Source organism: Gymnogyps californianus, chromosome 2 (genome assembly GCF_018139145.2).
Source record: "Gymnogyps californianus isolate 813 chromosome 2, ASM1813914v2, whole genome shotgun sequence".
Classification (NCBI taxonomy): Eukaryota; Metazoa; Chordata; class Aves; order Accipitriformes; family Cathartidae; genus Gymnogyps; species Gymnogyps californianus.
The window spans coordinates 60,977,678-61,038,625 of NC_059472.1; the positions used below are offsets into that span (position 1 = coordinate 60,977,678).

General features: G+C 36.7%; 1 protein-coding gene across 1 annotated transcript; it reads right to left on the reverse strand.

The window, feature by feature from the left end:
* Window positions 1–29,168: 29,168 nt before the first annotated feature.
* Window positions 29,169–59,171, reverse strand: TMX3 (thioredoxin related transmembrane protein 3). Its single transcript, XM_050891009.1, has 15 exons — window positions 59,126–59,171; window positions 58,778–58,832; window positions 54,435–54,474; window positions 53,007–53,130; window positions 50,158–50,203; window positions 48,503–48,583; window positions 46,994–47,093; window positions 46,664–46,741; window positions 44,339–44,405; window positions 41,663–41,761; window positions 39,574–39,631; window positions 38,664–38,717; window positions 34,647–34,776; window positions 32,316–32,384; window positions 29,169–31,206 (listed from the first exon to the last, which is right to left on the reverse strand). The coding sequence occupies exons 1-15, from the start codon at window positions 59,169–59,171 to the stop codon at window positions 30,940–30,942; spliced, it is 1,314 nt and encodes a 437-aa protein (XP_050746966.1). The 3' UTR covers window positions 29,169–30,939.
* Between the last annotated feature and the right edge of the window lie 1,777 nt (window positions 59,172–60,948).

Consider the following 60,948-nt stretch of genomic DNA (forward strand, 5'->3'; position numbering starts at 1 on the left):
TTTGTCTGTAGAGTTTAGTTCACTATTATCTCTTCCTTTGCAGTAAAAGAAGATAGTAGCCTGCTGCTTTTATGTTTTGGAGGAGACATTGCTAAAGGTCTTCTTCCTATTCATAACAGTGTTTTTTCTCATCCTTCAAACTTCACCCAAAAGATAAATTTTGGCTCCATGATGCTGCACTTGCTCTGTGTTTTAATAAAAGCTGCAGTATTGATAGCTGCATGATATAAAGGTCACAGAAAAGACAGTACTGCTTTTCTTCTTGCTTTTCACACTGTATAGGAAAGCAACAGGTTGATAAAAAACACTATGTTAGGAGCCATGCCATATCATAACAAGAGAAAAATATTCCATTGCTTTTCTAGTAAAATGCTTATGAGTAATATTCTTCCAGCAGTTTTTCGGGTCAGAGGTTTTTGATCCTAGTTTTCTCTCTTCCTTTTTGGATAACTAGGTAAAGGCAGACTGAAATATCATACCTGTGCACATTACTGAAGCAAGAGACCCACAGTACCCATATCTGACCGGCCTGCATCTGCCGTTGTACCACTGCTGAAGAATAGGGACACTTCCATTCCAGGAAAATGGTTTTGTTCCTTTCAGGTAATCATTGTTTTCTGGAATCTTCATGATACCGTTAGTTGTATGACTGCTTATCTAGAAAGAGAAAAGAAAAACAACTCTTTCAAATAGCTGACCATGTCTTCATATCCTAAGCATATCACAAAATCATCAGAGATTAGTATTACAAGTTAGTTTTTCCTGTGAATCTGAGCACAGAAAGGATTTTCCCTGCTACTCATACTGTGTTAGATTACAGTGCAATTTGTCCTTCTATAATATAATGAAGTGTGACCCAATCTATTCAGAGGTCACACACCACTAGAGGTCTTACCATGTGATTTACCACCATGCTGACATGCACAGGATCATTGCGCCAACAATGGTCGCGATCAGAGCCGTGATGGTAACTCGCACCCATGTCTAGGATTTTCAAGCAGATATCCAGAATCCCATCTTCAAACTGAGGAAAGAGGTTAACACAGGCATCATGGTATTCTGACATTGATAAAGTTCCTTGCTTGTCAATAATCTAGTCTTTTTCATGTATATGAGCTGCCCTCTCTCCTCCCCTGCCCTTTTTGTTTTTTAAATCATGCACAGCTCCTAGTGGTCTGCATGATTTCATCTATCTACCTGAAGGAAAACCAAAGGGAAAAACATGGCATTTTTGCTTATGTTTGACCAATGGAGTAATTTTCCTTCAGAAGCACAATATTCCGTTTCACCATTTCCAAGAACATTCTGCACCTTCCTTAATTTTACTACAGAAGAGTTCCTTCCAGTTGTTCAGGCTACACTGAGATTCTCATACATATTGTTCTGTGCATGCATAATCTGGACTGGTCCTAAAAACCTTTCGCACTCTATAACATAGCATGCATTTCTGAAAAAATATGGATAACATTTCCTTTATCCATATATGGACAACATCTACTTCTGAACAAGTCTTCAAAAAGCACCTGTCCAAAGTGCCATGGTCGAGAGGTGATATGCTTGTGAACTCCTTCATACAGTATCCCATGTTCATTCAGAACGTATTCTTCTCTATGGGCCTGATTGTCCATATAGACGGGGTCATCTGGAAAAGATGCAGAACTACCAGTCAGACAATATGTACATCTCTAGCACTTCTGTATCTTCACTGGATCCCTCTTTCTTTTCCTACCTATTTTTGATTTATATTTTTAAACATGTTCAAGGGTGCAGGCTCTTTAAACATTCACAGATAATTAATTTCTACTTACAGCTAGATATTACCTTTATTAAGTCTCTCCCTGCTGTAGTATACCTGAATTACAGAGCTTGCAATTTATCTTCACACTAAGCTGTTCTAGGAGTCAAACACTCTGCACTTAGAGTTGGGTATCTGATTTTGATCAAATCAAAAGCACAGACAATGTGAATATTTGCCATGTAATAGTTTTGGCAAGGTCCTACAGACTCCAGAATTGCTTGCTACCAGAACCAGATCTACAGAATTTAATTTGCATTTGTACTATATTATTTCATGGTGATACCACAGAATTCACAGAATCACAGAATGGTTGAGGTTGGAAGGGACCTCTGGACGTTGTCTGGTCCCACCCCCCTGCTCAAGCAAGGACACCTGGAGCAGATTGCCCAAGACCATGTCCAGACAGCTTCTGAATATCTCCAAGGACGGAGACTCCACAGCCTCCCTGGGAAACCTGTGCCAGTGCTTAGTCACCCTCACAGTAAAAAAATGTTTCTTGATGTTCAGAGGAAATCTCCGGTATTTCAGTTTGTGCCCATTTCTTCTTGTCCTGTCAAGCCATTGTAAAAGTGGGGGGAAAAAATTACACTACATCCCTACTAACATTAAGAAACCAAATCAAAACACTGGCTTGAGACAGTCTTGAGCTTGAAGGAAAAAGTAAAAAATAATAAAACAAAATCCCTCCCTGTTTCTCATTATTTCTGTGACTCCATCCCTTACTTACAAGCTAAGTAATAAGTACGTTCAACATTTTTAATCATCACTAGCATTTTTCTTAAAAATATCTGATCATCACTAGAGTTCTTACCTGCACACCAAGGGTTGAAAAGGACATAAAAATCTCCAAGACATCGCTGATACGTGTGACCACAAGATGTGATTTGCATATTGAGAATATAACGGCCAATGCAGGCACTGGAGGGAGGAAACACGCTGATGCTGATGCATTTTGGCTGATGTATTTTGTAGGAAGCACTCCAGCAGGTTTGATCTAGACATCTGCCCATTGGGAAGGTACATTTCGTCTCATTTGATTCGCAGGCTCTGAGGCCTTTTATGGAAAACAAATACAACTTAATCAGACTAAACAAAGCACATGTAAAAGGCAAGTAATTTGCTTAGCGATCATTTGCAATGCAAAGCTCCCAAGGGTGGATTTCTTTTTCACTTGTCACTTCTGTAGCAGAGCGAGAAAACTTTACATGTTAGCAGAACTGCCTGAGTCAGGGGAAGGTAGTCTCTTCACAGAGAAGATGAATGAGTAGATACTATTTGTCACTGAAGACTATGGGAAATATTACTTAGCAGCAAAGGACTGGGAAAGACTGTACAGAGTTTGGGAGTGACTACCTGTCTCCACAGTGAAAACAGCCTGGTCCACGGAGTCATCCCATTCCCGATTTTGGAAGCGAGCATAAAAGCTGAAGGCTTGCCCTCTCCTTATTATCTGTCTGTCAGTTCCGAAGAAATGGGTATTATGAATTTGGCAGTTGGAAGGACAGTTCAGGTCGACTTCTCCCAGCTCTATAACTGCAGGATGGAGAAAGGAATACAAAGGAAAAAACAGATAATTTTGTTCCCATCTTTGGCTGAGGTCAAAGATTACATGAAAGAGGAGATAATGATGAAAGACAGAGATAATTGTTTTGAAAAATTCATTCAAGAGTTCGTTCAAAATTTAGCAACACTGAGATTGAGACAGACATCCATAAAAGTATCCTTACATTCACCTCTTCCCTAGCTTGCAGGTGGAAACTTGTATAACACTTTGATTTATAAAGCTGTGCTACAAGTTTCACATCTTTTATATAGTGCCTTCTTGCTTTATAAATACCTGATGCTGAGGGACAATATTAGTATCTCTACTTGAAAAATTGATTTTGCGTTGTAATATTCTCTCCACATTACAACATGCTGTCTACAGACAGTTACTTTTCAACCACAGCTAGACAGCAAACGTTTTGCACATGCTATCTGTTGAGAGTTGTTTTTTATACAAGTAATAAAATAATAAAATAAATTGAATAAATAAAAGATTTGATAACAAATGTAGGTGTTTGAAAGCTTAACTGCCACTCCAAATGAGTTATGAAAAAAACACATACAAATAAATATCCCCTCAAAATTGTAAATACTGTTAAATATGCATGCGAATGTCTCAATCTGCATTTCCCAAAGTCATAAAAGGTTTGCAGACATCTTTGAGGAACGTAATGGAGAAGGAATTATTCAGAAATTGTGACATTAAAAAAAATGCTGACAGTCTATCCCAAGTGCTATGATGAGCTTGACAAAAATCTTAGCTGTTCCCCCTTTAGGCATCTTGCCTTGATATCAGTCATTTCATAGGGGTAATTATGATCCTGGTGCCAGAAGGATGGGTGGCAACACTCATTTTTACTTATTTGCATACAACTTTTTATTTTCAAAAGTGCTTCACTCTAATTGAAGACAATGGGAGCCACAGATTCTCAGCAGTTTTGGAAACTGGGCTCACTGAAATATACAAAGTCTTGTATACTATTTTAATTCTAAAGGGTTAAGTTTGGTCCTGCTAAGCCTACAGAATAACTAAACAATGCAACTTCTCTAACTATATTGGCACTAAGTTGAATACGGAGTTGGTATTTAGGGGAAACTAATTTTTCCCATCTAGAACCAAGGGTGTATCCACATGAAAGGAAACTCATGGCTAAGGCCATGGGACCAGGAAACTTTTAACACAAACCAGTGGAGTTTCCCAGGATCACGTCCTGAAGTAAATCATAATTGGAATGAATTGGGAAGGGAGGGTGGGTAGGGAAGAAAAAAAAAACAACAGCTTTTTCCAATTTGTTTCCTTGAACCAAAATAATTTCATTTTTCATCTACCCATTTAAATTTGGTAATGAATTGGTCATTCAGCTCTTCAGCAAAGATCAGCAGAAAATGCAGACCTGGGCGTTACCCATGTTAAAAACATGCACACTATCAACAACAACCAAAAAAATACGACAATGCATTACATCATTATTGCTCATGAATGCACCATACCTGCTGACAAGAAAGAGTTCTGGTTGAACAGAAAGGATTAGAAGTGCTTATAGCACACATGATGAATTCCTGTGGTCAAGAACACTGAAAGAACCTCATAGATTCTCGCCCATCTTCTGGAGGCGTTTATAAACCAAGACAACTACACTTCATCCACTCATTAATCCAGCTGAACCGGAACATCAGGGAGTTGAGATATTACATGTTTCCCAGGGAAGTTCTCTAAAGTCAGCCCACAGTTTGCTTATCAGAGTTAATTATCACAACTGGATCACAAAGGAGCTAACAATTGTCTTCTTAAGCAAAGGCAGCTCAGAGAAAATACTAAAGGCTAATCAATTTCACTTCTCTTACTGGTTTTCTCTCTCTGGTAGAAACTTGACCTTCAATACCAGTCACTGGGTTTTCTCTATCAATTCACATTTTTCCTTCATTCCAGAGAGAATACTTCAGGTATCCATTGTGAAATAACTGCTTCTAGCATGAGAATACCGAAAACTAGTAGTTTGTAGTTTATGCTGGAAATAAAATGTATTTTTTTCCATGCTCTTTCTTATTCTCAGAATTGGCTGTTGTTTCACCAATTCTTCTCTGTAGCTCTCTTTTTCCTTTATAAAAGGAAAGGTTTTTTTCAAAAGCTGTTTTTTTTTTCTTTCTCACTAAGTCCACAAATAAAATCTAGACCATAGAAGTAATCCCAGGACTAGATTCCACACAGCAATATACACAATTTTTTTTTTACCTTGAACCTGACCATTTAATTATTTCCACTTTCAGTACTGAGTGAAATGATAGTAAAGTTTCAAGACACTCACCTTCCATATTTCTTCTACATGTACTAGTATCTGAAGCACAGTACTGGTGGAGGTACCTGCTCCTCAGCAAGAGGCACTGCAAGGTCTGGCTGATCTCCTCTGCGAACCAACCTAATTTCCTCTCAGTAATATTTATATTCAGAACTAAAAGGCTGTCACATGTATTGCATCAACAAAATACCAGTTTACAAAAAGGCCCCACCCATGTGTCTACTGATGCTCATAAATGATTCATTTTAACTTCCAGCATTATTAGGGAGAGTCCTGCGGCTGAAGGGAGGGAGAGATCTTGGTACCTCACCTATAGCATAGTACTCTCAACATCCCACAACTTGCCATGTCTCAAAAATATTTTAAGACCAGGATGAATCTAAACACATTTCAGTGTAAGCCATTATTTTTAGCCATTTGAAGTTCCCATAAATCCCAGTACCTACTGTTCCTTTCTGGCTAGACATCTTCAATCACCTATAGGAAAACAATAAAGAACACTAGACTCAAACTGAATTTAGACTCTCTAAATATGATCACCAGTGGACATTTTTATTATCATATAAGCAGAAATCCCAGCTTTCAGGAAGTCTGCATAGCACTGCCTCAAAGTGGAGGTCAGAGTAAAATGAACAGTTACAAACTTTCCCAGCTAAATTGTAAAATAAACAGAGGACATGCGTTAAATGTTTTTGAAGTTGACAGTAAAATTTAATCAAAAAATTACAGAATTTATTTATACTTTGTGTGTATTTATGTTCTAGCACACAGTTTTGCAGCTTCTTAGCTTACTCCACCTCCCTTCCCCCAAAATTATGAAAACTATTTGAGATTTTTCCAATAATTTCTGTGAACAGAAAACTTTTATATATTTTGACACAAAAATGTATTATTTTATTTAGGTTCCAGACATATTTAATAAAATAAAACAAAACAACTACAACAGTGTTCTCTCTGCACACTCAGTGATGAGGACATCGGCCTGCAAACAGGAGAGATGGACTGAAATTTCCTCTGCCAAAACCAGAATGAACATTTGCTACTGTTGCCTCCTACCCTTCTTACACCTCTATCTCAAGCTTTACTCCATAAGATATCTATCTGTTGAATCCCTCCAAGTCATTCTACTTTGGATTAAAAAAACCCTCTAAAACTAAAAATAAAACAAAAAAACCCCAAACCCAAACCCAAAAAATCATTCATTGATATAGAAAGAACACAATGACTGAAGTTCAGTGATTTGCATAACTGCCTGGATTCTAGACAGTACTTTAAGAAATCATAAAATGAAACAGCTTAACTAACAGTGAAATAACTTAGTAAGCATAACTTAACAGCTCAGGTATTGTGAAATAACTTCACATAAATTAAAGCAAAGAAAAAAATCAGCACATCAACAGTGGGTTTGGAAAAGAGAGGTTAAAATAGTTGTATGACTATGCATATGAAAGTGAACATAATATTCAATGTGTTCATATTTGAAATTTGTAAATATTTGGCTAGTCAATAGGCAGACATGAAAAAATATGTGAATCCTAAATCTTTCATTAATTTCTCATATATCTGAAAACTTTCTTTTTCTTAACATTTGCCATTTGACTATTAAATTTCAACTCATTGAAGAATGAAAAATTAATAATACTATTCCATAATAAAAAATTTAGCAGCCATAAACACATAATCAACTTTAAATCAATCTGTAAAATGGGAATGGTAGCAGTCTGTTCACCCATTGGAGACTTGCCTACAAACGTATGCCCATACTAGTGTCCAGAGAACAGAACAAATAAGTACCAAAGATGGTCACAGTTTCCAAGAACAGACTAAAATCCCCTCAAATACTTTTAGTTCAATCATCTGCCTAAAATATTTTGGTGAATGAAAGCCTGTGACAAATACAAGAAAACAAATAAGCATCAGTAAATGGCTGCACCTGTGGGTTCAAAGAGACTTAATTAAGAGTTTAAAGTAATAAAGGCCTGAATCAGGAGCAGAACACTTTCTGTATGGATATGAGTCACTGACTTTAGTAAGTGTGCTTGCTTAGATCCTTGAAGCTGCTTTGGTGCCTATCTGTCTCTGCAGGATCACTATATAGATACCCAGCCCCAAAGCAAAGCCTCCCAGATACCCAAGTTCCTGCCTACCAGTGTTCGCAAAGCCATCCAATTGCTGTTGCCAGCTTACAGCTATCAGACTGGTTGGTCCTCTCACTCAAGCCCCAGCCCCAAGTGCCTAAAGTAAGAATCTTTAACAAGGTAGAAAATCATAGCATACTAGCTCTCTAGATGCACTCAGTCTATTCTTACCCCTCTTGCCTTCCAAGTCCTGCATCATATGAGTTGGACTCAGGTAGTACATGCAACAGGGCCACCACCCTAAAGAAAGAGTCATGGGAGACTGAGCACAAACAGGAAATAGAGATATGGTTCAAAGAAAGGTTTTGCCCCTCAGCTTATGGCCTCTCTAAACAACTGATGTGTCCTGATTGCTGACCTCCAAGGCAGGTTGCTGCCCTCTATACAAGGAGTCTCCTCCTGGATAGAAACGGTTCCCCTCCCTGCCTGACAGCGAGGTATGCCAAGCTAAGGCTGATAGCTCCTTGGTCCCAGCTGGAGGTGCTTTTCGCCTCTGCCTCCATCTTTTTCCCTAACACTTCACTCATCGTTCACTCAAGCTGTCCTCTCCACATTAGTACTTACTTACACATCCAACATTCCCTGAAATGTACAAAGAAACCAATATGCCTGATGCAGGCCTGAAAATTCTGCAGGATAGCAAATTTATGAGGATTTAGGCACTTCCTGAATTTAAGCCATTTAGGTTATTAAGTTTCTTTAAAGACCTCGACTTTGGCCCTTACTGCACAAGCATCTACGCGATAATAGTGTAGAGGGGATTTTTTAACTTCTAGAGTAATTGGTACTTACAATATTACAGACTACATTTACCTTTTACAACAGGGGTTTTTTTTTAGATATTACTTGCATTACAATAGACTGACATATGATGAGCATTGACAAAGTCAAGTGGTGTGCCTGCTAAGGCTCTGAAATCTTCATAGCTTTCAATTGCCCATTATGCCACTAGGAAAGGGCGAGGATTGAAGAACAGGGCATTGCAATCACAGAAAGAACACCTGTGAATGGCACGGATGCAGTTCCACAGCATCACTAATATATTCGGGCACAATAGAGAAGTCGCAGTAATCAAGCATCCAAAGAACCCTTTCAAGAAAAAGGAACACAAAATGACAGCTCAACAGGGGATAAAGGAAAGAATCAGAAAATATGTGAATTGAAATTAAAGTGTTTTGGTGAAAGTGTCATCTAGTGGAAAGCTGGGGTAACTACAGTGCTTAAAAACCATTTTAGCTACTCAACTTAAGCACGTGTCAACAGGCAGCTCTAAAGTTCACTTTTTGCACTTGGTCATATAATTGTATTCCTTTGATCACTGGACCTGGAGATCACCTTATTAACAAACTTACAATTTTGTAGAAATAGCAATGAGTGATGGAGTAAAAAGTTACCTGTCAAGTTGGGATATTTTAAGTCTTTATCTGGCATCTCTATCTGCTCCCAAGAGTTCAGGAATACTCATGTCTAACAAGGAAAGAGGATAGAGAAGAAAAAAAATTGGATGCCATAGTTTAATTCTACAATAAGCACATGTTTGTTAGGAATCCACATCCGACATTTAGAAGCTTCATATTACAAGGGCAATAGGCTGGCAAACTAACTTGAACTCTGTCACAGAACACACCCAGAAGTTTCTTAAAATTCATAAATCAATTTGCAATAAGGGTGCCTTTCATTAAAGAACCTGAAAGCACTGACAGCTACTGTGTTGAGTGTAAGCAACTATTACAACACCCTATTTACAGATGAATTAGGACAAAGAAATGCTTCAAATGAAATCTTAAACAAGAAGCCTGTGTGTTTTAAGAAGTACATGGCAGCTTTGCCTTTCTAGAAGCTGGAGGAAATTAGTAGCATTAAATAATTATAGGTGGTTTCTGACACAAAAAAACCACCAGTCCTCATACAAAGAAACCAAAAACTCCTTCAAGGCAGCTCCCATCCAAGCTGGTCCATAGGATTCGCTTTGCGTTCTGATGGAGCTACTTGCTCTCTTGTTTCTTAGCTTTTTACTGGGTTTCCATTAACTGTGTAAGCCACTTTTTTTCTCCATTTAGTAGGATGTTTTTTCCCAATATCCACAGTGCCAATGAGAAAGACATACACCTATAATGTTGCAGTATATGCACAATGCAGAAAGGTCAAACAATTATAGGATGTGTACCTCATAAGAGCAAGCAACAACATCATTTGTGCTTAAGGCATATTGTCATCATATTTAGAAGAGAACCCAGGTAAAATGCTGACCTGGGTCATACTGTAGGCCTTACTTCTGTACTTCACCTTTGCTCTATAGCACTTCCACAGTTGTTTTTTTTTTTTTTTTAATTGGCTCTTTTTTCATGTACCTTAATAACAGTAGCAACAGTGACCGGGTTAACTTAATAGAATAAAACTATAAACATTGCATAAATTGCAATTAATAAGTTTCAATAAAAAGAAAAATTTGATTTGTCTACCAAAAAAAACCCCAAAACCAACAACCCCTTCTCACAAACTGAAGCTAGAATTTATAGCTGAGTAATTTGCCAGGTAACCTACTCTGAGTACTGTAAGTTCACTTTCAAATGAGCTTGTTCACAACTGTATTTAAAAACGGAAGTGGAATAAGCTAGCAGTACTGTAAATTCAAACCTCAGCTCACTGAGCAGTAACTTTCCCACACAGAGAAACCTATAAATCACCAGGCCTGTGATTATAACCCACCAGTCTAACTACCCAAGCAATGGAGTTGATACCATGGATCTTTTACCTGGACAGGCAATGCTAATTGGAAAAGATTCAGTCTGAGCAGTGTGAGTTGAAAGAATAAAACAAGAAGGGACATTTACTGGGTTGGATCACAGGAGGTTTGAGGCTCTCTGGAAGAATGCAAGTTGGCTCCTATTCTGTTCCTCAATTTAAAGCTTCAACTTCTAATGAAGCCTGCTTGTTGTTTAAAAAAAAATCCATTTTCTCCTCTAATGCTTTTTTGTACAGGTTTATTTAAAATTTCTTTATACGAGAGTAGAGGTCAACATCTTGAGGCACAAGTCTAAAATATAGATCTCCATCCCAGCAAAAAAGTAACTCGAGTACTGATATTTACAACATAAAGAGCTCTTGCTTTTACCTGGGCACTATCTAATGTTAAAAACAGAGATGAGGAAATATTTTGGTTCTGACAAACTGAGTTCAATATCTGCCTGACGTAACTTTTTCAAGATTTCTAAAATTTCCCATGCGTTGCTTGTTTTGAAGTTAAAAAATATGTAGTTACATTCTGTTTTTATTTTAAGCAGTTGGGAGTAGAAGACTTGTAAGTTAAAATTAACAGGGACAGACTCTTAAAATTCTTGGCCATTTCAGATATCTATAGTGGATATCTTACACATATACGCAACATGGTATATAAAGGACATAGTATTGTGTATGACGAGTAAGGAAGACCCCATGTATCAGAAATGCAAACCTCAATTTTTATTCTTTTTAAAATATATATAGACACATGCTTTCTTCAATGAGAAATAGCATAGTAACTCACTTGTAGGCTCCAATGTCACATTTTTGGGGGGGGAAAGAAACAAATACATTTCAACTCATTTGCAAACTTTTAAAAATTTTTTTTTTAGATTATCAGGCCTGACAGCTGGTGATTTCTCTGCTCATTCCAAAATGATTAGATAGCAGGTTTGGGCAGACAAACTAACACATCTGCTGGAACGCCAGGCAATGCCATTGCTCTGTTGGTATTTGCCTCAGCTTTCAGAGCCTTCCCAATAGTAGGAGATTAGCAATTGATTTTAGTGAAACATGGAGCCCTGTTTTCAGCAGTATAAATACAGCACAAGACAGAGAATGAAAAGTGTCAAAGAGGGATAGGGAGCTGGAAGCGCTGGTTTAGACGGAGGCAGGCAGTAGTGCAAGTCAAAGAGATAGCTACTGTTCCCCCAAGTTGGAAGTATCTTCATGGATTGGTTGTAGATGTGTAATAGGCTCCATTCCACTTCTGATTGCTCATCCAACTCAAACTCTGCTCCTTCAACAGATTTTTACCTCTAGTTCATTACTGTCTCATAAGGGACCGGCAGCTCAATTTAAACACTAATGGCAATGTATGAAAGGAGGTCAAAACGTAAGCCAGGACTAGCATGAAGACAGCTGACGTCTCTAAATATGAAGCAGTAAATACTTCCAGCTCCTGTACAAGCATGGTGTACAAACATAATCTTAGAATGATGCAGCAAATACTTCCAACTCTTTTACAAACACAGCTGTACAAACACAGGTATAAATGCCACCACCCTTCTTTGAAGGCCTTTGTCTCCCTTTACTAGAAGTTACTGAGTCAGTAGGCTTTCTTTACTTCAATAAAGATTCTTAGCTTGCTTTGAGATCTCTGCCTTTTGGCAAGATGATCCTTGATTTGTCATTTACCACCTCAACATATAGTGGTCACAATCAGATTTTTAACAAGACGATTTCATAGTATTTTATCTTTTCTACAATAGTTTCTGATACACACTTCAGTTTATATTTATTAAGCTTTACTAAGCAAAATACCCATTAACATATTCTATAAAAGCTATATAGGTGCTACCATCTTCAAAATGAAAAGATATCATAACAAAAAGAACCATCTTATCTTAACTTAGATTCAATATACAGCTTTTATTCAGTAAGCATTAGACATTGAAAAGCTATAGTACACACAGTGCAAATGTTTTGGCAAAACATTGTGGCAAAACATTGTGCAGTTATTCTTGATTCAGCATCAATTTACTATCAAAAGATATTAGAGAGTTCAAAAGAAGATATTTGGTTTGGTTTGGGGGTTTTTTTTAGCAGGATACAGGTTATAATGTCATTATGCTCATTGGACTGAATTTTAAGTAAGTTAATCATCTAAGTTAAGACAAGTGTGAGGTGCTAGTTTCATCTAGCCATGCTTTGTTTTGTCCTGAAAATTGGCATGGACAACTTGTTTTTGCAGCTCTTAATGAAATTCCTTCAAACATTATAGAAAAAAATAGCATAGGACTGAATATGCATCCTTTTATAACAAGATGACCAGTAATTCAGATATGATTGGCTAACTACTGTTCCCCATTATACAGGGGCAACTTCTTCATCTAATACATCTGAGCAAAAATTCATGATGCTGAATTTTTTGCATATTAAATTATTTTCAGTAGAAAATCCAGAATAAGCTTCTGCTTTCAGTTACTTCTATAGTTGTTTTAATACATTCCTAAGTGTACAAACCTTCCCAATTTCAGCTGATACACAGAAAAAATCCAGCTCACACCTTTCTTTTTGGCACTTCACTATCAGAACGGTGAAAAATACTTCATTAACCCAGTAAAAAAAAGTGGAATGACAACTTAATTGCATCATGAAAATAAGCAGGGAGACATCTACACACCCAGGTATCACATATTTCAAGCAGCACCTTCCAGTTTTTCTAGTCAGCTTTTAAATAGGACTATATTTTAAGGACATACTAAAACCCTTTGGGCTAGTTTACTACGTACAAGCATGGATTCTCTGCACGCTGAAGTCGCAGTAGCCATAATCTTGGTTTGCTGCCTTTTAAACTAATCCAGCTGTCTTCAGTAATGTCTTTGTCTAATCCTGCTTTCAATTATGTTTTAAAACTTTTTTTAACATCAAATTTCTCCATTTCTATGCAAAGAAACTGAATATTCACAAGATCTATTGCAAATAATTTTGCTACGCTTAGAAATCAATAAGAATATCAAGTCTATTCTTTGCTGGTTTTGAACACCACACATTAGAGAGTGCCATCCTAACATCCTATACAATAATCTGAAATGAGTTCTTTTTTCATAAGCACACATCCAGCTGAGCAATAATTACAGTGAAATGTGCTGTCATCTTTCCAAAGAATAGTAATTAGGGATATGAGCCTGGATGTCTTGTACGCTTATAGAAACATTTTTTTCTTTCCAGCTAATGATCATCCAAATAGTAAATCATTAAAAGGAAAATGGCAAAGGGTGTGGATAGTAGTTGTCATCAGCCTTGTGCACTAGCTCCAAACTCTGTCATCTTCCTTTGGAAGAGAAAGCATGATGATGCAAAAATTAAAATTCTTTGTGCTTCTTGGGAGAAGAAAAAAGTACAGGTAATTCATCTTGCTATTTATTATTGGTAATACTTAAAGACAAATCTGCCATATTTCTCTCCCTTTATTGATCTGGGAAAATATCTTTATATTAGACTATTCTTATTACGTGGGGCAAAGACAGTCAAAGACCATCACACATAAAAAGTAGCCGTGTATCTATGATTATTATAATAATTTAAATCAACACCTAAGAGCACAGGCATGTAAGTACCTCTCTGTCTGAAACCTTAGAATCATCACCAGCTTTCCTTTTTCTAATCAGACCAATTTTTAATACTCACATACTAGTGTGAACTGATTGCCAAGAAGAATGAAAAAGACCTCCTGGGCTGTATCACTGCACCATTGCACTGGAAACAGGAATCATTCCTGTTACGTACATGGGTAACAAGTACCTAACGAACAAGAATCTGGAGCTCTCTTTTTTTTAATGTCTCAATGTCAAATAAACATTTAAACAAAGTCATTACTACCAATTCTTGGTATTATTTTTATTACTTTTCAATTAACACTACAAGGCTAACTGGTACCTTCTTTGCAGTTTTTCGAGTGATACTCGCCAATCTGTTGTATGACCACTGCACCACCAACAACATTTTCTTGGGACTTAGGAGAATGAGCTTCCAGAGGTACAGGAGAAGCTACTTCAAACCAAACAGCATAGGTGTGACTTTAACTCTTATCTCCCAAATCATATGTGATCTAATCCTAAAGCCCTTACGGCAAAGTTTTCTCCTCTCCACCATTTAGGTGAAAAATCATGGTGTTAATTAAATAAGCATCTCTTTTTTTTTTTTCTTTTTTTTCATCCTTTTTTATCTCAAGTACAGCAAATTCCCGTGAATTTCCCCCTCAATGAGTGAACACATTCCAATGAAAACCTTTTTTTTCCATCTACTGCTAATTTTGAACTTGTTCAGAAAAATAATTTTTAGCACATAGGACATGTCAGCATTGAAAGAAAGCTTGAGAAAAATTGTGAAGAAGAAGGCAGTAAAGCAGGACTGAGAGACTGTTGTTTAATTAAAAAATGCTCCCCTCTTTTCCAAATACTTTGACCATCTTTTCTTTTTTTTAGAACAAGTAAATGTTGTCAAATCTATTCAAAATTATTCCCCTTCCAAATATTTGTTTTTCTTCCTCCAAGGAATAATACATTTCAGGTTTAGCATTTGTTAACCAATATACTGCATACAAACCACAGGCATGTTAAGACACAAAGCAACACATTGTATTTCATCAACCTCACCGTGATGAAGCAGGTTCGTACATATTCCTGAAGCATGTTCTTGCCCACTTTGAAGAAATTCTAAAAGTGTGATGGCTGGTACTCATGCTCGGGATATAAAAAGTTTTAAAACTGATAACACTCCACAGCAATATAATTTAAACAAAAACCCAGTAAAATATTATAAAAGATAGGACACAAGATTAGAACAATAATGTGTTAGGGCATTATGCAAGATTTACAAACACCTTAGTTACAACCTGCATTAAGCACTACAAGCAAGCTAATAACACACAGCTTATAGTTTAATCCCAACACAATAACCAGAGATATATATTTTTTTAAATGCTTGATGTTTGACATACTAAACTGTAATTATAGGGATATTCCCATTTAGCTGTGCGTAAGTAATAGCAAACACTTTATAAAAGCCTCATGCACAGAAAGAACAGGCCTAGCAGCACCTCAAAGAGCATGTCTATCTAACATTTGTCATTTACCATGGTCAACAAATCACTCTTGCAGAACAGGTTACACATTTGTACTGAAACTCCACTGCCTTCATTATGACATCAAAGAGCTTCCAATCTAGGAAAACATCAGGGCTGATCTGAATCTCAGAACTGGTTTGTCATTATGACAGTATTTTTCTTTATTTTTATGGACATATATGTATTATAAATTACATATTATATATTATACTAGGATAGATATACACTTTACCAGTCTTTTCTAATACTGAAGGTATGCCTAACTCCCCTGTCGCCCTTTTTTTCCTTTTTGTGTAAAAAAGTTGCAACAAATTTTCCACATTGAAAAACAGAGATTAGATCTTTTAATTAAGTAAATCCAACACATCCTTTAAATTCTGCCTATATCCCTGACCAACGTATATTCTTCCCATCATTTTCCCCATACACTTTCAATTCGTATTTATGATTTGGGGGAAACCATGATGAAGTTATGAACCATACTCATCTGTTTTGGTGTCATTTATAATCTGCTGAAAATGAGATAATACTTTCCTGTGCTTCAGTGTTTATTGATACAAATTAATCTTGCTTATATATCAATCCTTGTTTATACCATGAAAAATCTGTATTTAAATCTGTATTCTGCTACTGTACTGATCCTTGAAAAGTATCTGTTCTGACAACCCATCAGTACAATATAAAACTTCCAAAAGTTTGGCTATATCTGGCATGTTGAACACTTAACTTTCTGAAACACTCAGCTGACACTCTTTCAAGTTCATTTTAAAAAAATATATTCAGAAATTCTTGGAGTCATAAGAGTAAGTAAAAATGACAGAACATAACAGAAAAATAGCATTATTCCTTACCAAACATATTATTAACCTGACTGTGACTTTTCTTTCCCACACTTAAGACAAGAGAAATTTACATAGATTAAGCAGTCAATTTTTTAAAAATAAAAGCTCTTCCATTAAACAGAAAAAATCCACATGACTTTAATGATTATCAAAAAATTTAATGCTAACTATACTCTAAGTTAGAATCTAAGTCTAACTTCTCATTTTTTTGTTAAGAATCACTATAAAACACTGGGTTTAAAAGGTAATCTAAACACAACTGGAGTAAAATGCCTTTTTTTTAAATGTCATGATACAATAAAAAGTATTCATTATAATCAAAAGTGCAAAAAAGTAGCACAGTAAGGTATATATGGCACATTGTTGAATCTTTTGGTGACTTTTGTCCACTATTAATTAGTTTATTTACTATTAATTTCAAAAGAAATAGGTGAAGAGTAATAGAGTAATCATAACTCAGCAAGTGCATTATCAAACCCCTGGTTTTTTTTCTTTTTCCTATTAGTGAAACTGGCACAAAAAAATAAGCATTAAAAATAGAAAATATTGGGGGCGGGGGGGGCAGCAGGCAGAAAGACCTATTATAAAAATTTTTATTGTCTTTCCAGCAGTTCCTACAGGAAAATCATATACAGGTCATGGTCAGACTGCCAAAGTATCTAACATTTATGTATTATAAGCATGACACAGACATAAAACATGTTTTACAAACAGCATTCAAGCGCCTAAGCAGCTGAGACTGTTGGCTTCCTTTACATTGGCATTCCCTTTTTTTGGAAGAAAGTTGGCTTAAAGATCTTAAATACTGCTCTATTGAGGTCTCAGACAAGGAATTTAAAAGTACTGTTGGAAAAACAGGTAAAAAGTAGCTCACAATCCATTCTCTTGAAGTATATATAAAAAAAGAGTTAGTACGCAGCTCTAAAAGTTGCATTTTAGTAGAAAATATGATGTAAGAGCCCCAGAAATTCAGTCATGTGACAGTTTCATAGTGCATCACATTAGAAATATTTCTAGAACAGGACAGAGTATCTTCATAGTAGAAACGCATACATTCACAAACTACAGTTGAGTAGAATAGTATGAGGAGAAAGATACTGAAACTAATAGACATCTAAATATAATCGACTTTATTTTGTTGCCTCTCTCCTAAAGACAGACAACTGAAGAGTATCCCAGCATAGAGAAAAATAGCATATTCATGGATAGGCCACAACAGTAAAAACAAATGCATTGAGTTACAGTAGTCGAATGCTCCAGAAAAAAAAATTAGGGTTGGTTTGGGGTTTCTTTTTTTTTTTTTTTTTGGTTTGGAAATGGCATCATCCTCAACATTCTGTAAGCCCACTTACACAGCAGAGTGCACAGCACTTGCACAGCAGAGTAATTTTCAAGGAAATTCACCATTTTAGGTGCATGCATTCATTACCTGTCTAGAGTAAGGTATTATTTTGGATTACTCAAAAGACAGCTCAAGATGGTAATCAGAGCATTTCAGAAAACTTGTTCATAAAAATCAAACAAATGGTTTGCAGCAAATAACTTAGCTCTATAACTAATATTGCAACTTTAACTTAAACCTCTAACAGTTAAACACAGAATGCATGAAACTATTTTAGAGCTGAATCAAACCCATGATTCATTGTAGCAATGTAGTCTCTCTTTTGATTAGTAGGGGTTTTTAATTGACAATCATCTTTCTCTCAAATGTACATGTTAGAATTTTAAACTGTGTTGACCAATTATTTTAAAATATAAAGCATTAAAATCCACTTCTGGGTTTTATTAGTCAGTTGTAACCAATGAATCACAAAGCACTTTCTGAGTGGTGGGGATCATGAGGGGAACATGTTAGAGCATTTGCAAAGAGAAAACATTAAAGGAAGAGACTTGAAAACATTATTTTTTGAAAATTCTTTTGAAAAACTCTATGCTTTTTTCCACTGAATTATTTCTAAATATGTAATTATATTTCAGAGACTTCCAGTGGCCTTGCGCTAGGAGGACTGGATTAGGCTATTAATAATTAAGATCCCACATTAACACACAGAGTTAGATTCAGAGACTTGGCATTTACTAATATTACCATATTAACAGAGAGGCACTCCTGGAAGATTAAGACTTGAAATCCCAATTAAATTCCATGGTCTGTTTTCACAAGTAACTGTCTAGAACTGTCTTAATTTTCGTTGAAAAATGCACAGTGTTAACTACAGAGATGTTCTTTTAATTTTCTGTGGAACAGACCACCCATGGTATTCTAAATCTATTTTTCAGAGAAGACAATCTACATTTTCTCTATTAACCTCTCCAGTAATTGAGTCACATGCTGTTAAAAAATTGAATTATACAAATGATTGACAGTTATAATCTTTTTATCTTTTTATTCATCAGTGGGATTTTTTTCCTGAATCTCAGAAGAATTAAAGAATGGATAATTAAACAATCCTTTAATATTGCCCTCATGTGAATACATGAAACTGAAAAGACATAGACGTTCATTTAAATAAGCATATTATCATTGTTACCTGTGTGACCTAGTAACACCTACATGATCTAGGTATGAAATTTTAGTTTATTTTATTAATGACAAATTTATTTTGAAGTTTTCTATTTTGTCTCTCATTGGGATTCTCAGTTTTAGAGACAATTCAATTGTTTCTATACTTACACTGTCCGCATTTAAAGATGTTTCATAGTGACTGTGTAGATACATGGAGTCTATAAAATTATATATTTAGATTATTTACCATTACGCAGCAACTTACTCTAGAACAGCATAAAGGTGCTGAACAACCTGATAGTCAATGGAATGCAAAAGCAATGAGACAGAAGTAAATTACCTTAGAATTCTGTTTCTTACAGCTGTGTTTCAAGAGAGTTGACAGGGAGAGGTTATTTTGCTTTGAACAATCTGTAGATCGACTTCTGTTAAAGTATTACCTTAGTCTTTCATCTCCAGAGGCCATGGTTCAAATATTTCAATGAACCACAGTTTACCAGACCTCAACTATGGTGCTGCAGGACCAGACTAATACAATTTTTTCTGGGGGAACCTGAACTGTGGCATAGCCTAAACAGTGCCATATAAAAATCAAACATTTCAGCTCATTGCAGCTGACACAGATACTAGAAATTACACTACCTAGCAGTCTTAATGCCTAAGCTTTAATAATCACAGGCAAATTAACTTTTAATTTGTGATGTTTGCGGGTTGCATTGTACGAGAGTGTTTGCCGAATCATCATTTTTCCTGTTCCATTTCTGTAGGCTGCTGTCCTGGTTTTGGCTGGAATAGAGTTAATTTTCTTCTTAGTAGCTGGTACAGTGCTGGGTTTTGGATTTAGTGTGAGAATGATGTTGATAACACACTGAGGTTTTAGTTGTTGCTAAGTAGCGCTTATCTTAAGCCAAGGACTTTTCAGTTTCCCATGCTCTGCCAGCAAGCAGGTGTGCAAGAAGCTGGGAGGGAGCAGAACCAGGACAGCTGACCTGAACTAGCCAAAGGGGTATTCCATACCATGGAACATCATGCCCACTATGTAAACAGGGGGAGTCGGCTGGGAGGCGCGGATCGCTGCTCTGGCATCGGTCAGTGGGTGGTGAGCAATTGCACTGTGCATCACTTGTCTTTTCTTGAGTGTTATTTCTTTTTTTTTTGTTATATTCCTTTTCATTACAATTATTACTATTATATTATTATTATTATTATTTAGTAGTGTATTTTATCATACTTTAGTTATTAAACTGTTCTTATCTCATCCCACGAGTTTTACTTTTTTTTCTTCCTCCCCATCCCACTGGGAGGGGGGAGGGGGAAGTGGCTGCGTGGTGCTTAGTTGCTGGCTGGGGTTAAACCACAACAGCTGCACAGAAATTTAGAACTTGCACAACTAGAAGTTTGCTAACATAATGCCATTGACAAACAAGCAATTCACAAAAAAAAAAAACGCTTGCAAAAAGGTAATAAACTACAGTGGTAGAAAGCTTTGAAGAATCCATAGAGATCTTATAGCTCTGCTCAAGCATAAACTATTTGGACTAATTGGGAATTATTCTTGTGAATATTACAGAAGCACTGGTCATGTCTAAAACAAGCAAAATGAGATATTTTCATTATGAGAACTACCCACACAGGTTATCAGTTGCACAGGACCTAGTAGTTTGTTTCTATGTTGATATTTATGTCAACAAAGAAGGGAAAGGAGAAAGATGTCTCCATGAATACACCTTGGCTAGATGAGAATCAGAACGCCGTTATGGCATTCTGGAAAAACAAAGAGCATTAGTTATGCTCAGTTAAAATAGTTTTGCCAGGAGAACAAACATACCAACTGCTCTTCGACAGTAACCATTGTGTTTTCCACAAATGTTGTGCATTAAAATGACTCACTTCCAGATCACATTATTATCTGCTTTCTCTAGATTTCACTCAAAACTATAAAAACAGGAGATAGGGAGGAAAGAAAAGCCCTCTGAAAAAAATCATTGTTTTTTCAATCTGAAAAATATGTGCTCTGCATCTGTATTCTAATTAACTAGATATCAATTACTGATCCAAAGATTAACTATATGAACAACAGGAGTAGCAGATAAATTTGTATCTACAGGATTTTAATCACAAAAATTAATAATTGGCTAGAGGGAAAGAAGTAATTTGCAAGACCATGTTTATCATCCGAGGTCAAGATAAAACTAATCAGCAAATGCTTATCTGTATGGTCTTCATTGAAAGGAAGCCTTAAATTCTTCACTAACTGTAGTAAAAATTCAAACCAGGCAAATCTAAAATTGTCCTGTTTTCTAAATATAGGAGTGAAATGTGACAACTCCCAAGTGGAAGGCTTGAAGATAAGACGTTTTATGTACTGCATATAAATCTGTTAAATCTCAAATCTGTAAGTTACCTGTAACAAGCTTTCCTCTTATTTTAATAATAAAATACCCTATTAATTTCAACTCAGCCAGTCAAAATTAATCAACAAACCTATGTAAGATACGAGAATATTGAGCATGTTGGGCCACTAAGGAAACAACATCATTATGAAACAGCCTGAGAGGTCACACAGTAGTCTGAATGAAGTTTTTAAATACAGATTGTTTCATCATTATCTGATAATTTCTGTATATTTCTGACTGCTAATATATAGGAAAGGAAAGAAATGACAATCAAAAAAAGCTTGGAAAAAGGCAGGGGAAACTGAGATGGTAAAAGAGTTAGAGGATACAATACAAAAGGAAAAGAGATAATGACAATTAGAGGAAAGGGGAAAAGAAGGGAAACAAAACAGAATAAGTTAATAGATACAATAGGCAAGTGACCAACTGGTTGAAGAAAGCAGTCTTTTCAGTGAAGAGGAGCACTCAAGGCTGTCCCTAGTCATCAGCATACATCTCTGGCCACTGCTGGTTAAAGGTGCCTTTCGGTTTTCTGTCAAGTTACTAGGAACATAATATATATAGCATTTGGTACTATATCCTCTGTTTCTCCAAGGTTACAACCACAATGTTCTCATCTAACTTGGGAAAAGTGCTTCCAAAATAAAGCACTGCAGACATTTGAGATTTTCATTTGACCTTCTCTTGCAACAGTTCCTAAATCTATCCACCTCAAAAAGCTCTTGGATTCTCATATGGAAAATTCTGCCAAAAAAATTGCAATTGCTACGTGCCAGACAGATTAGTCTAAGATTCATATAATTACCTTTCTCTATATGTGAAACAAATTTGTCTCCTAAAATGCAAGTCTGAAAATCCTGTCCCTTTCTATAATGTAGCTCCTGTTTCTCCTAGTTACTTGCATAGGTAGTCATGCACAAACGAAAAGGATTGCTGACTCTGGACTCAGACTTCAAGCATTCTGTGGTTTTAAATGTACATGCAGAACTGTAAAGCAGAATTTATCTACAAATGTAAAACCTAGTGAATCATCCTATCACTATGACAGTGATTGCCCACAGTTACACTCTGTGAAGTGCATCCTTCCCACTCTTACCTAGTTATATCCTGTGCAAGATGCATTTTGCCTAACATGACAAGAGTTAAGATTTTTCCTCTTCCATTTTAACTGTCTCCTAGCAAGGAGAGGTTAAGATACATTACAAACAATATTACTGCACTACTGCAAGAGGGATCATGGGATAGTAACCTGGTTTCTTCACTGTAAGAACTCGGCCAGGTCACCTTTGTTTTCTGGAGGAAGCAAGCAAAGGATGAAATAAATACTTAAGTCAGCATAGCCAGCTTGTCATGTAATACCCTTCAACAGTTTCCCACTCTGCTGCTGCCTCCAAACCCTTGTTGCTCTCTCATACCCCGGGCATGCTGTTCTGTCCAAAGAGTTGTATTCACCTGGATTGGTTCATTTATCCACTTACAGTGCTGCTTTTCCAACAGTTTGCGTGGCCATAATTTCAAGGGCAGCGTACAAAGGCATGAGGACAGAAACTCCTTAAGCCAGCACTGTCATTAATGTTGCAGTATAATGAAACTATGGCCTAAGTATCTTGCCTAAAACTGCACTCTGCATCAAAGGAAGATGGCCAGAAACTGAACTTAATGCTCCATGGCATGTCTACACTCTAATTTAAACGTGACAGGGCAAGTTCACTGCCCAAGGACCAACAGGCACAGACTAACCTGCATCTGTGATCATGAACTTAAGTGTCCCCAAAATGGAGTGGCCTTGTCCTAGCTTCAAACGAGTGTGCATGGGCCTGAGCAGAGGAAATACCCCACAGGCTTTTGTGTCTGCTCACCTCTATACCTCATGTATTCTTCCTCACCTTATGAAACATCATCACTGCGATTCAATGATGACTTTTTAAAGTGTTTAGAAAGAGTCCTTTCCCCTGTCTTCAGATGGTCATTAAAACTATCCACAGCAGTACCCGTCCTGCATGTCAAAGCTGAGGCTCCTGAAGTCTCTGCTACTGCCGCTTTTCAGGCTCACGTTCATTGTGGCCAACTTCCAACTCTTTCTGAAAACCACTGGGGCTAACCCACGCGTGTGTGTCATGGTTTAACCCCAGCCAGCAACTAAGCATCACGCAGCCGCTTACTCATTCCTCCCCCACTCCCAATGGGATGAGGAGGAGAACCAAAAAAAAAAAAAAAAGGTAAAACTCGTGGGTTGAGATAAGAACAGTTTAATAACTAAAGTAAAATATAATACTAACAACAATAATAATAAAATATAATAATAATAATTGCAATTAAAAGGAATATAACAAAAAAAGGGGGGAAAAAAAAGCAATAAAACCCAAGGGGAAAAAAAAGCAAGAGTGATGCACAATGCAATTGCTCACTACCCACTGACCGATGCCAGAGCTGCGATCCGCCCCTCCTGGCCAACTCCCCCCTGTTTATATACTGGGCATGACGTTCTATGGTATGGAATACCCCTTTGGCTAGTTCAGGTCAGCTGCCCCAGCTCTGCTCCCTCCCAGCTTCTTTCACACCTGCTTGCTGGCAGAGCATGGGAAACTGAAAAGTCCTTAACTTAGGATAAGCGCTACTTAGCAACAACTAAAACAACAGTGTGTTATCAAGATTATTCTCACACTAAATCCAAAACCCAGCACTGTACCAGCTACTAAGAAGAAAATTAACTCTACCCCAGCCGAAACCAGGACAGTGTGCAACAGAGGCTACCAGAGCCACTGCTCACCAGAGACACTGCTCTGTGTGAGCTCCTGCTTCTGGGAAATGACATGGTGAAAGAAACGGGCATTGGAGCTCAGCCGTGCTAGTTCACACCAAGGGTCTGCACTGTGGCATTTTTTCTTCTAAAGGGAAGAAGTGAAAAGAACTGCCAGTGCTATGGAAACATTTCCACTTTTCCTTACCAGCATGGTACATCATATCCTGATATAACCTCAGGCTTATTAACACTCTTTTAAGACTGGCGTGGTAAAGCAGCATATTATTTGAATGCGAATATTACAAGCTTCATTATTTTATTATGCACTTGCTTTATAACTCTTTCCCAGCCTCCATTGCACCTTAACATGACGATTAGTCTTACTTTAAGATCATCATGCCTTTAGCCCTCATTGCGAACTTCATTCCCCTATGACCCCTGCTGCATGTTTCTAGCCAGGATCACACCTTTTGGATGCAACAGCTAAGGATGTCAGTATGAAAAATTCCTCCCACCTCATAACCATTATTTACAAAACTAAAAGAAGGCTTGTAACTTCTTTCTTGGGATTGTTTAAGCCATAGATAATCATTCTCCATTAACTAACACGCAACGCCTGTGATTGATTCATTTTCCACACATGGCTTGAGCCTTTGCAAAGCTAAGTGAGCAACTCCAGGTCTTATTTCTAGTGTGTCTTAGCATTCAGATTTCTGACAACTGACGCTGATGCAAAGTTATGGACTACTGAAAGAACCCCGTGCTTCTGCATTATGCTTGAATTCCAGGTGCTCTCTGGAAACTAAAACCCAACACAGATTCATATGAATGCACTGACAGCTTTTCTCTTGAGACAGACCACTTAAATTATAACAACACATGATGCAAATTGTAAAAATAGAAATACACTATGTTCAGGTCAAGATTCATATCTGCATTTAAATCCTGTTCTAAAAATCAAGTATTACTTATTGTCACTCTGCTAGAAATCCTTCTATTTTAAATCATGACAATGTGATACAAGCAGCTCAGCTTCCACTTTATGTAAAAGGAGATCTCTTACTTCAAAGGGGAATTCTGTTCCTAGAAACTATATGTTTCTATACAGACCATCTACATGCCTTCCCCTACTTGACATGCAGTCTACCATAGGACCACCTTTCTTCTGTAATTCCTCCTGTTCTAACAAATGTTCTGTTTAGGGACAGGAAAGTTATTCTGATACTTGAAGATTTAAATGTTTGTTGACAAAAAAAAAATCTCAAAAAATGTCTTACAAAAACACTCTGATATTTTGATAGTTTCTAAGTGGTATCTTTTTTTTTTTTTCAGCATCTGCTTTTAGAAAATGTTATCAAATACACTTTAACATAGAGCTGAGGACAAGAGCATATGTTTAGTGAGTTGTGTGATCCTGCAAGAAGTGCTAAGTAGAAGCAGCTCAACTGGCTCAATGTGCAAAGATAAGATCAAAAAAGACGTATTTTACAAAAGCAAAGAGGAAATAAACAAAGTTAGCCAGTGGCCATCCAAAACACCAGTCTGCATTTCAATTCTTAATGTACAGTGTACTGTCAGGATATTCAGACAAATTGTTTTAGAGAAGCATACTAAGAAAAAAATTAAAGATTAAGTAAAAAGTTACAGTCAGTTCTAAGTCAAAATGACTCAGTGATAAAAGGAAAAAAAAAATTACTTTGGGAGAGGATTAAAAACTTAGGTACTGAAGTCCCAAAGTCTTTTTGTTTTCTTTTAATATTGAGTCACTTAAAGTTTTTACAGTCTATGAACAGTACATTGTCTGCTTTGGATTAAGAGTCAACATTTACTATTCAGGTAAAAAGAATGAAATTGCAGCAACTGTTGCAAAATTTTTTATTATTATTATTTAAAAAAAAAACCCAAACACTTCTTTAAGATGAAAATACAAATCCTACATTCTTGATTAGATCTCTAATTCCTGAAAGCATTAAGACTACAAGTTGCCACCCTTGCAAGAATTTAAATATACTCTAAGTTATCATTCCTTCAAAGTAGTGGTGTAGCAACCAAAGATGACAGTTGGGTTTTGTTTTTTGTTTCAAACAAATGATGAACAGAAAGTATGTTATTTTGAGTGACTTGGAGCATATGTTTCTGCTGAGAAACAGCAAAAACATCCATCAGTAATCTTGATTGGGTAGTAATGTGACTCGCTGTCTGTCAGGCAAACTTATACAGCCAAAGGCTCTCTGTAAAGTAAATGGAGATAGAAGATTTCTTTTGGAAGGACTTAAAACTCCCACTATCTATGCATGTATGTTAAATGTAGCTCATCTGCATCAAAACATAAGACACAGATACAAGAATATATGGCCCTGCTCCATTTCTTTCTCCCATTCCCATTTCTCTTGTCTATGCATTTTGTTTGCATGTCCCCTTCATGTCTCAGCCTTAGTGCTTACCAAAGTTTCAATCTCTTAACTGAAGACAGCCTAAAACCACGCACCATTTTGGTCAGGACAGTCATTAACCCAGCTGAAGACTACGCCAACCTTGCAACAGGGGCTGCTGAGTATTAGAAGTGATGCAATGAAAGTGAAGTGACAGCAGCACACACTAGAAAAGTAAAACCGTGTTCAGTACAAATAAGCTGTCAAGTTATACGCTCATTCAGTGATGTTTTCCCTCTTCTCCAGTCTAAACTTACGGGGAAACTGAGCTACAAAGCAATACTATTCCTCTCATTAGTAATCATCTGAAAAGTCTCCTTGCTCCTCTTCAAAGGACCTTCTAGATCTTTCAGGTTTTATTGTTAAAAGCCATAACAGTCCATTCAAAAATGCTTTATGTAAAATACTTGTAGTCTATTTATCCTTGCTAAACAACTGCAAACATTTCTATACTCCTTGGTGTATATGCAGAAGGAAGTTCGCTAGTAACAGGAGAGTTCACATCAGCTGCTAAATGGTGCTTTATGTCAGTAAATTGATATACAGGATAGTAGCAGTAATCCTTTAAAATAGTTAAAATTTCAGAAATCAGAGAAAGAATTGTTTCGGGAATGTGTACACTGCCTCGACAGACTACGAAAACCTTGCAAGTTAAGAGTTCAACAAAGCATTCAACACAATATTGTCAAAATTGTCTTCGTCGGTTACAGCAATATAACATGCAACAGCTTCGTATGATTCAATCTGTTAGCAATGTACTCAGTGATGAGAACAAAACAGCAGAAAGCTCCTTTGCTCCCTGAAGATTTGAGAGACAGTACCACTCTGTCACAGTATAATACAACCTGAAACATCTGTAGTCTCATGAAATTTTAACAGCTTAAGGGAAGTACATGCTGGTTTTGCACCCTTTTCACTGACTTGAGCTTTTGGCTGTCATCAGAACAACTCTCCACCCTCCCACTCCTCCAAGTACAACCACTTCTTCAAACATGCTGACAAAAGAGGAACAGGGTAAATTAGTTCTGGGCCAAAACAGAGCAAGCTAAACCTTTTACTAAACACTTCATGAAAACTAAGCACTTCTGTGCCATCTTCGACACATCAGATCTACCAGTGTGCAATCATTCCATCCTTTAAGCAGTGAGCACCACAGCGTGGACAGTATCTGTTAAAACAGCCTAGGTAAATAATGAAGCAGTAAGAGATTGTGCACGCCCAAATGTCAAGGCTACTCAAGTTCTTCCAGAAGATGTATACTAGAACAGTCTGCCTCAGGTTCCCTTTGCTACTGAAACTCTTGTATGAATTTGAGAGTATGCTAACGGAATGAACCGGTATTTTAAAATTTCTTTTTCAGAAATGCATTCGTTTTATACTGCTAGGATGCTCACTAAATAAAAGACAAGTAAATATTAACTCCTACACCTACAGAGTATTTTCAAAATATTGACGAGAAGGTATCAGACAGGATGAGCTCATTTTTCTTGTTAAAAGCTCCCAGCTGCATTTCTGTACTGCGTTACTCGGGGCCTAAAGTATGCTTACAAGTGTCCCAGGAAACATGGCCTCCTACACAATGTGTAATATCTAAGCTTAACACAGTGTAAACTGAGCAAAGGAAACAAGCTCTTTTAAATGTTTTTATTACAGAAAAACAAAAGGCTTACACTTGACTTAAAAAAGCAGCATTATTTCATGAATTCAAAGTTATTACAGTGAAGTTGCTTTAAGAAACCTTTAGAGACTGAAGAAAAAAATAAAATGCCAGATCCCCCCTCAGACCGCATTCTAGATTACTTGCACAACTACAGCAAAACCCTTAATTTCGCATCACTTTTGACACCCAGTATATGACTTGTATGCTTTTCTTCTCCTTGTGTCTTGTTGAATATAGCTGGGAGAAGGATTTGGTGAAAATGGCAGTACATTTCAAGTTTAATTTTCAACAGTTCAGCACACATCTGATTGATGTTACAGTTCAGAAGTGACTGAGACACATGCTTTCCTCCTAACTCTAGCAGTTACGTGTTACAGTTTTAACAGATCCCAGTGTGATCTGTTTCTTACACAGTATTTATCATATTCAGGTCCTTATCTCAGAAGATTTCTCAGCAAGTTATTTGGCTACTACTGATTATAAACACAAACAAAAATAACCACAAAATGAAGGCTCATAGTTGAAATAGTTCTTAGCAGTGCAGCAGAATTCAGAATTATTTTTTTTATTACACACCACAGAAGGAACAGCAGCGTTCCAGTGACCTCTTCAGGTTTTTTAAGTCAAAACCTGCAGGTTTCCAGCCTGAGCCAAAATGAAATATGTAATTGATCTGTATGTGAAATCTTAAGAAAAGAGACTAATCAATAAAACATATTACTGCCTTAATAGTCCTACATTTTGACTATCGGCACTGAGTCGTGCTAAGGTCCAAAGAAATTTACAGGCTTGTCATGAAGTGATTTTTTTTTTTTTTTTAAAACAACTCAAGAGCTCTACACCGTTTTAAAAAACTCTCTAAACACATTTTTAAGCATCTCACTGTTCAGATATATCCTAAAACTACACCTCAAAGATTCTGCCAAAAAAAAAAAAAAAAAAAAAAAATCAAAAAGCAAGACCACTCAAGTCACTATGTACAACTAGCTATAATGACAAAAAATGAAAAAAAGGCAATTCATAGAAGGAAAAAGGAGAAAACAAAAAGGGAAAATAACCCATATCAGACATCTGCTACTCAGTATTCTATGAACTCATTTTTTTCCTCTCCTCGCAAAAGGAAAAAGGTTGGACTCAAAATCAGACATGGAATTTTTCTGAAAAAATTTCCTAATCTCCTTAGATATCGTTTATACTCTTTGACAACAAAAATCTTTGAAGTCAGGCATCTACTTACTGTACTCTGCACTGCAACATGAAGCCAGCTGTTACCAAGCTACTTAAACAGAAGAAAAAAGTGTCTTTCCTACAAGGAAAAAGGATGCAATACATTTTCCCTGGTTATGACTTATATCATCATCAGGTTTACTCAAACACAGAACTTGTCTATTTAAGCTTACCCATGTTTTTTATTTAAAATTCCTTAATTTAGTGCTATAGCATAGTAATTTCTTATGTGATCAAGCTGCCTTATAAGGAGGACATTATAATCTGTATTATACAGTAATATAACCTCAAAAAAAAAAAAAAAAACCCAAACCAAAACCCCAGCATTAATACTAAGAGGAAGAGCAATGTAAGTTTTGTTTCTGTGGTACTCTCCATGACATCAACGCCAAAGGCTGCTTTACAGCTTACCCTTGGAGATTTTAATCCTGGACACAAATTAGTCCTTTTCACAGTCACAGGGTTGTATTAAAACTGACTTTTATGATTAAACAGGTAACAAAAATGCATTATACTGACCAATCTCTATGAATGTTAATATTATGCTCCATTAACTCCGTCCTTCAGAGTAGGTAACAGTCTCAAACAAAAGTATCAACAGCAACTACCTCAAAGATATATAACAATCTGAATTAAACACTGTAAAACAAATTTACACCATTCAAAAAGCTTGTCAGTACAGAGTTATGCAAAATAGTCAGAGGGTGTTTATATTTACGTCTTCCTTTATGAAGCTGTACTGTGGATTCAGAAAACGTAAAGATCATTTCCACTATAAGTTTGTGTAAGCACTCATACAAAACAATTTAACAGGCAGTCATGTTCTAAAAGGTTTATAATGTAGTTCTCCAACATTTTTAGCTGCTAAAGCGCTAATAAAGACTTAATTTAGCATATAACTCCCAAATCCTGTAACAAGTAAACATTCTTAACTGCCAATAATTATATTATTACATGGTGAAACAGCCCTCTCATTCCTAACAATTTACATTTAACTTGAGAAAATAGAAAAGTTTGGGCTTTTTTTTCCAAAATAATGTGCAATGTGACTTCTTTGAAAACTCTAAGTTGTCTTTAGCTATCAGGTTCTGAAAGACTTTACGGATCTCTTAATCTTTCTTAGTTTTCAGCCTTAATTTTATATGAGTGAGTGAGTGCTTAGCTGGGCTATATTAGTAGTAGTTCATCACATACACTAAGGTCAAGTAACATTATCTTTATCTCACTGTCTGGAAATAAACAATTCAAAACTCTTAAAAAAAAACTGTGTAGAATTGTACTTGCAATTTTCTTCAGTTTAAATTGCTCTTTGTTAATCTATTAAAGACAATTAAGAGAACATCCACTTTTTTTTCTGTCAATTTCTGAGAAAATTTGAATACATGCAAGTCAAAACTACCATAATGCAGACAAAAAGGTCCTCTTTCACGAAGATCATCAACAAATGACTACCTTCAATAAATAAGTCTATTTGGAAATTCTAGAGAATACTTTTCCTAAACAAAGTTAGTCTTTTTTCTTTTCCATTATGTCTTTCTGTTTAAACTCTCCATCTGAAAGTTCTGTATATTTTCTGTTCTTTTCCTCCTCTTGTTCTTCCTCACTGCCTTCGTCCGTGAGGTCCCGATCACCGTTTTCCTTTTTAGCTCCCTCATGTTCATCTATCCCTCCATCTGTATCAGCTGTGCAGATCCCGTAACACATAATGCTGATGACCCCCAGGGGCAACCCAAAGAGAAAGCATCCCAGAAGTGGTGAACTCTTGAACACAGACTGTTGAAACACAAATTTGAAGTAAAAAACACTTTCAGTGAAAATACAAAATTACTGCATTACTTCTGTTATTACTCTGTGTATTTACTCAGAACCATCCAAAATGACAGTCAGTTTTTTTGGTGGGTTTTTTGTGGGTTTTTTTGTTGTTTTCTTTTCTTTTTTTTCCCCATAAAGGAGGAGGAGTCCTCATTTTAACAATTCCTACTACAAATTCATAAAAAAGACTTAGAAGTTCAAATATTACAATGTTGCATTGGAACAGTTAATGTTAACATGCCAACTGTGTATCTTATTCATTGTTTGAAGCTTGAGAAACAATTGTTCTAACAGTGTTAAAATAACACTTTGAAGCAACCAGTTTTGTCTCTTATTTGTCCCATTCTCAAAAATTAGTTTGAGTAATAAGGGATCTGCAGAAACACTGTTATTAGACAGCTTCCTACTGAAAAGTAGTTTAATGGCACAGGAGGAAGGACTTTTGGTTTCAGAAACTGATGGCTAAATATTACACATTCACAGAAGTTTGGAAGGCACTCATACAGAAATATACGAGTTTCAATTTAAATTCACAGCACAGGTTTTTTTTGCTTGTGCAGGACAAGTGAAGAAATGGATTTGTGTACATCTTCCAAAATAAATTCTGTTAAGCATAATTAACCTATAAGAAAGATGATAAAAATATTTGCTTTAAAACTACACCAAGTGTAGTATTTAATTCCCTTATGCTCTAACTCATTAGACTGAAACCATAACATTTCTCAGAACATGAAAGTGCTATCAATTTCAGTGAAAGCACGTCAAAAGGGTCACGGAAAAGATTTTGAATTCTCCTTGTTCAATCCCTTAAAATACGTGTCAGACTAATACAGAAAAGGAGTGAAAAATGAAGAAACTAACGTATAGTGAATATTTAGCACACTGGAAAATATTATTAAAAACTTTAATCAAGAAGTTCATTTGGCTTAAACCTAATGTATATATACCTATAATACATACACAATATATAATATAAACAAACTTATATAAAAGTATTTCTAAACCCTCTGAAAATATTTGCATCTTGATTGACAAGGGCACCTTCTAATTTAACAAAAAATAAAACTTACCACTACAGTAGACTTGGCATCATAGATTATTCTCTTGATTCGTTGCAGAAGTCCATCACCACCCTGTGCCTGAAATTTCAAATGGAACCATATCAAAACTGCTGACACTTTTCAGTTATGATTCCAAAAGTTCATTCTTCAGACCTTGCAATCTTAAGCCCCTTTAGAAGGAAATGAAAAGTAATTATTCTTGCATCTCATGATGCCCAGACACTCCAACTTCCAAAGCATGGATAAACACTTCAATAGTATCATGAAAAATTCTCTCACAGTTGTTTTAAACAATCAGTGCAAAAAGTGGACTGGCACTCCACTCTCCTACCATAGAGGAACACTAACAGAAACTACCAGCTGTCCTGATGTAACAATTATAAAATTGCAGAGATCTTCTGAACTTTCCTGCAGTGGATGGATATCTATTTATGGATTATGACAGAAGCAGTTAGAAAAATCTAAGAACTAAGTAACAAGAAGATATGAAGGTGTAATAAAGAAAACTTGTGTCAGACAGTTTATATGACAGACTATACCTACATTGCCACCTAATTTAGCCGTCTTCAAAATAACTACATGAATCCAAAGGCAATTTGTCTGTTGAACAGGACCAGTTTTCACCTGTCTTGAGTTGCAAGAGAAACAAATCTACATTTTGAAGTTAACTGATCAGCACTTGACCCTGACCAAAACCCTTCAAATTACAAAAAAGTTCAAAGATGAAACAGACTCACAGAAGGATACCTACAGGGCCTTACAGAAAGTAACAAAAAAGTCAAGGTGAATAATCCAACACTTCCCAAGGAAGAGAGGGAGGGAATGTTATACTTCTCAGAAATTTCACTGTGGTGAAGAAGTCTGCATCCTATTACTTGTTTACCAGCATACTTTGAAGACTGTCATTCCTCAACAGCTGCACAATTTCTTGGGCCTGAATGTAGCCAAAGTAGTGCCATTTCATGTCTATAGATACCATTTAGCTTAAATGAAGTCACGTCCTGTACTGTCTGTCTTGTATTAGCACTCTCACACACATAGAGATGTGAATTTAGACAGACCTTTAATCATTCTAGCTGAAATACTGCAAACAAAAGGTAGAAAGACCTAAGTGACGCTATGGCAAAAAACACAAGGCATCACAAACAAATTTCCTCAAAGTTAAAAAACAGACAGAAACCAATGTCATTTGTTGTTTCAACCAGAAGGATATATTTAAATAGAGTCAAATAGATGTTGGTAACATAACTCAATGCAATTAACAAAGCATTAAAAAACTGACAACTGAAGAACAAAGAACCACCAAATAAGTCACAGGAATACCCCTCACTTTACAACTGGAAGCATGTCCAGTAAAGTCATGAACAGCAAGCAAATCCACCTATATTATGTTCCTACATCAATTTGTCAAATTAAATAAACCAAAGTACCCCATATGACTGAAACAATCTGCAGCCAGCATTACTTGTCGTTACCACCCGATGACCTAAAACTGCTGGCATAACGTAAAGTGGGATTCAGCTAACACAGTAAGCATTCAATATTCAGTGAATTGGGGCTTAAACCAACATAGGCTTCTCGCAGGAGGCAGCCAAATGATTTGTTAGCACTGCCCCCCTTCGTGGCAAAGCCTTCATGCCCCATAAGCGCAAATGAAAGCTCTGATCCATGATCTCTTTCCTCATCCACACAACATAGCCTTCTGTCCAACTTACAGTACACTGAGGGAATAAGCAAACCTGAATTTGTTTCGTCAACGTTAAAAAATTGTCTAAGCCATCAATTCCAGATGGATTTATTAATTTTGTTGTTTTAACAAAAGACAGCTCATTTTTAGTTTTAGAGCAGAGACAGAGAGGTAAACTTGTGTCTGTTTGTAATATGCAAAGCAAGTATACTACCGTTTTTTTAATCTGAACCTACCATTCATCAAGCTATTGGATTTATTAATTTACCACCCAAAAGAAAGGGTAGAGTTCAGTTATGCACTATAAAGAAAATTTTAAACAAATGCATTTAAAGCAAACCAGGAGATGAATAAAAAGCTCTCCGTTTACCAGTGACACCAGTAAAAGGAATATCAAGAGAAGTCATCTAACATTATGCCATAAACAAAAAAAAGCTTGCTTTCTACAAGGGGTTCTGTAGTCAGAACAGCGAGCAATGGCACACCTCAAGAATTCACAATCACGTATTCAATGACAGCACTCAAGACAGGAAGACAGGACAGGAAGATAAAACACATAGCATAACAATCAGAGTAACCAAATTTTTTCCCTACTTTAGCATCTAAGGAAATAAACACCAACCAACATATTCCAAGTCACAATGAAGACTTACTTCAGCTGTACCATCCAAGATATTGTTAATAAACTGAACCATGTCTTCCGTGTTCTCAATGTGCCTATCTGGTAGAAAATACTGCTGATTGGAGGTATTCAGTACAACAATAGTAGGGATTGTCAAGTCACTGGAAACACAAAACAGATAGTTTATACATTTAAAGAACTACTGTGTAAAACACTGCAATTCAAATAATTCCTCCATCATTTAAAAGGGTATCCATTAATCTTCACTTCGTGTGTGTTCCTTATAGCAGTTCCTTAAAGGCAAGAGGGAAGGGGGAAGAGAATCACCTGAATGGTACAAGCATATTTCTCATTAATATTTTTTCCTTCACATCTGTGTCAGTGATGCTACTGAAACTTACTGCATTTTACATACCCATAGCGACTGCAAATTAGATACCTTATGACTTGCCAATTAGTAAGAGATCACAGATAGTAGCCTTGTATATGAAATGTACTATTAGCACAACACATTAAGTGTTTTAGTGCACAAAGGCAAAAGTATAATCCAAAAATTCAATCCCATACAGCCATGGTCCAACTGATCAGCTCTATCAATCAACCTCAACCTGTCAAGTCAAAAGAATAAGGCATACCAACCAAAGTTTTTCTACATCTCTTTTAGATATGGCAGATGAGCTACAGAGTTTTTAAACAATTATTACTCAGCAGTTGACGTTCACGTGCATTAGCATTGTTTAGTATCACAGAATCAGAAAGGGAAAAAAAAAAAGAAGGAAAAAAAAGGTTAGACATTATCTCTGGAGATAAACTAGTACAATCTACTGTTCAAAGCAGTCCTAAATTCAAAATTAGATCAGGTTTAGGAAAATTTAATACTGCACAAGTACATTGTTCAACAATAAAGATTTTAAATACTTAAATAAGTAAAGTGAAAAATCTCCTGTACTCTTTGCTGATTTTCTACAGTTCTGTCAATAATGAATTTAAATACTGGGTAACTTTCTTTCACAGCAGAAGCAATGCAAACCTTGTTTTTCTACATTTTCACTCTTGTCTAATAGTGCCCCACCCATGTACATTTGTAATCCATGTAATATTGATGATAATTTCAGCCTTAACTGTGGCTATCAATCCATAATCAATTATTTCATGAAAATATTGTTTAGCATTTACTCAAGATTCCCATTTTTCTTTGAGGTCATAGAAATTATTCTGAATTTTCTCACACATTTTAGGCGTTGTGTTCTGTTTGTTTTTTTAATTTAAATTCAATTCCAAACCTAGAAGTGAAAAAGTTTAATACTTACACATGAAAATTTTCTAAACTCCTAGAAAGCTGAATACTTTAAGACTTAAGGTGCAAACCATGTTCCCAGTACTCAAGTTGAAAGCATGGTAGCACCTCAGAAAATGAAAGGCCAACTACAGAGATAACAAAGTAATTTCATCCTTTCAAAGGAACTTCAAAAAAACCAACCAAACAACAAAACTTTGTCAACAGTGACAACCTGCAACAAAGATTCTCTAAATACAACTTTTCCCTTGACATTTTTATTCTCTATTTATTAGGAACAAACAAGAAATATGAGGAGGAGGCAATCAAACCAAGTCAGGTGTTTTTGCAAGTGCCTGGTAACAAGTTATCAATCTCTGCCAAAATACCTCATCCTAACCAAAACAGAACAAGTCTTCTGCATCCAAGTAATAAAAGATCCCTACCCCCCCCCCCCCCCAAAAAGCGCTTCTATTGCATTTAACAGTGTGGTAACTGAGGTTCTTAGAGTTGGTTGTAGAGCAGCTGAAGGATAAACTCCATATACAAATTTTATATGGAGTATAAAAACACATTTAATATGTTTCTTCCAAGAGCTGAGGAATTAATACTTTACATATACCTATAGTTGACATTCCAGTGATGCTATATACCTTAGCTTACACAAAGATCTATCTTTGCTTTCAGTAAAATACATAATATTCTGTTTTCTTCTTTTGTGCATAGTTTTAACTATACCATTTTTAATCCAACGAAAGCATGTTCATCCACTGCTGAAGAGACAGATAAATTATAATGTCTACTAATGGAGTTACAGCCAAGTTCATAAGCGTACTTCTATCAGGGACTAGTACTTCTATCCCCACGAGTCATACAATATTTTATCCTTTGTGAAGAAACAGAATTTGTTCCTATGTGCATCTTGCACAGTAAAAAAGTATTCTGCAATAGATTGCTCTTTCTATTTCCACTTGCTGCCATCTAGTGGAAAACTGAAGCACTTGCAATACGGTTTTGAATTATTCAAGTAGCCACATGAAGAGCAGCTACTTGTAACACTGAACATATGTTGCTGCATTCTTTTGCTGCTTTCCACTTATGCTGGAAATGTATACACTCTGTTTAGAAAATAATTAAAAGCCTGTGAGTACTTTAACAGCAACTTCCCATATACTACAAATTATAAAAATCAGGCATTTTGCAGATTAAGTTAAACAATCCAGCTGAACAGATCTTGCCACTATATCACTACCGCTGTAAGTAGCAGTTCTGTCTTCTTCCCCATCATTTTCTTCCTCCCAGGGACCTCATCTCCCTCCCCTGCTTCTTTGTACATCAGTCTGGTACTCAGCAGAATACATGGGCAGACATTTAAGGGTTGAGTTGGATCAGCAAAATAACTCCCCTACTCAAAAAAGCAAACACTTTTCTGCCTGATAAACAGGCTGAAACAGCTCAGCAGACAGCTAAGAGCCTGCACAGGAGAAGCAATTAATGAAGTGAGGAAGGTCTCACTTTTGGCAACTACAAAGCACTACATCAATCACATCACTTAACTTCAATTGAGAGACAGATGTTTTTAACTTAATTGTATTCAGGTGTTAATCTACAGACATTCCACAGAAATACAGACCCTTAGCCTCCTGAGTCCCCATGAAGCTACTAGCACCTTTAGGGGCACGAACATGTGCTTTGTTCATGCTTTGATTCCCAAGAAAGGGGTTTGGAAAACTTACTGAGCATATTGACCCCTGTTTTTCCCTTCCTTCACTCAAATGGCCAGAGGAGAACAAGTAGTCAACTGTAAATGCCAAGCAACTTAACTCTCTAATTTTCAGACACGGATTATAATAAAGGGCAAGTGTCAAGCATCTTGTTAAACTACTTACATATTTCAAAATGTACCATGTACATATCAAGTGCAGACAGCATCTTCCATGCATTTTACGCTGCTTCTCTGCAGAAGCATATTTCTATGCACATCTTAAAAATGCATCAAGAATGAAATGTGCCTCTCCAGAAATAAAAACCATAGATAATGCATAACCATTATTTACGTTTCCTGTTACAAATTGACATAACTTTTGTCTAGTGCCCTGTAAATTTAATGAAGAAAAAAAACCCACTACAGTTCTAATACAGTAATTAACAAAGTAGACCTAAAAGATAAGCTTCTTCAATCAGCATTATCAGTAAGCCAAGCTTCTAACATTAAATTATGCAGTTTAATTTAACAAACAACTGATACTATATTACATGCTGAATTCTGAGGACAGCAATTTTTTTTTTTTTTTTAAGCCATGAAAGGCAGGAATTCTTCACAAGATTGTTTTCAATTAAATATACTTAGCAACAAATACAAGAGAAGAAAGAATATTCAAATAAGAATTTACTTACTCCATTAGTAAACTATTAATGTAATCATTTCCATCCATATGGCCAAACTGGAAATCCCTGTAAGAGAAGCAGTGAAAAACAGAATGATGAAAAAGAAAACAGAATAGTGGGTTTCAGCAAAAGTTCTTCCTTAAATATTTTTCCTATAATTGAAGATGAGAGCATACACTCAGCAATATAATTCAAAAATTGACAATCTACAAGACAGTCAGCATCCCAAAACACACTCAGTTAATGGAATGGTCTCATTAAATATCAGTATATGAATATAACAGCAGGCACTATAACATCTTTCAGGTAGAAAAAAATGACTGGTGTCTTAGAAAGTTTAATGCAGAAGTTCATTTGAGATATCATAGTACCATGTGTGCCTACCTGTGAAAGTGATCCCGATAATCTCTAGCAACTTCCTGAATAATAGACTTTAGTCTGGAGGGAAAAAAAGTGACATTGATAATCCAGGACATACTCTGTCAAAATACAAACAATAAACATTGAGGTTTCACAGTAAGCAGCACATAGTACCTCATCAGCAATAAGGATTCCCTGTTCCATTAACAAGAAACACCTTGTTCATTTTGGTTGGTTTCTAAGGGTTGAAAGGCTATCTACCATATAGTCACAACACGAGAAAAACACAGACAGGCTGCTTCACTCCATCTACTGCCTTCTGAAGACACAGCACTGTGACTCTGAAGAAAATCCAAGGAGGTCTGGGAAAATAGCATACACAGTACTTGAACAATATTTTCTTAGTCTAATTATGTATGCTATCAGAAAGCGACAGGGGAAGGTCTTGTTCCTCTCAGTCTCTTCAGCAAACTCCAACCCAACTGAACATGCCCCTTCTTAATCCAAGTTCCACAGACAACTAATATATAAGCATCACTAAATTCACTTTTAATGCAACTGAGTTGAAGACCCGTCATTTGTTTAAACTTACTAAGTTCATCTCAAAGTCACCTGAACTCAAGTACTCTCATCTATGTTTACAAGGTGACACAATAGTTTTAAAAAGCTATGCAATCACTGTTTGCTCCCGTGATCTCATTAACAAATGGCAGAAGAGTGATACAGGAACTCCCATCATCTCACTGAACTCACATGTGCTTCAACAGAGCCATAAATTAAGTAAATTCAGTAGGCTGAAGTCAGAAATTAGAGAACATCCACAAGTTAAAACCATCCACTTAACCTAGCATTTCTTTATATTTAAGAAACTTCCAAAGTTCTGTGTCATACCAGCACATTTCTCCCATAGTGTCACCAATACTCAATTCTGTACCTGGTATGTTCCACTGAAGAGTTTTTATCATCAATGACTGCAATAGCCACAAGTTTTCCTAAAAATAAAGAATAAAATACTTGAAACCATTTAAAAAGAAACACGCATTTGCAGATGGAAAATACTCCAACCTAGAGGATCAGATACTCTCCAGGGACAGGAATTAGTTTTAAGTATAAACCAACCTCGATGCCAAATAGCCTCTTCTAGCTGACCAAATTGTGGTTTTTCTTAAAGCTACTGAAAATAAATTAAGATGTGGCTTCATGCCACACCACTAGCATTCTATGAAAAGCCTATCTATAGAAAGAAGTTAAAAGGGGAAAAACACAGATAAAAATTAATTTCCTACCCAAGCTGCATATTTGCATATACCTAAATATGAGGCTATGGAAACCTTTATTAAACAATGGCAATTACAAGGTGATTCTAAGTGATTAAATCACTATTGCATGGATTCAGTAACGACTATTTTTCACACTATTGAAAATTTGGAGTATCATCCTTACCTAAAAACATGGAAAATTTACTGGCAGAGCCCAGAATTCATTACATCAGAAAACCAACTTAGTTCACAGACCTCTGTCAGAGGAGCTTAAAGACCAAACACCAGAATGTACTGATCTTTTCAGGATTCACTTTGTGAAGTTTTTCTGATTACAAGAAAAAAACCCAAAGCCTCCTACAGTGAACCAGATCAAAATAAGTTTAGAAAGATGGCCAAAGGTTCTTCAGATCAAGTACTTCCTGCTAGGAAAGCAGATCTGTTAACAGTGCAGTCATCAGCTGGATTAACTAAAGCCTCTAGAGTGCAGAAGAACAGTTTGCTAAGTCTCTCTAGACGCCATGATTGACTCAAAACCCTCCCCACCAAGCCAATCTATTGCTCAACGCCTACCTATCACCACGCCACAGGAAGCATTCTCCTCAAAAAAAGAAACTCACTCTTGATCAAGTAATACTGAAAAGTTTTGAGGGCAAGAACAATGATTCATTCCCAGGCTTTCTTGTGAAATAGCAATAGCTTCCCCCCACCCCGCTTCTTCCATACCTCAGTTCTCACTTTTCCCCATTTCTTCCCACACTCTAAGACACTACCTAGTGAATACACTAGGAGACAACTACTTTTTAGACTGGAAAAGATGATGTAGATAAATTCCAGGTACTGTGTATTTATACTTAAAGCTCTTAAAAATAAATGATGGCTTCTCCATGGTATTAAGTCTTTTTTTTTTTTTTCCTAATTTGAGGAATTGTTAGACAAAAATGTAACAGGAAGAAATATGCTCCAATTAAACAATTTGTAACAGCATTTCTGTAAATAACCTTTTAAAATGTAGGTGTAACAATATTAGTTTCACAGACATGTAAGAACCTAGATGTTTCATAATCTTTAAAACCTGAAAGAACTCAATGTTGCACTGAATAGAAACTTTCTTTTGAAATGGAATGTAGATTATAAGGTATCCTGGCCTGGAAAAATCAACACTTACAGCATTTCTTCTGCTACTTCAGAGTATGTATACCTTAGGAGCAGTACAAGTCATTTGCCTATTCCAGCAGTCACTTGGCTGCAAAGTTTTCATTTGGGTTGCAAAAAATTTTACTAGAGAAAAGCTAAAGTATTCCAGAACAGGTCCACTTTTGTACATGCTCTCTTCCCTTCCTTACCATATCTACTTTAAAGATATCTGAATCCATTAGATATAAGACATATCTAAACCCATCCATATTTGATACTTCTAAATCCAGTCATAAAATTCCCTGTAGGTATTCCAAGAGTTAATATGTAATTTATGCAAAATCTAAGCTGCTCTTAAATTAAAAGTCCCACTATTTTTTTGTGAATACTACAGGATTAGACATACTAATTCTTATCTTGTGAGGACAGGACTAATGTAGGCTTCGGACGAAGCCTCTAGTCAATAGAACAGGTCTCACCGACATCAAAAAAAGATTGGCACTATCAACTCTAACTCCGAGATTAATTAATTTTTGAGGTTTAAAAAACACATTCTTAGTGCTCTGTAATTTTTCTTAGCGTTAAGTACAAGAGATGCCAAAGATTTTAACAGTAGCAGCATCTCACCTGTATCTCCAAGTTCATACAGCGTAAAGCCGTCTACATTAAGATAACCTTGAAATCTCTCTCTGTTTATCCAGGATGACAAATCACCATCTTCATACTCTAAAAGAAAAAAAAAAAAGAATGCATTAAATTTATTTATTTATTTGGTAAGGTGGGCAATCAGATTTATTTCAGTACTACAGCGGCAAACACTATTCTTTGCCCTTTTTTCCTTTTATTGTTGTTAGACAAGATCTCACACATTTCTGGACATTTCTCTTCAGTTTTAAAACTTCTAAGGCCATTTTCAATTGTTGAACAAAAAGTAAGTGTATTATAGCAAAGCATGAAAAGCTGATTTGATGATTATTTTTTCCCAAATCAAGGATAAACAATACTATTCTAGCAGATAACTATGACCCAAGTGCAGAAAGGAACAGCTTCAATCCCTGTTTTTAAAGGGGTCAAGTTTCAAACAAAGTAAAGAGATACAAAAATACAGAAAGCAGTATTTGTGAGAGTCCTTAAATAAAATAGAAAGAAATCAAGAAAAAGTAGATGCATTAACAGCATTATGAATGTAAATGAACAAATATTTACATACGATTCAGAATCAGTTATACTGAAGGCTACAGTTTCAGATGCTAGATGTTTTAACCCGTAAAGAATCAAATTCTAACACATACCACCAACACCATTATAATTAGATCTTAATCACAAGTAAAAAAGAAAAATGTATATAAACATATATATGATGCATATATATACACACACATAAATGCACATTAAATAAATAAATTTGTGTTAAATCCTATTGTATAGAGTGAATTATCAACAACTTCAGGTTAACAATTAATTGTCATAAGATTGTAGCAAGCAATTCCAAGCATAAAGCTTCCCATAGATCTGCATCCCATTCCCCTACTAAGAAAAAAACCAAAACAAAACACCAGACAGGGCCAGAGAATTGAAATGGATTTTGGTAAACCTTTTTCTTATAGTGAGCTCTTCAAATTTCTGTCCAATCATAACAGTTGCACATAAAACCTTATCCAGTCTCTTATACTGTGTCTTCATAACTTGTTTGATTTACAACAATGCTTCTAGTACATTATAAAAGAGCAAAATTTTTACAAAGTAAATTAGAAGCCTGGATTATTAAGAGTTTTGTGTTTGTTTGGAAAGGTGTGGAAAAAGCAAGTGGGCCACACAGAAAAAAGCAATTCAGAAGTGTTTCTCTGACAAGCTTTCCCTCTCCAGGCCTGTTTAAAAAAAAAAAAGAAAAAATCAAATGCAAATCAAGGAGGCTGTAGACTGAACTTTTATCTGGAGGATGACTGGTAAGGCAACAGACTGAAGAGGAAGACAAGTACAGCCATTCTATGAAATCAGAAAGAATATCCTTGATGGCCCACCTAGTGTACTTTGCTGTGGTACGACTGATCCTCAGAAATTAAAACAGCAGAATAATCTTCTGAGTGGTATGTTTTCAACTTAAAGTAAAAACTTGCATTTAGAACAATCTAAATCAAGAGTAGATGTTTTTGTAAATAAGCGGTGTACCTGTAACCCAACCCATGATATGCAATATAAGTACGTGTGTGTACATGCCTCTAACAGACTATAACGCATGGGCTTTACAGTATAGTCTGAGTATAATCTAGCACCTATATATGGATATCCATACATATGGATATACACTTTTCATATAAATGGCAGGTGTACTGCTGTCAGTGGTGTTATGAAACACTACTAGTCTCAGGTGGCTATTCTACAGTCTACACACTGAACAAGCCAGTTAAAGTAGTTTATCCAGCCTGAAACTGCATATCAACTCCTGCAGTGACAACAGTCCACGTGTCCTTAAGCTCTTTTTGTGAGGGACACTTTCAGGAAGGGAAAAACAGCCTGAATGGTCAACCGTTCCATGTATGCATAGCATGCTCCGTCAGTTACATAGGGAGACGTTATGCTGTCTGATCCTTTCCCACTACCAATATCCAAGTAACACAAATGTGAAAGTCACATATGCTCAAAGCTATCAGTTAAGGCCCTCAAAATTTTAATATTGGGAATAAAGGCAGAATCAGTTTCCTCTTCCTTCACAGTTTTTGAAGGAAGGCTTGCTGTACTAAGAAAGTATAGAGCCTGTATTGCCCAGGCACAAAAAGCTCAAACAGGACCCTTTTATGCAATCTCTGAGCAGAGTACACATCTGAAAAAAAAAAATCAAGTTAACCTCAAGAGAGAGAGATCTGACTGTCAGGAAGAGCACTTAGAGAAAATCTGATTAACTGTTTGGAACTGTAAATTCATCTTATGTGTGACTCCTCTTCAGCAAGAGTTTTCTTTTATTTTGTATATGATGAATTTGGACAGTGAGTGAAGGGATAACTTTTATAAGCACATTAATGCCAGCAAAGCAATAATATTAGAAGCTACGTCTTACTGATAACACAAAGCAGCGTTATCACTTCTACTTCAGTATTGCTAAAACCAATTCCTTCTCAAATGCATTTTGTTCCATAAGAACTGATTAGTTTTTTCTCTTCTCCTTCATGAAGGAGCTGTTATTTACCATAAAACTGGAGAATTTCCCAGCACCCCAACACAACCTTAAAAAAAATCCCAGCTGTTCCAGTTTCTCCATATATACTTTAAATATCTTGTCTTACGGTAATGTCCACTTTTACTTACCATCATAAACAAAGTAAGTTCCATCTTTGAATACCACAACAGCAGGCAATTCAGGCAATGTCACATACTGAAAGAGGTGGTTTTGAATTAATCCATGGAAGATTAAAAGATTTTTAGAAAAACAAACAAAAATAATCTTAAAATGTGGAAATGGAGTCCGTGGGGAAAATCTCAAAGTACATTTAAATGTTTTCTGTCTACATTTACTAAAATAAATCTATCAGCTTCCACATATTAAAAAGTAACAGAACAAACATATTTTTGAGAGGTAGGTCTCACAAAGTGTAAATGAAGCAGGATTTTTACTAGTATCTGCAGTAGCATGAAGAGTATTTTATTGGTTGGACATGAACTTTAGATAGGAGATCGTAACTTGAGTGTTTTATCAATCATGCTCTCTGTTCCCAGTTTGTGCTGTTGTCAGCATACCTGTCATATCGTTACTTCTACTAAATGGACAGTCAATATTGTAGAGTAAAATAGTAACATTGATAACATGTCCCACTAAATCTGGGCTATCTCCTGTGGTTCAGGCTGATGGGAATATAAAGACACAGCTTCAGCAGACAGGGCCACAAATAGCCCTAATTTAGGCAAACAGAACAATGAATGCCTGCATTACCATCCTAAACACGACATTTAGGATGGTCAGCAACATACTCAAAAAAAATACAAGGTGGAGAAACCTTTCCCTTGGAACTTAAAAGAATCTTATTCAGCTCACATTTTCAGTAAACTGCCACAGAAGAAATACTGCATCTACTCCTTACTTCTTGCTACCATTGTAAGTTAAAATTCTAATAGCATTTGTGGTTAAGAAAGGACTGTATCATGAGCTTAGTTTTGATGATGATGTTGGCTGAATTGTCTAATTTACTGATATGTTTGGGAAACATAAGAACAGTATCATGAGTGCTTTTCCAAATGACGTGCCTTCTGTAATCATTCTGCATTATCTTTCTTGGAAATAAATGTAAAAGCAGTAGATTTATAATGTAACAGCTCATATAAATGAGCAAGAAGGTAATTCTAGATGACGCTTTATTCTCTTATTTGCCCAAAACATAGTTTAGCATCTTTAAAGGGCAAATCAGTCTATGTACAGCTTATGGCTTGCAAAAGATGCCTGAAGCTTGGAACAAGATTACCTAAGGTGACAAATAAAGCCTAACAGTAAGTACTGTCATGCAAAGCCTCATTACAACTAGCAACCAGTGATTTCATAACATTTTTGCTTCTCTCCATAGAATATTGCATACCATCACTACTTCAGTTTAAATGACATTTGTGGGAAATTACATTCAGTGGGAAAAACAGCTCACTGCTTACACCATTGTGATCACAGAATCTCAAAGAGTTCCAGCCTTTTACACTCTTTCCACTGCACGAGTGAACAGTACTTTTCTTGCTCAGCTGGGGCTGAAGTGCAAATAGCAATATTCAAACTGAGGTAGTTTTTGATACAAGGCTTCTGGAAATCTAACAATACACTATCTATAACGAGGCCAGTTCTACTTATGATGCTGGAAAATGCAGGTACCTAAAAAAAAAATAAATTATGCTAGTTCTCACCCTGCTAATCCCGAACTAATTTCAAAGTCATGCATTATCAGGCATGGAGTAGACTTAGGTCCCACTTAGAGATAACAATAAATGAAAAAGCCTCCTGATTTTGCTTCAACACGTAAGCAAAAATGGTTAGACTAACAAGAGCAGTAGCAATTTTTTCCACCCTTGTGACTAACTGTAAATAATTTCCTTGTTACAGAATCCTCCAAAGAGCCACATGAGAATTCTGCAGCCAGCAGACTGGATCGGTTGATCCCTGGGCAGACTAATGTTTTGATCAGCTGTATTGCACAAGGTGAAAATAACTTACCTTTTCGCTTACTTCTCTGATTGTTAGGGTACCAGTGGTACTCCATGTCACATGACCCCCAAACTAGTTATAACAGTGGTTGGTGAAAGGGCTGTCAGGAGCAGCAAGAGCTTTGCATTGGCTAAAAATCAAAGTATCTACCTTCTTGAGCAGGTTGTACAGTCCATGTTCAGTTCTGCATATCTTCTGTTTAATTTTATTAATATGATTGAACAAGTAATTTGGCCAATACAAAGCAATGACAGACTTTGGTCTTGTTTTGTATTGGTTTGTATTCTTTCCCCATATAGACTCAAAAATTAAATGTTTCAGTGTAATTAGTTTCAAATTTATCAAAGCCAAATATATTGTAATAAGCCATCTCTGTGCCACCAAAACAGCAAAATTACATATATGAGGAGAACTCTACCATTTCTGTGGAAATAGTAGGAACTGAAATAGCTTACCTCAGGCAGCACATCTTCTGAGGCAGAAAAAAAGTATGTATAAACTATTAGTTCTGAAGCAACTTCAATGTATTTTTCCTGCAAAAATACAAACAACATTTTTTAATTTCTGAACGTTTAGTATGCTTCAAACGAAAGTTTTGGGACATACCTTATCTTCAAAGAGTAATTAGAAAATATGGTTATGACAGAAGATTGTAAAAACACTTCAATAAACTTAAAAAAAGATGAGTATTTGTTGCAAGCATGCACTTCAGTCTTTTAGAAGATATTTTAAACTAAATCTGTGAATAGCTAGAAGAAGTAACTTTATTTAATCAAGCTTCAAACCTTTAAAGGAGATTCACCACCGACATACACAAAAAGTACATGATGTCTCTTTTGCACATGCTCGAACATATGCTGGCTAGGAAGTGGCCTGATAAGAGGTCTGGGAGGAGGGAAAAAAAAGAGAAAGAAAAATCTCAGTTTCTGCAAGCTGCAAAACCCAAACAAATAAAAATCCCCAAGAAAATGCTATACAGTTTTTTGTGTTGTTTTTTTAAAAAACTAAATTCCCCAACGCAAATTCATTTAAGTTTTCCATTTATTATTTCAGTTTCAACTAAAAGCAAAAAAACTAAAAATCCCCCCAAAATAAACTTGTTATGTTCCTCAAATAGCACACTTAAATCTGAAATTAATACCTTCCTTAGTACAAAATGTTGCTATGATGTAAATATGCATGCCATTTACTGGCCACAGAATCACAGATTGGGTTGGAAGGGACCTTAGAGATCATTTAGTGCAACCCCCTGCCATGGGCAGGGACACCTTTCACTAGATCATGTTGCTCAAAGCCCCATCCAACCTGGCCTTGGAACACTTCCAGGGATGAGGCATCCACAGCTTCTCTGGGCAACCTCTTCCAGTGTCTCACCACCCTTATAGCAAAAAACGTCTTCTTTGTGTCCAATCTGAATCTACCCTCTTTCAGCTTAAAACCGTTGCCCCTTATCCTGTCAGTACAGGCCCTGATAAAAAGTCTCTCTCCATCTTTCTTATAAGCCCTCTCTATACAGTGAAAGGCCACAGTAATGTCTTCCCAGCCACAATAAGGTCTCAATCATTTGAGAGCTCCAATACTCAATGTAAGCACAGCAGTTAGAAAATGTGGTCTTAGAAATAAATAACCTTAGAAAATTCTCATAAATTATTAGAGATCACTGATATTCCTAAATTACAGAATTCTGACCAATAATTAGTATGATGTACCTATATGAATGCTTCTTATATTTAGGAACAAAGGAAAGAAATGTGATTCTTTTTTCTCCCCAAAGATTACTGTCTATAACACTTTGAGGCCACAGGCCACTGTAGGGAAGGAAGAAAAAGCCAACAGGAATTGTTATGAACAATTCTGTAAAAGCAATTTCCTTATGTTGCCAATTGCTGCAACTTTTCAAATGCATAAGCATATATTAAACTGATATTTCTAAGGTAACTTTTGAGTATTAAACAGATTCTGCCTTAGTAATGATGTTTATCTATCAGCCAACATTTAGGTCAGTATTCTTATTTCTGGGTTCCATCAGTTTCATTTGTTCATAGTTTCCACTACTTTGAGAAGTCCTTAGTTCTTGCACTGTAAAGAAGGGATTGTGACTAGCCAGTCTCTACTTACTTCCTTCGTGACACTCACCACCAGTCTCACATACAACCCCACATATAGTACATATAGTTTTTAACTTCATGTCAATGTCTTGTTCTTTTTTAAATAGATTTAATTTTTGGCCCACCTCAAAAATCTTACAGAAGCTTTAGGTCACCAGAACCAGTCTCACAGAAGACTGTACTTACCCTGCCACTCTATTAGCAAATTCAATTATATCATCTTTGGTTCTAGGTCCTCTATAGTTGTATGCCAAGTCACCTTTTAAGCTAGATAAATAAAAAAGACAAAAAAAAGAACAGAACTGAAATCAACTAAACTGTATCTGCACATGTAGAATTACTCAATCTTCACATGTTTATTACAGTCACCTTTTAGCAAACGATAAGCAAAGTAATTTTTCAAATAGTCAGATAAAAGAAGTGGTCAGCAAAATATAAAACTCAATAATGCAATACAATGCAATTATGGAGTAAAAACTTATTTACACAATATCTGATTTATTGACTTTTTAAAATAATTAACGTTCTTTTACGATTATTTTTTTCTAGTGCACAGCAGTCATTTATTTTGTAAACACACAGATCATTTGGAACATTTGCTTGACCACACAAAAAAACCACACACCCCCAAACCAAACCCCAAACATTCAGCATTTATACTGCTTAGGGATTCGTCCTTGTAAAAGACAAACATACAAAGTTCATTAATGCTTTTTTATAATTGAAAAGTATCACATGACTGGCAAAACCTTCTGAATTTATGTATTAAATTAAGCTTCCATGAAGTGTTGGTCAGTTTACTGTACTATGCTGACAGGGGATGTAGCACACTTGCATTACAAGAATATTCAAGTAAGTTTTACCAATTCTATCAGGCTTTCTTTGAATCCATATAGGTTTAGGAAACTCATAGGAAAAAAGTAACCATAAACCATATTTTCTATGCCTTTGTATGCCAATAAAGTTTTTCATCCTTAAAGATCAATAAGCTAAACATCTCTGCCACCTTTTTGAGAAAACTAAGTTGACAAGATTTATTATATATTATGAATACTATTTGCTTAAACAACCACCTGCTAACAAACCCAGTATCTTCATAGTAAAAAATACTCAATATTATTAAGTCTTTATTTAACATGACCTTGTACTAGACTATACACTATACATGTTATAAGCAAGTACATATAATATCATTATGGACTGGTATTTTCCTATAAATTTTGTCCTCCATTGATTTTTTTTAATTACGTGAAGAAAAAAATCTACATATTCTTCTCTTGTCAAACAACTGCTCTTACACTTCACCCTATACAGTAACCACTAGTGTCATTTACATAAGATTTTCAGGTACACTGAAGAGAAGAGAGAGGTAATTAAAAATAAGAAAAGGCAATCAGCAACTCACAAAAAGTTAACAGGAAGACTCAGGTATGCACTTACTGCCTGAATCACTCTAAAGGTGTCAAATCAATTGGTGCATGAAATTCCTTTTAACAATAATAATTTAATAGATATATATACTTGAAATATATATTTATATACACACAGTTTTACAAAGTTGCATAGAAAGCAGCAGTTAAATGAATTCCAAATTTGCTAACCTGCCTTTAAGAATTCTGTTTCTAAATAACACGCTTGATATTACTGAATTTCAAAGCAAAACAGTCCAGTAGAAATCAAAGATAATGTCGAAATGAAATGGTGGAGTATTTTTGTTTGTGGGCTTTTTTGTGGTTTGTTTGTTTGGGATTTTTAAGCAGAGAGGACTATTTTTTTTACCATCATGAAATCAGTGGTAGGATAGGTAACTGCTTGAAATTCGATGGGAAGTATCAACTTACAGCTTAATCGTTGGATAGCCTCGCACTCCAAATTCAGATGCAATACCTGAAAGAAATGTGTTATTGCCAAAGTGAACCAAGACTTTCTTGCTCTCCTACGTTAATCTTTAAACACAGTTTACTATTCAAGCCACACAAATAAATGAAAAACCTACCACTTAGTTCAGTATGAATTGTTTTACTTGCTTTCAAGAAGCTGCTGTTATGAAGCTACATCACTAAATTTTGAACCTCTTTCAGAGGTACTGCAGGGCCCCAGCATAGGGTCTCAATTCCTATGCCACAAGTCAAATGGCATGAGAATCTTCTAAATAGACATGCTCGGTCAGTTTTCACTAAAAGGTAGTATGCATTTAACATGCACATACAATTGGCTGAAAAATATCAGAGGCAAGAATTAAACATCATGGATGTAGAGTTGCAAATACTAATGCTTAAAAGCAATACAAAAGACAATTACGCTACAGTAACAGGTAACAACAAAAGTGCAGTATCATACTGTAGTAGTTACAAAAAAGTCAGTTTTTAAAGCATATTCTGCAGAGGTAAATGTCTACAGTCATCAACTTCACCAAAAATACACTTTCTAAGCATTTAGTTACTTACCTACTGCTTACTAAAATGGTAAAAAGTAAGACAATTGCAGAACTTTTTCCCCCACCTCATGTTTGTTTAAAACCTTGCATCTTGCTCCCATCAATTACAGGAGTACAATTTGCAGCCACCCTTCCAGTTCTGAACATAGCGACTGCCACCTTAAACTACACTTTCCAGTCAATTCAGTGTTTTCCAAAAGTTAAACTAAGTAGTCTTCAAAAAAGGCTAAAATAAGTCTAAAATTCTGACAATGCTTGTGCAATTCCCTACTGAAAATGCACCAAGATTCAATACTTTTAACATAAACATTCTGAAGCTACCAACCACGTGCCAGAGCAGCAGACATGGGAGGACTTGGGCGCAAGGCTCTGAACAACTGTTTGGAAATGGTGACCCTAAGGTTGTTTGCCTGGATCAAAACCCTAATTGCACAGAACTACAAATAAAACACATTCAGTGGACTTCTGAGGCTAACCCCCATGAAAATTCAAATGATACCACACCAGGTGACTGCTCTGTTGATATAACTACTGTATTCTCATTCCACACAGCTACCAGAGGCAACACTTATTGGATGCTTTATATGTTCAGCTGTGATATCAACTCTCTGATGACAAGCTACCCAAAGTTCAGATTTTTCACACTACTTCACATTCCTATTAGGACACAAACTACGCAGAGCCAACCATTCACGTTCCTTCCTAGTTACACGTGTGTACCCAGTTTCATTTCCTGCTGATATTCTCAAGATTGAATTACTTCAATTTCAGAGAATCTTCAGATTGGGAAGACATTAAGCAGAGCTGACTGAGCTTTTCATATCCAGATGTTGTAAAATTTCTACTTTCAAAATAAAAGCATGAAACTATTTCAAAAGATTTATCAGACACTATTCTTCATAAAACTGGTAACAAATCTCAGAAGGAAAACATTTCCAGGGCACAAAGGAACCCTTGCAGTTTTAAGTAATTTTTAAATACACAAAAATGAATTTTAGAACAAAAACAAAGTGCCAATTCTGTTCTAGTTATCAAATACAAAAATTTAGTATCAGGATGACAGATGCAAATATTTCAGGGCAAGAGTTTATACAATTTAAATGACTTAGAATTTTATATACATGACTGGAATGTTAGAGATCAAAAATGTTAGAGACCAAATCTATTCCCAATTTTGAAGTTACCTGGTTGCATGATCTTGAAACTTTTAATTCCCCAGACTTATTTTTCCTTAGCAAATAAGTATCTTTAAGATGAACCATGAGGTCAAATTTATGTGTTTTTACAGAAAAAGCTACATACAATAAATTGGTGTTTGAGACGAGATCATTTTAATCTCAAAAGACCAAACTCTGCTAGATGCAAGCACAGAAAAACTGGAATATTACTGAAAAAAGTATTCTGCATGATATTTTATGCAAATATAACAATCCTGAATAATCAGGTTTAATGGGTATTAACTAAAAACATTACATGTATTAACAGAGTTTTATTACATACAGATCTCACTTGGGCCCCACCACTCCCTATGCCTTCCCTCTTAAATATCCTGCTAGTTCAACATAGATTTAAGCAAAATGACAATAAACAAGCACGCTAAAACTAAGAAAATACTGTCAAGCATGCAACAATCCTCTCATGTCTACTCAAACCACTTCTCTGAATACCTAAAGTTTTGGGTTTTCTCTGAAAAGGTCAGTACATATGAAAGGCATCATCAAAAAAGAAAGCATTAAACCAGCTGAAATTGGTTCTTCAAGAAGACATTTACAGAGAAACATGGGGAGAAATTGGCTCAACACTGATGTAATGACTTCAGTGATTTCAGCAGGCTTTTGGTGTAACATCTTAAGGACTGATTACCTGAAAAGAATAACAGCAGGAACACAAGCACTTGTCCAACAGTAATACAAGGAACCTAAAATTGGATGCTGTCAAGAGACACACCACATAAAGATGCTTGTATAATGGTACTCTAAGAAGCATATCACAAGTGGATCTTTGAAAAGCTTTTACCTTCCATTTGTCAGGAAGAATTCCCTACACAAGAAGAAACAAGTGTGATAAAAAAAACGCATACTATAGCATGTTGTCACTTTTAGAAAGAAAAAGATCAGGAAATTGTTCTCCAATGACTGTTTGCATACATTTGCTATGATACAGAACAGAAAAATGACTTAATGAAAAAAAAAAAAAAGAACAGTTTCAAAACAGCGGCTCTCATGAAATTACCCCTAACAAAACCATACTTACTAGAAAAGGAAGTTGCATCCATCTTCCCAACTTTTACTGGAGAGCCCATGTTTTTCATTTCTATACCTACTTCATTCCACACAGGCTCCAGTTTCTTGCAGTGGCCACACCAAGGTGCATAAAACTGAGAAGCAAATACATTTGATTTAAAAAAAAAAAAAAAAAAAAGTTAATGAAGCAAAATAATTAAGAGAAGTTGCTTCTATGATTAACCCTCAAATACCTTAGCAAGGCTTATTTTCCAGTCATGGTGTTCTTTAAGTCTTAATAAAACTGCAAGTTAATTACAAAGCTGGAGTGACAAACAGAGCTTTTATGATTTGGTGCTACTTTTAACATGAAAGCACAAGTTTGAAAAGAATACATTCAATTGCTGTACTATTACATGATTTCTTATTTAAAAAGATACTGTGTGGTAACATTTAAAAAAAAAAATCTCTTTTGGAATATTTTCCTCTTTTTTTGAAAGTTAAAAGATCATGTAATCAACCTATCCAGGAATATGAATTTATTTGCCAATAGGGGACCACTATTCTTTGAAAGGAAGGGATATATATATATATATATATATATATATAGATATATATATGTGTGTGTGTGTATAGTTCCCCAAGCTGCCCTCTGGATTTCAGTTCTTCAGCAACTACTTTTATACAAGCACACTGTAAAATTGATCCTGTTTTCTCAGGGCCAATCAGAGCTGAGAGACTTCATTTCATCTTTCTGCCTATGTCTTGCTGCAACATCTCAGTGAAATTAATAGGGAAGATATCAATGTTTCGGTATAACAAGATCAGGTCACAACTTGACAAAGTTGGATTTTGTTTTCCTATATATTACTGATCAACTCTGAATCAGCATATATAGTTTTCCCCACTCAAAAAATCACAAATTGTACAACTTGGGAATTACAGTTCATATTTGGGTGAGCTAAAAAGAATTTTATCTCATTCTCAAACAAGCTCAATCTTTTTAATAATTCATTGCCTCTGAAATAAGGAGCACTGAATCTTTCCAAATATGTTAGAAAAATAAAAGAAGCCTCTCATATATTTGATGTTGTAGTCCTAAATGTCTAGAACACAAATTAGGTGGTATAACTAGAGAATGGAACTGTAAGAACTCTGAACAGAGGTTATCACCTCCTGACTGTAAGTGTTAGGTAATCTGCTTTCCTTTTTTAAGGACTGTAAAATATAGGATGAAGTCCGTCTGCATCCAGTACTCAGTCTAATTCCTGGTTTATCCTGAACGATACAGACAGATTGCTTATCCATCCTGTCAGAAGAATTACTGTCATGTAATTTCTCTGCATCATGTACAAATGATTTTCCAAACGATGAAGCATCCTTACTACAGAGTGTAGCATTGTACATTTTGTGTTTTGATTTCCACTAGCAGGTCTTCCCTTTTTTCTCATATACTCACATCTACAAGCCAAATATCATCTTTACGGTTTTCTTTAAACCTAGGAGGGGAAAAAATGAAATCAATATATGATATAACTGAAAATAAATAAGTGAAGTGCGTGTGTGAAACAGGCAAAGTCTACAATTAAGCTGGTAGAAAACTATAGATACAAGAATTCCGGTTTGTTTCTTTCTTTGGGGGTAGGGTGAAGGAGGAAATAGTTATTTTTCAATATTAAGATTGCCCCTGCACATGATACTACATACACAGTTGTACCAATTATGTTTCTACAACTATTTGCCAAAACAAACAAACAAAAAAACCCAGAAAAACAGTAAGAAATCAGAAAACACACCAAAACACACAAAAGATACTTGATTAGGATATGTAATCTAAGGGAAAGAAGTATTTTGCAGCTGTTCTAGTTATATTAAATACTGTTGTTGACTGTTTAGAAAATGTTGCATTTTTATAGATCAACTAATACTTACTCTTAGAGCATTGGTTTACACTGTTAATCTTAGCTTTACTGAATGTAGACTAACTAAATTATCTTTAATGTTAACATGCAAAGCAATTTTAGTTCAACCTCCTTCAACATTCTGCTATAGATGTGTCAGGTTATGTTTTTATCAAAGGTGCACACAAGAAACCAACTGTTGGAATAAAAATGTTCAAGTTATTGATAAAAACCAGAGATACACAGGTACTACTGAATACTCAATGCTAGACAAATGACATCTTAATGAACTGACTAGCTTTATTAACTGTAAATCTGTCACTAAATGCTAAAACATCTAAAACAAAAATAGAACACAATAAATCAAAGTTCCTTGGTACCTCTTGAAATGTTGCTTACACATTTCACCTAACTGTTGTCACTGCAAGATCATAGAAATTATTGCATTACTTAACTGTTTCTATGTTGAGAATTAAATAAGCACAGATGGGCTTCGTAAAAGTGACTAGAACTGGGAGTAATGTCACATGCTATAAAATACATTACACAACATTCTTACTGTAACACTCTCACTGTGAAAGGAGATGAATATATATATATAATTACACAATAAGTGTGTGATCTACACTCTAAGTTAAGATCCAGTTAATAGAAGTTATAGCCCAACTCATCAATTCCCAATATGCAGCATGCCTATAAATGGCTCATAGGCAGTAAACAGAATCAAAGAACATTCATTATATTTCATTTAAAGTTGAACAGATTTGTAATGGTCCATAATGTTCTTGAAGAAATACTAGTGCTGATGCTGGCCTACTGTTTAATAATAATTCAGAAATCATGAATATAATCTAATCACAGCGCTGAGTGTTTGAAACTTAGAATTGCAGCATTTCTCTGGTAAATTCAAGCCTTTTTTGTTTTATTGATGGCATACCAAGGCTGCAATGCTGGTACAGCAGAAAAGGTATTCGCAGCGACTAACATAAAACTGCTACAGGAAAGCAGCATTTTTAAGTCACAAAATTGCTTAGTCCATCACCTCACTGAAAATTTACTTCACCACCCTAAGTGCTACAGAGCTAATGAAAGAACTAGTTAGAGTCTAGCATCTCTTGAGAACTCTAATGAAGCTCCAGCTAACTTCTAATTACAATGTCAAATAATTGGTTATGATGCAAGAGGCAGAAAGCAGCTACTGATCCATCAGATCGTAGGCCGTGCTTCAATTTAGAGTATCACCCTTGGTTTGATAGAAGAAATAGAAGAATTTACAATGAAATGTTCTCCTCCCCCTGCCACAGTATGAGCGTTACGGGAAATTGCAAAGAGCATTAAAGCACTGAGAAAGGTAGACTGAAATCTTACAAAACCAGCAGACAGCAAGGAAAAGAGGGAAAGAAAGGAAACGTCTGGAGGCAGAACATTCCAATGGAATTTAATAACTTTGGCCTAAGATATTATAAAAAATACTGTAGTTTTTACAGGAATAAATTTCAAATTGTACCACTCATTTACAAGCACCTATTTAATCAACTTCCACAGAAACTAGAATCTGAAGTGTGACAAAACCCAACTATTTAAACTCATTCTAGTTTTGGTAATGTCAATGATTAAATTATTAGACAATATTAAGAAAGTTCAACATACTGTTGAAGAAAAACAGAAATCTCTGTACAAATGGGTATTTAAGCATTTTCTGATGGTGCTGTTTCTAGGCTTTGTAAATATATTTCTGATCATAAAATTTCAGTGTCTCTTTTTAACCGTCCTATGCAATCCTCTCTCTGTCAACTGACACAGGCACAACCATACTGGTGGAAAGATGACATAGGTGTTGCATATCCTTGAATCAAAATTATTTGTCTCAAATACATACAACTTCCCAACATTTGGCACTACATGATCAAATGTTGCCTCAACCTCCACTTACTCCATTCACCCCAGTTAATCATTAATGGTTAAAAGAAACCAGCATGAAGCAAACCTGAAGACCAAGGCCACAATTCCAAGGGCCTTAAACCAACCCAGCTGCTCTTTCTACTCCTCCCTGTCTCCCTTCTCACCCACCCTGCACCATTTCTGATGCTTCTGATCCTGGGCTGAGCCACCAATGCATCCTCACAGACAGAAAAATATTTCCTTTTTTAGTCAGGTTACTTATCTGCTTTGTTACTACACTGGAACAAGTCAGCAAGTATCGCAAGATGAGTACTGATCTGACGCAGCCAGCGGTTAGATCAGCATAAGCTGACAGGAACCACAGCTTTGCATCCCTTCCAAAGCCCAGCAGGGTGATGCTGGGTAACTTGCACCTCTGTTAGTTCTTCTCTGCTACTTGTTTTCCTATATCCTGTAAGCCTGGGAAAGGGACCTGTACCTTGTGCTAGTAGGCATTGTTTGCAGCTACCAAAATTCAAATAAAACCCAAAGTTTTCAGCAACAGCAAAAACTCCATAATGTTTAGGTATCTATAAAATGGAAAACTCGAAACTTTCACCAGTCACTGCTCCCAATTTTTTTTTAAAAATTGGTTTCCTGACCTTTTTCACCATTTGCCAATTAGCTAAAAAGAAAAAAAAAAAAAAAAAAGAAACCTGTCCTGAACAACTCACCATTTAATTCTCACTCCCAATTGCAAATATAGGCATCTGTATAGTTTTGTAGTTGAAAAATCCAAGTGTTCTAAAACAGGACTTTATTTTACCAGCTATTTCAAAAAAGTTATGTGACTACAGAATTATGCTTCTTCACTCCAAAATAGCAATTACATTTAAATTTACACCTGTGGAAACATGATACAGGAACGTGATGCGGGAGTACAGATACATGCTATTTTATTCACTTAGCCTCTTTATCTTCAGTCCTTGAAAATATGAGGCATGTTTCAAAAACAAGCTTTGAAAATCAAGTCTAAGCAGTTCCTGTGCTTCAGCTGCTTTTTCATACCACTTTAAACACCAGTCAGAGATGCTGATGTATCTCTCTTCAGTACCCCTTCCATATGTTCCCATTCCCTCCCCCATAATTCCACTGCACCTCATTTGATCCTATGATTATCTGCTCTAGCTGAATAAGCAATATGGTAAAAAAGTGAATGGTTTTCTGATTGTTTAGCTCTATGATGCAATTTATCATGGATTGAACCTTCATGAAAACATCGCCTTTGACTGGCTTAAATTTTTCATAAAGCAGCCATCTAATGCCACCTTCTCCTCCCCTACCAGCTAGTATTTTGTATACCTTCTATTTCAATTCTAATAATCATGCTGCTTTGTAGCACTTTAGATCAACCTGCTGATCTGACAAAAAAAAAATTAATTTCATTTTTGAAAATTTAGTTTTTATTGGGAACAGCAAGTACGTAGCCATCAAACTGCTACAGCAAGGCAGTACACGAACAATGACACTACACAACCAAGTTAAGGGCAGGACTACCCATTTCAACACCTCCACAGTCTCAGGGCTAAATCTGTTGTAAAAGCACTTTTTTTACACTGGAATATAATTGCCACTTAAAGCAGCCATGAACTAGTCCTGCAGGCCTCCTTCTCTCTTCCGTTTCTGGCCATGCATGAGCGCACTTATACTCGTTCTCCCAACTCCTTGTGGCAGCTACGCAGTAAAGTCTAACGAAGAATCTGGTTAAATGCAATCAGCTTCTATTTGGGGCAACGTTTTTGGCAACAGCACCCATAATAACAGCTTTCAGCTTCATGAATTGCACCTACTTAATACAGATCACAATCTTTCTGCCATTCTTGCTAAGAAAAAGACAAACTTTTCCAGTGTAGCTTTCTTGACAACCACATTCTGCACAAAGCTGTCAGTCTGGGGTCATCCCCCCCCGCAATGAGACAAACAATATTTAACTAATAAGGCATGACACCCCAATACTTACGACTCATCTAGATCCTCCACAAAACCCGCACCTGATGCCACCACATGTGCAACCACTGCGAGGTAAGGAAAAGCGTACCATGAGTGATCTCCAAACAAAACTGGGGGTGCTCACCCACGCCAGCTGACAGGCTCACCGCCAGCGCGCCCTTCCCCCTCTCCCCTCACGCCTCCAACGCTTCCCCACAGCCCCAGCCTTCCCCGCTGCCCCGCACCTCCCGGCCGCCGCAGCGCCGCCCGCTGCTCCCCTCGGCCCTTCTCCCGCCTCCGAAGCCCACCGCTTTTCTCCCCTCCGCCCGCCAGGCCACAGCCCCCAGCCCGGAGCGGCTGGCGGCCGCCCGGCGGTTACCTGCCGCCCAGAGCAACCACCGCCACCGCCCGCACGCCGCTGCCATGTTGACAGGAGCCTCGGCACAGCCGGAAGGGGAAGCGGCGCGCGGCGGCGTCGACCTTCCCCCACTGCGCAGGCGCGGAGGTCGCGGGAGGCGCCAGCGGCCGTTACGGGCCGCTTTCAATGAGCTGACGCGGAGTGCGCGTGGGAAGGCGGTGGCGGCGGCGGCGGTTCTGCTTGAGGGGGCTAACGGCAGCCACGGCCCGGCCCGGAGGCGGCGTGTCCCCCGCCGACTCCCGGGTCTCCGGGCCGCCGAAAGGCGCCCTTGGAGGCGGGGGGGGGGGGGCAATTGTGATACCCTTACAACGGTGATGGGATGCGGCGTGAGTGGACGTTGTCATCTCCCCAGTGGTTTCCAGAGTTGAGGCCCGCCAGACTCTCTGATACAGTAAAATCAATGCTCTGATTCCTTGGAAAGTGAGTTTCAGCAGAAAAGTGTGTACCACCTGTCATGTTACCAGCTGTCTTCCATGGGTAGAGCTCGTCCCGTACCACTTACTGATACTGCTATGTCAGCATTCCTCCTTCAGCACATTTGTGAAAAACACGGGCTTACACCCTGCTATTTAATGTCCGTTTTATTCTCTTTAGCTTTCCTCATTTTTTCAAACCTGTTACAGTCTTTCCTATCTTCAACTAGCTTGTCTTTCAGTACAGATCTGCAGGTCCTGGAAGGGCAAGTAATCCAGCTGAGAAACCTTTTTTTAAAAAGTTCAATTAAAGCAGGTCTGGGACTATGCAGCACGGAGAAGAGAAAGCTCAGGGGAACCTTATTAATGTGTGTAAGTACCTGAAGGGAGGGTGCAAAGAGGACAGAGCCAGGCTCTTTCCAGTGGTGCCCAGTGACAGGACAAGAGGCAACGGGCACACACTGAAACAGGAGGTTCCCTCTGAATGTCAGGAAATACTTTTTCAGTGTGAGGGTAACCGAGCACTGCCCACCAGTCTCCATCGTTGGAGATACTCAAAGGCCGCCTGGACATGGTCATGAACAACCAGCCCTAGGTGACCCTGCTCGAGCAGGGGAGTTGGACCAGATGACCTCTAGAGGTCCCTTCCAACCTCAACCATTCTGTGATTCCGTGATCCGTTCCTTTTCAGTTTTGACTCCTTCAGTATAAGTTCTTACATACACCTTTCTCCCCTATACTGGAGTTAGTTTCCTCAGCTGTACACGCAAATGTTTGAGGTCTTTGTTGGAGAAGGATAGATTCTTTCCAGTGACAATTCTGTTCCTCTGACTTCAGTGTGCAAGTCTCTTCTTCTAATAATAGGGTCTACAAGCAGCAGACATTGCAGCTGCCTCACTTTTGGGCTGCTCTGTGTGTGTGTGTGCACGTGTGCATGTATCTACATGTATGTAGATACATGTTCTCCTTCTCTAGCAATAAAAATGAACTGGCTATTCATTACCCTCCTCACTAGGCCATACCTGGCCTGGTGAGGACCTCCACTTAATGCTTTGTGGGTATTGGGTTTGCGTGGCAAGGTTTTGGTAGCGGGGGGGCTACAGGGGTGGCTTCTGTGAGAAGCTGCTAGAAGCTTCCCCTACATCCGACAGAGCCAATGCCAGCCGGCTCCAAGAGGGACCTGCGGCTGGCCAAGGCCAAATCAATCAGCAGCAATTGTAGCACCTCTGTGATAACATATTTAAGAAGGGGAAGAAGTTACTGTGCGGCAGCAACTGCAGCCGGAGAGAGGAGTGAGAGAATACGCGAGAGAAACGACTCCGCAGACACCAAGGTCAGTGAAGAAGGAGGGGGAGGAGGTGCTCCAGGCAC

What these genes read in the sequence shown, in the direction of transcription:
- TMX3 (XM_050891009.1), bottom strand. Translation starts at nt 59,171, where the DNA reads ATGGCAGCGGCGTGCGGGCGGTGGCGGTGGTTGCTCTGGGCGGCAG. An exon ending in GTGGTGAATCTCCTTTAAAG is followed by an intron (nt 46,742 to 46,993) that starts GTTTGAAGCTTG and finishes GTATTTTTGCAG; the next exon opens with GAAAAATACATTGAAGTTGC. An exon ending in TCTTCAGTGGAACATACCAG is followed by an intron (nt 38,718 to 39,573) that starts GTACAGAATTGA and finishes TTTTCCCTCCAG; the next exon opens with ACTAAAGTCTATTATTCAGG.